General features: G+C 41.5%; 4 protein-coding genes across 4 annotated transcripts; 1 reads left to right on the forward strand and 3 right to left on the reverse strand.

Annotated features, from left to right (window-relative positions):
• Nucleotides 1-2,853: 2,853 nt before the first annotated feature.
• Pate4 (prostate and testis expressed 4) lies at nt 2,854-6,809 on the reverse strand. The gene is made up of 3 exons (XM_052726346.1): nt 6,684-6,809; nt 3,403-3,497; nt 2,854-3,078 (listed from the first exon to the last, which is right to left on the reverse strand). The coding sequence occupies exons 1-3, from the start codon at nt 6,748-6,750 to the stop codon at nt 2,941-2,943; spliced, it is 300 nt and encodes a 99-aa protein (XP_052582306.1). The 5' UTR covers nt 6,751-6,809; the 3' UTR covers nt 2,854-2,940.
• An 18,229-nt stretch (nt 6,810-25,038) lies between these two features.
• Nucleotides 25,039-36,891, reverse strand: Pate3 (prostate and testis expressed 3). Its single transcript, XM_052726359.1, has 4 exons — nt 36,801-36,891; nt 35,014-35,171; nt 28,928-29,237; nt 25,039-28,523 (listed from the first exon to the last, which is right to left on the reverse strand). Exons 1-4 carry the CDS (start codon nt 36,889-36,891, stop codon nt 28,399-28,401), a joined length of 684 nt encoding a protein of 227 aa, XP_052582319.1. The 3' UTR covers nt 25,039-28,398.
• Nucleotides 36,892-43,352: 6,461 nt separating this feature from the next.
• On the forward strand, nt 43,353-48,742 carry Pate2 (prostate and testis expressed 2). Its single transcript, XM_052727534.1, has 2 exons — nt 43,353-45,377; nt 45,696-48,742. Exons 1-2 carry the CDS (start codon nt 45,260-45,262, stop codon nt 45,830-45,832), a joined length of 255 nt encoding a protein of 84 aa, XP_052583494.1. The 5' UTR covers nt 43,353-45,259; the 3' UTR covers nt 45,833-48,742.
• A 3,440-nt stretch (nt 48,743-52,182) lies between these two features.
• Nucleotides 52,183-54,472, reverse strand: Pate1 (prostate and testis expressed 1). Its single transcript, XM_052726374.1, has 3 exons — nt 54,421-54,472; nt 53,049-53,240; nt 52,183-52,316 (listed from the first exon to the last, which is right to left on the reverse strand). The coding sequence occupies exons 1-3, from the start codon at nt 54,470-54,472 to the stop codon at nt 52,183-52,185; spliced, it is 378 nt and encodes a 125-aa protein (XP_052582334.1).
• Nucleotides 54,473-71,343: the final 16,871 nt, after the last annotated feature.

Raw genomic sequence — 71,343 nt, forward strand, 5'->3', positions numbered from 1 at the left:
CATTATAGCATTATAGAACAACTCACAGCTCCATTTAAACTCTGCCTCTGTCTCTGTCTCTCTGTCTCTGTCGTCTCTGTCTCTCTGTCTCTCTCTCTGTACATGCTGTGGAATATCTTTCTGTATGTTGTGAATATGTGTTGCTCCCAGTGGTTTCAAAGCCTCTCCCTGCTTACCTTCTTCTCAAGTGGTGCCTTCTTGCTGAATTATGCCATGTTGGAAAGAGCAGATTTTCTTAGAAGGTCACCATTTCTAGTCACGAACCCCCACCCTTAAGGCATAGTCACCTCCTCAGCTATTATTATATTGAAGACTAGGTTTCAACATACAAATTTTGACACCTTCAGGCCATAGTGCAAACAGACAACTAAAGCAGAATGGCTTGTCTCACGATGCAACAGAAAATCTATATGAATAGTTTCTCATACATCGTTGAGAAATTTTTTTTGACTTTATAGCAATGTCAGAGGATGCCATTTGGTAGACTTCAAATACTGAATTTTGAATATTTTTTTTCTGGGCCAATGACACAAAGGTCAATGCTGTCTGTAATACTGAGCAGTAGCAGGGAATTATAGCCCCCCCCCCCCCCCCGCCCCCCGAGTCAGCACCACACTCAGAAGGTAACTGGTGGACACCCTATAAAGCACTGTTGCTGTGCTAAGTTGCTCAGGTTAAGTATATTAAATTTAGTTTTATCTGCATGATATTTCCAGTGGGCAGTGGGTGAGATGGGGGTGTTTCCCACCATAACTTGAAGAGCAGTTTATTTTGTATTTGCACATGGCTTCTGGCACTAAAATTCCTGTGATTTCCTCAGTGATAAAAATAACAGGAACACCTGGTGTTATAGTATTTGGCCTTCTGTTCTCAGCTCCTGAAACATCTCTGTGTCTTTCACTATTCATAACAGACTTCAGACACACTGAGGGGATGATTTTGGGGGAATCACTTAAATAACTGCAGAATCGGGATTGGTCATGGGGGAACCAATCAGTGTGATGGAGAGTTCGAACTCAGCCTCCTTCCTCCCTCCTCAATCTCTGGGAAGATAGGAGAGGGACTGGAGGTTGAATTAATTGCCAACAGTTGATGACTTAATTAAAATAACCAATGAATTATGAATCTTCTGTTAGGATTCTCAACAAAAAGAGGTTGGGGTACTACTAAGCTGGTGAACAAGAATGCACTTATGTGGAGAAGTGGCTCAGCTCACACTCTGTAGGAACAGAAGCTGCCAGTTTATGTCAGAATTGAGTTAAATTGTAGGACACTCTGCCAGTGTCCTTTGAAGATGCAGAGGATTCATTTGTGTGGAGAATCTCATACCTTTGATATCAGAAATTTTGTGTGTGTGAGAGAGAGCAGTGAATTTTTCTTTTTTAGTATAATATAAAACAATATCACAAATAAAAACTTCTTTGTATAGCAAAGTGTATTAGGAAAATAATAATGGATATTTTTCCTCAACAGCATATTGTGAGTGACTTCTCACAATAGATTAGGGCCTGAATATAAAAACACTAACATAATAAAAGCAAACCAAAACTATGTTCACAGAAACTAACAACCAGGAGAGCTAGAAAGGTGCAGTCAGTATATGAACCAATGAGAAACTGTAAGTTAATCTGTTAGAACATATATTTGATTGCTTTAGAAAGTGGTAGGTTACCACTGAAGTCATATCCAAAGGATTACCTGCAGCAGGTAGTGAGGCTGAATGTTAAGGACTAACCTTTCATTCAGTCACAGCAGTTACTCCTCGTGTGGTGGTTTGAAAGAAAAAGACCCCCAAAAGGAGTGGCACTATTAGGAGGTGTGGCCTTGTTGGAGTAGGTATGGCCTTGTTGGAGGAAGTGTGTCACTGTAGGGGTGGTCTTGAGGTCTCCTATGCTCAAGCTACCCACAGTGAGTCAGACCACTTCCTGTTGTCTGGGATTCAAGATGTAAGGACTCTCAGCTCCTGTTCCAGCTCCAGGGCTGCCTGCATGCCGCCATGTTGCAACGTGATGATAACGGACTACACCTCTGAAAATCCAAGTCACTCCAATTAAATGTTTTGTTTTTCCTTTATAAGTGTTGCTGTGGTCAGGGTGTCTCTTCACAAGAAAAGAAACCCAAACTAAGACGCCTTTCTTCTTGCAGGTTACCCTAAGTCTGAAACAAAGAATTCCGTATTGCCCATTGAGTAGGTCAGGATTACTGATTCTTTTAATTCCTAGACACTTATTAGGATTGTTTTAACTTCCTATTTTTGAGATGATACATGACTACACACCTAATTGCTTAAAACAACATACACATTTATTCAATTTGTAGAACTCTGAAGTCAGAAATAAATCTTATGGGGGATAAAATCAAGTAGCAACATGGCACTGAAGAAAATTAATTTCATTGTCCTCAGTTTCTAGTGACCTTCTGTATTTCTTGGCTCATGAACCTTTGATCTATCTTCAAGAGACATCACTCCATTACTGCTTCCACCATCATACAATAATTTCCTCTTCTATAGTCAACTCACTGCCTGCCTCTTCTTATAAGGACATTTGTACTTGTAATTAGAATCCACCCTGACAATCCCAAAATAACCTTCCATTAATAAGATTCTTAGTCAAATTGTCATTGTCTCCTTTGCCACCCACAGCGGCATTCACAGATTCCAGATATTAAAATGAAAGTCCTTGGGAGACTATTTCAGGGCTAGAAATTGCAAACTGGAAGAGTAAAATAACATGGTAAGCATGGGATCATTTTGCAATGGTCATGATTTTAAGGGTCTAATGGTATGGTCAAGGAACCCTTCACTGAAATGAAGACACAGCCCCTGTTGCCATCTCAGGGATCTCAGGCTAGTGTGGGAAAGCAAGTTCTTCATATTGCTTGGCATGTAATTTTGGATCTTGAACAGAAGATGATCTTCTTCAAGAGACTCTTTTCCGTCTAGAAAGTATTACACAAGTTTTTGTAACAGCACATTACATAAGTCATTTTCTCTCCTTTATGGATCTCATTTTCACGGCAGTTAGACACACATAAATGTTGTGAGTACAGATGGTTTCCTCCTAAAAATAAAGAAGCCTGTTATACATGCTGGAGGAGATTATCTTAATACAACTACCTAAAAGTCACTGCCAAGAGGAAAACCCCTTCACACTGGATCCCCTTCCCTGGCTCCTTGGGGTCACACTCACATATTGACTCTGACTCTGGATGCCAAGCTCCTCAATGATGAATTAGAAAGTACTCTTTTCCCTCCTCCCAACATTTTACTCATTGCTTTACCACTTAGCAAGGTTCAATAATGGTAAGTTCTTTATCCCAGACACTAGTAGGAGTAATAGTCTTTTGAAGGCATTTTTTTTGAAGTCCGCATCAGCCCTACTTACGGGAGTAGTATGATACGGTAGAGCATGACTGACCATGGTGTGCAAAGCATCTTTCTTGGCCCTTAGTACATTTTGAATTTCTTGAGATCTCACAGACATTACAGATCAGACCTGTATTTGTTGAGTAAGGAAAGAATAGGATATTTAGGATGAACTACAGGGCTATGGAAACAAGTGATTACAAGATCAAAGAGAGGCTTCAGTGTTACACACAGACTATACTGTCTGTTTTCTCCATCAGCTAGTATTCAACCTAGCTTTGTGAGTTAAGCTAGGGGGTATGTGGTGATATATTGTGAACCCTAATAAAATTTGCCTGAAGATCAGAGAACAGAACAAACCACTATATTAAACATAGAGTCAGGCAGTGGTGGCACACACCTTTAATCCTAGCACTTGGGAGGCAGAGATCCATCTGGATCTCTGTGAGTTCAAAGCCACCCTGGACTACATAAGATTGGCTCAGTCTAGGAGAGAAACAGAGCCAGGCAGTGGTGGCACACACCTTTAATCCCAATACTTGGAAGTCACATGCCTTTAATCCCAGCACTAAGAAGGAAGTGACATGGCTGGGCGGAGAAAGGTGTATAAGGCATCTGGAGACAGGAACTGAAGGCTTTTTGGCTGAAACTCTCTTTTCAGCTGAAGAATTTTTGGCTGAGTACTTAGAGGCATTCAAATAGAGGATTTGTGGAGTTGGCAAGGTGAGACGTGGCAGTGGCTTGTTCCTTTGTGTCTCTGATCTTTCAGCATTTATACCAATATCTGGTTCCAGGTTTTTTATTACAAGACCATCTACCATTTGTGCAACAGGGTGGATTAAAACAATGGTGAAATTATTTTTGTTACCTGCTTAGTACCTGCTTATATTTGAAGATGAAACAAAAACAATAAGAATCAAATTATATATATATATATATATTACACATGTACACACACACACACACACACACACACACACACACACACACACATATATATATATATAATCAATTGGATGAATCGTATGATGCAATTTGAGTATAACAACAGACAGATTCCATTGGGCCGAGAAGGCAAGACTTCTGTAGCTCAGGACTTGAGTTGATTATTGGAGATATGGAAATGTAGGTTGGATCTGTGTGTTGGAGGATCTTATGAGGGGGGGCATAGAGGTTGGAATAACAGTGAAATGTTAGAGCAGGCTGAGGTGACATTCTTTGCTGATGATCCCACCTAGCTCAGCCCGACTTTCTCTCTTTCATAGAATGTCACCAAGTAGCAAAATGATCCAGGAATATCTGTGATCACGTAGTAACAGGGCAAGAGAGGCAGGACATGGAGAGGATATCAGAAAATATGACAAATTTAGCTTTTAGGATTAAGCAATATTGATAGAGAGAAAAGGGAATGTGTTAGTTCAACCTTTCATCTCACACATTCCAAGATTATTGAGTAAGAATCTATATGGAGTCAAGAAGGCCTTGAACGCCATTGACTTACATCCAGTTTCGAAGACAGTTTTGCAGCATCTGTCTTCTATATTTCACTCTCCCTGCTCTACTAAAACTGCCTTTACAAATGTTGCTAGTAATCCCTAATGACAAGTCTAAACCAAGAGTTTGTCCACTTATAAGTAATGATGACTTAAAGCATACAGGAAGATGTGCACAGGTGAGGGGCAAACATATTATAAAATTTTATATCAGGGACTTGAACATTCATGGCTTTTAGTATCAGGAGCAGACTTGGAGTGAGTTGCCTTTTATAATACAGTGAGATGGCCATACACTGTACATAATCTGCATCTTGATTTCCTTTTAACAATGTATGATATAAGCAAAATATTCCATTGCAGCTTTGTAGCATGCTTTAATTAATCAATTCCTTATGTACATTTGTTTCTACTTTTTGATATTACTTGCTACAGGAAATAACCCTGAACATTATTCACTATAATATAATGAGGTTGTTATCATGTAATTTCATTTGAATGTGATTGTATCTATAAGATAATTTCATATAAGCAGAATTTCTGGATAAAAATAAATTATTATTTTGATAGATTTTTCAAGATGCACTTTAAAGAAAAAGAAACCATGTATATTCTTGCTATCACTTTTTAGGTATTCTTATCTCACTGCAGCTAGGACACGGTAGTGTGGTGTTCAGTTTCTACTGTTGACAATAGGATCATTTAATACGTACTTCTCTTACTACATAAGGAGTGAGGCTGAGCACAATTTTGTATATTTAATAGCCATTTGTATTTACTATATGGTGAACTTTTGATGTTTTTAACTTATTTTTCTGTTAGATTATTAGTGTATATTTAAATTCTTTTATTGGAGGTCATCATATATTAGGGACATTAGCTATTTTCTACAACATGAATTGACTTTTTGCTTTTTACTATGAGGAATTTTTAAATTTTTCTTTCTTTTTTTATATTATTTTATTTTTGACATAATTATATAATTACATCACTTCTCCCTTCCTTTTCCTCCCTTCAAGACCTCTTATATGCCCTCCTTGCTCTCTTTCCAGTTCATCTGGTCTTTCTTCTAAGAGCTCTAGGTTTTTGAGTTATAGTTAGAAAGGTCTTTCCCAAATTGGTAAAAGAATAATCCTTCATTTTCTCTAATACTTTATGGTTTAGCAGTTCTTAGTATTAAAAGGGGGACAAAATAGAAACACCACTGTACTTCCAGTACATTTCATAAGTAAGATGAATAGGAATTAGACATTGATTTTCATTAAGTCATGAAGGAGAACTAGGTGTCAAGGCTGACTTTTGAGCGGAGTGTGCATTCACTGGTGTGAGATGGAGGATGAGCAGAGAGATTTGCTTGAGGAGTGAAGCTCGCTATTTTCAGCTATAAATTGTAATTGGAGCCTTGGAAGCAGAAGGGGATCTGTGTGAGTAGTATTGAGCTTTGAAGAGCCCACAGTGAATCAGGTAGATAAAGATTCCTGCTGACCTAACACCTGCAAAATACGTGGAGAAGAAGTAATGAGAGACAAGAAAAGGGAAGGAGGGGAGTGTTGTGTAGAATGCAGCATAACAGTGTTCCAAGAAAAGGGGAATGAAATGGAAACCCAGGAATGAAAACTCAAAAACTGGAGGTCTGAAAATTGCTGTCTTGTTTCTCTGTGGTTCCTCTGTTCTCTTCTTGATTAATATATCCTGTCATCTCTTTAATGCTCAGAACCTCAGTCTTGAGGTTTGAGTTGCAAAGACTGAGTGAGACTGGAGGACAGTGGTTTAGAAAATAGCACCCCTAAGACCTCCCTCCCCTCCCCATGGTGCAAACTTACTCTCCACGGAGCAGAGAAGAGATAAGGTCACGATGAGCAGTGTGCTGATTTTTGTCGCTGGATTCATGCTGGATGATAGAAGGTGGCTTGAGGAACTGTAAAGGATGGCCACTCACTCCCTTTTTAAAGTTGGAGAACAGGAAGAAATCTCCAACACTGGCAGAAGGAGGAAATGCCCTTTTCTATTTACTTTTGAGAAACTGTATGTATGATAATATTGGAAGTACAGGCTGCCCAGCTGTCTAGCTGCAGCTGAGTCAGAGAGCTTCCTTCCCTTATCTCATCTTCTCTGTGTGCAAGTGTGTGAGATGTAGTTTTCTGGTCCTTCAGAAACTTTTCTCTATATAATAAGTGGAAAATGTCTGCTCATCCTTGACTTCAGAAATGGTGACTCAGAAATCAAAGGCTTCCAGAGAAGGAACATGTAACATGGTTTCCTGCATAGCTTATTCCAATGGTGGAAAACTCTCCAGTTTGAGACTGGGAAAGGAGGAGGTTTGAGCCTAAGAATCTACACACGACTCCCTGGCTTCTGTCTTCCAACATTTCCATCTTTCCTCCTCAGGAAGTTCTAGTGCTTATCATGCTGAAAGTCTGGGATATCTGCAAGTCTGGGATATCTCAGGTTCCCAGCAAATCTTATGGTTGGGAAGTTCAGGGGTGAAGGCAGAAATGAGGGTGCTTCTCAGAGGCATTTCCGGTGAGAGCTCCTTCTTGGGGTCTGAGCACAGTTTCTGACTATTTCCTGCCCTGGCCCTTCTGGAATTAAAACTAGGACCATGCCTCCACCACACTTAGCCCTGTCTCACACAATGTCCCTGCTGTGGACTCTAGGGAAATGAAATATCATGGTCTCAGCCTCACTCTGAGCCATTCAGCTACATTCTAAAACAAACTTCTGGAAGAAAATTTCTTGCTTGTCCTTGTGGCCTCCCCAACTTCTCAGGGAGATTTACTTCCTTCATGAAGGATGCCATCTCTGGTGGGGTGCATTCTCTCCACCCCATTCTAGTTATTACCAGGTCTCATTACCTTTCTCTTCCAGGTGACCTTGTCTTTGTGTAGCTCCATTGTCTGGGCTTCATTTAAAAGCCATAACCATGAAGATCTTTTCTGTTTCCTTGTTGGTCTTGTCCTCTGTGGGGATTAGGTGTGTGACCTGTTCTAAGACCTTAACAGACAGGGCTCTCTCCCTTTTCTTCTGCACCTTTCACATACTGGATCCTAAAAACAACTCTGGGAAGTATAGATAATAATTATCATTTCTTCAAATGAAATTATAGGCTCAGAAAGGTTCAGTCATGTACCTAAGGTCACACAGCAGCTAGCAAACTTCAGAGGATGTGAAACCATGATTGTCAGCAACAGAGTTACATCTGAGATAAATTTACAAATCATACATTTATTCCTATTAGTGGGATTTTGGTGTATTCCTCAACCTTTGAGAAAAAAATATTAATTTTTAATCCAGTTCCTGACACTGCACCACAGTGAACAGGAATTAAATGATATATTCTTAGAGTTATATACTTTGTATGAGCTCCTGATTGCTATGGTAAAAACAAACTCCCAAGAGTGGCTTTTGATACCATGAATTACTCTTCTAATGTTCCAGAGGCATACAATCTTATGGAGCTACAATAAAGACACAATAAAAATGTCAGCAACAGGCTATTTCCTTCTGGAGATACTAAAGAAGAAAATATATTTTCCTCCAGTATCCCATAGCTTGTGACCCATTTCTCCATCTTCGAAGCATATAACTTCAAAAATCTGCTTTCATCATTATATCACATTCCTCATTCTACAGTCAACTGCCTCTCTCAGATTCTGATAATCAAGTACATGGCTTTTCATGTGCTAGGCAGGTTTTCTACCTTTAAACTATGTCCTCAGCCCCTACTTCTCTTTTATAAGGTTATTTGTGATCATATTTAGGGGCCCAACCACATGAAACATGATGACCTTTCATCCCACTGTCCTTACCATAATCTTTTGGGGCATAAACAGTAACATTCCCCAATAACAGAGATTGGGATATAAAAATATTTGAAAGTCATTATGCAGTTTTTTCTATTTAGTACTGTGAACTCGACACAGCCTAGATCACTTGAAAAAGACTCAATTTGATAATTGTCTTTATCAGGTTAGTTTGTGGTCATGTCAGTGGGGGATTGTCTTGGTTGTTAATTGATTCAGAAGAGTCCAGTTCACTGTAGGTGGCACCATTCCTGTGCAGGTGATCCTGGACTGGATAAGTATGAACCTGTGAGTGATCCAGACACACAGAGAGAGAGAGGCAAAGAGAGACACAGAGATAGATAGATAGATAGATAGATAGATAGATAGATAGATAGATAGATAGATAGATAGAAGACAGATACAGACAGACAGACAGACATACAGAGAGAGAGAGAGAGAGAGAGAGAGAGAGAGAGAGAGAGAGAGAGAGAGAGAGAGAGAGAGAGAGAGAGGCCGAGCCAGTGAGTGAGCCAGAAAGCAGTGTTCCTTCATGGCTCGTCTCCAGATTCCTGCCTTGAGTTCATGCCCCAACTTTCCTCAGTGATGGATCATGGAAGTGCAAGCCAAATAAACTCATTCTTCCCTTAGTTGACTTTATTAAAAGTGAGAATGCTTTATCATGGCAACAGAAAGAAAATAAAACACTATCCACTATGCACTCTCAGTACCAAGATCATGACACCATCTCTGTGGGCCCTTCTGTTTGCCCAAAGGCTCCCTCTGCAATAAGGTGCGTCTCTCTCTGCCTGGCCTACTCACACCCGTATATCTTCTTCATTTGTGCGGTAGCAAACACCCGCTTCTTTAACAGTCTGTCCCATTATTTAAAACTTCTATCCGTTCACATTTGCTCTTCCTCTGGTGCCTTCACTGTCTTTTCCACTGAACTACTTTCTTATTAGCTTTCAAAGTCCTCTTTTGCTCTCTATTTGTTAAATTTTATTTTAATTAAAGTGTAGTTATATCATTCCCCCTTCCCTTTCCTCCCTCCAATCCCTTCTGCATCCTTCCCCTCACTCTCTCAAATTCAAGACCTCATCTCCTTTTCTTTTATTATTATTGTTACACATATATACATAAAATCTGCTGAGTCCTTTTAGTGTTGCTTGTGTGTATTTGATTTCAGGACTGATAATTTGTACCAATGATATCTCAGGGAGATTTACTTCCTTCATGAAGGATGCCATCTCTGGTGGGGTGCATTCTCTCCACCCCATTCTAGTTGTTACCAGGTCTCATTACCTTTCTCTTCCAGGTGACCTTGTCTTTGTGTAGCTCCATTGTCTGGGCTTCATTTAAAAGCCATAACCATGAAGATCTTTTCTGTTTCCTTGTTGGTCTTGTCCTCTGTGGGGATTAGGTGTGTGACCTGTTCTAAGACCTTAACAGACAGGGCTCTCTCCCTTTTCTTCTGCACCTTTCACATACTGGATCCTAAAAACAACTCTGGGAAGTATAGATAATAATTATCATTTCTTCAAATGAAATTATAGGCTCAGAAAGGTTCAGTCATGTACCTAAGGTCACACAGCAGCTAGCAAACTTCAGAGGATGTGAAACCATGATTGTCAGCAACAGAGTTACATCTGAGATAAATTTACAAATCATACATTTATTCCTATTAGTGGGATTTTGGTGTATTCCTCAACCTTTGAGAAAAAAATATTAATTTTTAATCCAGTTCCTGACACTGCACCACAGTGAACAGGAATTAAATGATATATTCTTAGAGTTATATACTTTGTATGAGCTCCTGATTGCTATGGTAAAAATAAACTCCCAAGAGTGGCTTTTGATACCATGAATTACTCTTCTAATGTTCCAGAGGCATACAATCTTATGGAGCTACAATAAAGACACAATAAAAATGTCAGCAACAGGCTATTTCCTTCTGGAGATACTAAAGAAGAAAATATATTTTCCTCCAGTATCCCATAGCTTGTGACCCATTTCTCCATCTTCGAAGCATATAACTTCAAAAATCTGCTTTCATCATTATATCACATTCCTCATTCTACAGTCAACTGCCTCTCTCAGATTCTGATAATCAAGTACATGGCTTTTCATGTGCTAGGCAGGTTTTCTACCTTTAAACTATGTCCTCAGCCCCTACTTCTCTTTTATAAGGTTATTTGTGATCATATTTAGGGGCCCAACCACATGAAACATGATGACCTTTCATCCCACTGTCCTTACCATAATCTTTTGGGGCATAAACAGTAACATTCCCCAATAACAGAGATTGGGATATAAAAATATTTGAAAGTCATTATGCAGTTTTTTCTATTTAGTACTGTGAACTCGACACAGCCTAGATCACTTGAAAAAGACTCAATTTGATAATTGTCTTTATCAGGTTAGTTTGTGGTCATGTCTGTGGGGGATTGTCTTGGTTGTTAATTGATTCAGAAGAGTCCAGTTCACTGTAGGTGGCACCATTCCTGTGCAGGTGATCCTGGACTGGATAAGTATGAACCTGTGAGTGATCCAGACACACAGAGAGAGAGAGACAAAGAGAGACACAGAGATAGATAGATAGATAGATAGATAGATAGATAGATAGAAGACAGATACAGACAGACAGACAGACAGACATACAGAGAGAGAGAGAGAGAGAGAGAGAGAGAGAGAGAGAGAGAGAGAGAGAGAGAGAGAGAGAGGCCGAGCCAGTGAGTGAGCCAGAAAGCAGTGTTCCTTCATGGCTCGTCTCCAGATTCCTGCCTTGAGTTCATGCCCCAACTTTCCTCAGTGATGGATCATGGAAGTGCAAGCCAAATAAACTCATTCTTCCCTTAGTTGACTTTATTAAAAGTGAGAATGCTTTATCATGGCAACAGAAAGAAAATAAAACACTATCCACTATGCACTCTCAGTACCAAGATCATGACACCATCTCTGTGGGCCCTTCTGTTTGCCCAAAGGCTCCCTCTGCAATAAGGTGCGTCTCTCTCTGCCTGGCCTACTCACACCCATATATCTTCTTCATTTGTGTGGTAGCAAACACCCGCTTCTTTAACAGTCTGTCCCATTATTTAAAACTTCTATCCGTTCACATTTGCTCTTCCTCTGGTGCCTTCACTGTCTTTTCCACTGAACTACTTTCTTATTAGCTTTCAAAGTCCTCTTTTGCTCTCTATTGTTAAATTTTATTTTAATTAAAGTGTAGTTATATCATTCCCCCTTCCCTTTCCTCCCTCCAATCCCTTCTGCATCCTTCCCCTCACTCTCTCAAATTCAAGACCTCATCTCCTTTTCTTTTATTATTATTGTTACACATATATACATAAAATCTGCTGAGTCCTTTTAGTGTTGCTTGTGTGTATTTGATTTCAGGACTGATAATTTGTACCAATGATATCTCAGGGAGATTTACTTCCTTCATGAAGGATGCCATCTCTGGTGGGGTGCATTCTTTCCACCCCATTCTAGTTGTTACCAGGTCTCATTACCTTTCTCTTCCAGGTGACCTTGTCTTTGTGTAGCTCCATTGTCTGGGCTTCATTTAAAAGCCATAACCATGAAGATCTTTTCTGTTTCCTTGTTGGCCTTGTCCTCTGTGGGGATTAGGTGTGTGACATGTTCTAAGACCTTAACAGACAGGGCTCTCTCCTTTTCCTTCTGCACCTTTCACATACTGGATCCTAAAAACAACTCTGGGAAGTATAGATAATAATTATCATTTCTTCAAATGAAATTATAGGCTCAGAAAGGTTCAGTCATGTACCTAAGGTCACACAGCAGCTAGCAAACTTCAGAGGATGTGAAACCATGATTGTCAGCAACAGAGTTACATCTGAGATAAATTTACAAACCATACATTTATTCCTATTAGTGGGATGTATTGCTGCCTATACAAGATGTGAACAATGAAAACACCAAAGACATGCTAACATGGAAGGAGAAAATGTCATGGGGACCTATGACAAAGAACTACAGGCAACTAGTGACTGCTGAGAGAAGGAGGCTTAGTCTTTTCCCAGGAATAAACTCCTTAACAGTCTATCCAATATTGAGTGGTCAAAGTCCTTCTTTTTGAAGAGAGGTTTCCCTGGTAATATTTTCTAGTCCTAATCCCTTGTGGTACCCAACAGTCACCTATGTTTGACACACTGTGATCTCTTTAAGATGGTTTCAGATTTTGTAAGGTCCTCAACCAGTGTCTTTGTTTAACAGAAAGCCTCACACTTAGTAAAACAATCAGTGACAGTTTACTGAGTTGGAAAATTAGCGAATGAGTAGAAATGATGAGGGCAAACTTGGTTGAACTTTAGGAAGAATTTTACAATAAATGATGCAGAGATACAATAGGGTATTTCGTGCAGCAGCTTTCTAACGACTGTGGAATTAGGGTGAGCACTCTCCTGGGAGAGCATGTATAAATCAGATAGGCATTCTGTGTTCTTGGAAACAACCTTTCTGGAAATTGATCTTATGATCTGTAACATTCGGTGCCTAGTCTAAGCACATATCACAAAAGGGAACAGTGAGCACATCCCCCGGGGAGGTACATGATGAACATCTGAGAATACTTGATCCATGCCTCTGTTTATACTGAGAACAGTCACTCTGCTCTGTCTGTTTAGAAATAATTCTTGGAAATGCAGGAGCAGTTGGCAGTTGCCTGAGAAAGAGAATCATATTGTTTTAAAAAACGGCCACAAGAAAATATGATATTTGAATGAGAAATTATAAGAACTTTCTCTTGTTCATGGGAGGCATGCTGGGTGTCATTGACAGCACAATGCTAGGGTAAATCTGTTTCCTTGTGAAGCCTTTGGAGAATGTTTACTTAGGAGGATGACTATATTTGACTGCATCAGTATAAATATCTCCATTCCTTTATTCTCCTACTTGGTCCTCAGCCTATTGATTTCTCTCTGAATTCATCCCTCTTCCATTGTTAGGATTCCCCGCTAAGGGAGAGTTCATGACTTGTGTTCCTTTGGTAGTCTGATTAGCAACGTTGTCCACCTGGAAATGTAACCCTGCTTTTACATTTGTGCAAATTATCAAATGAGAAGACAGGAGAACCACAAATCATTAAAGAGCTATAAATTGGGCAATATCAAAATTAACTTTCTTCAGGAATGAAATGGAGAGTGAAAGATACTAGTCACAGATTGGGACTCCAAGAGTTCAACGCTAGTGACAAGTGAACTCTGATAAGCTTCGTGGAAAACTGTACATGAGGACAAACACAGCACTCAAAGTCTTAGCTAAGAGGAATAAGATGAGAGGAGGAAATAAAGGGGATAGAAATAGAACAATGAAGTCAAAGTATCCCGACTTGCTGATGACGTCATTCTATAGTCAACCTTAAAGATTACACCCCAAACTCCTAGAGCTAGCTGATAAACACCGTCAGCAAAGTGGCGGTTTATAAAATCAATACACACAAATGTATTGTGCAAGGATTCCTTTTTTCTCTGCAGCCTCGTCAGCGTTTAGTGTTTTGTTTTCTTAGTGATAACTAATCCAACAGGGCAGCTGGAGAGATGGCTCAGCAGTTATAAGCACTAGCTGCTCTTTCAGGGCACTGGGGTTCAAGTTGCATCACCCACATGGCAGCTCACAAACATCTGTAACTCCAGTTCCAGGGGATCTGATTCTGGCCATCTTGGGCACCAGGCATGTATGGTTCACAGAAATACATTCAGACAAGACACCAATAGACAAAAAAATTAAAAAAATCTAATTGGGACGAAATGGCATCTTAACATAGTTTTCATTTTCAATTTCCTGGTGGCTAAAAATGACACATTAGTTTCTTTGTGGTCTCTGTGATCAAATGCCCTGACATAAGCAACTTAAAGGAGGAGGAGTTGATTCGGGATCACAGTCCCAGGGTTCAGTCCAGAGAGTAGGGTGTCACAGCAGCAAGAGCAGGAGACAGCTGGTCCCATGGCATCTGAAGTCAAGAAGCAAGGGAGAGGAGTCCCCACGTTCCCATTCTGTAGTCCAGGACCCAAGCACACAGCCTGGTGCTGCCATATTCCCTTATCTGGTGTTTATTTGTCCACTCCTCTACTGAAGGACACTGCTGTTTCTGAGTTCTGTCAATTATCAATAAAGCTGCTGTAACAGCTATGTGTGGACGGCATAGATTTTAAATCCCTTTGCCAAAGAGCATGATGGCTGGATCATAGGATAAGAATTAAAAGTATTTTTTAATTTAGCAAGAAATTGCTAAATTATATTTCACAATGATTGCACTGTTTGTGTTTTCCTCTAGGAAGATTAGAAGAGAGCCTGTTTCCCTCTGCCTCAGGCTGGCTACCTCCCGGACTCAGTGGCTTGAGCCAGGAGCAAGTCAATATACTGATTCTGGTTTTCTGTTTATGTCTCATAAGTCCCACGTGAGGGGATTTTTTTTAGAACTACTTTTTCCAATTAGGTCTGAAGGTAAAGGGTGTCTTATTACATGCACTTCTGTGCCGCTTTCATGGGTCATGCTAATCCTTGCTCTACTACGGCCCCACTTATGGAATGAATTATTTTATTGTGTCCTCTGAGTTTATATGTTGAGCTCTTATCCCAGTATATTATAAAGTAACCATATTTGGAGGTAGGGCCTTTACAGAGGTCATTATGACTAAATGGGGACATATGGGTGTCACCTAACTCAGTCAATGAATAGTATCTTTACAGAAGAGAACAGAAACTGGGGATTTGCATGTAAAGAGGAAAAGACACAGCAAGGTGGCCATCTGCAAGTCAAAAAAAGGAGCCTCAGAAAAGCCGACCCTGTCGGCAGCCCCTTGATCTTGGACTTCCAGCTTCCCCAACCAGAAGGAAATAGATTTCTGTGGTTTGAGCAGCCAATTCATGATGTTCTGCTGTGGCCAAGGCCGACTAATGTGGAGACTTGTCGTGGAGATCTGAATTGCAGTGTTTAGGGGCTCTGCTCCTTTGTTATGAGGGTCATTGTCTGAGTCTGAAGCCCTCTGCCTGGCCCTTGCTGAGGGAAGAGCTGAGTAGAGCGTCTGTCCCCTCCCTAGAGGGGATGCCATGGCAGTGCACAGGAGCATGCTTCTTGGACAGCACAGCAGGACTGGCAGACCTGGTGTGCTGCTCTGAACTTAGGAATTGCCTGACTCTGGGTTTAGTCTGTGATCAGGTTCTCTTTTAATCTTTCTGGACCAGAGCTTATGGGTTCTAGAAGAAAACTATTTGAGCCTCAGAGCTTGCCTCTAAGAGGCATGGCTCTCAGAGACTTCCAGAACATTTCTAGAAGAAGGAAAGCCTGTAGATGAAGGAAGAAAGCAAGGCTCCGGACACATGTGTGGAGGTCCTGACGGCCACAGCCCTGCAAGTGTGTCTTTGATTACTCTGGGCTGCGGGGGAGAAGCTCCAGGCGTCTCCCCATGACTGATAGTTAAGCTAATCTGTTCGCTAGGCTATCTGAGAGAACTCAGCCCATTCTGAACCTCAGCCCAGACTTCAAAGGCTGTCTAGAAGAAGTTGTTCTTCATTTCCTGCCCACTCCAACATGCAAACTGTATTGAAGCTGTGTGACCTTCTCCAGACAACTCCTACAGCTATCCCCACTGCCAGTTTCTTTCCTTTCCTGTGCCAGAGTGTCACCCATAGGCCTTGGGCTGCTGTCCCCTCCTCTCCTCTAAAAGTGGCCTCTGACTGAAGCATCTGAATTCTATTTTTTTTTTTTTTGGTCATGACAAGGTCTCACTGCAGCCCTGACTATTCTAGAACTCACTGTATAGACCAGACTGGCCTTGGACTCCCAGTGATCTACTTGCCTCTGCCTCTTAAGCGCAGGGATTAAAGGTATACATAACCTCACCTAGCTCTGAGACTTGATTTTTCTCAGGATTCTATATGGCTCCCGAGAATCCCAAATGCCAAGAGTTCTATTATCTCAGATCTCTTATTGCATTGTGCTTTGGCATAGGAGAACAGGGTTGACACAGACCTGGGGTCCCTTTTGCTGATGTAATGAATCCTATGCAACAATCCTGTTTAGAAATCTGTGCAAAGGGAAGGTCCACACGGTGCACTCAAAATTTCCCTGCCTTTAATTCTTTAACTGACAGAGAAAATTATCAATAACATATTAAGTGCAAAAGTCAGAACCACACATCTATTAATATATCAACCATGATGGTGCTTGTTAACATGGACTTGTGATATATGTAGGGAAATAAAACTGGATGGAAAGATGGTACATCATTTCTTAGAATTAGAGACGTAAAGGTGATTTTCATTTACTTCTTCACAATATTGGTATAGTTCCAAATTTCCTTTACTCTTATTCTGGGAAATATGTTCAGAGTTGCCTTGACAAACTGTAGACTGGGGTTGGGTGGAGCTGGACATCCCATCAACATATTTAATCACTGGACACCCATGACATCTTTCTAGGCTGCAGAAAGGGGTCTTTTGTTGGGAGGAATGAGCATGATGCTCTTAGCCCAAACCCCTAGGACTGTGCTGAGTGTCACATGTTCCAAATGTGAGTCCCATAAAAGAGGTCCCCAAACCAGCATGGGAATTCTTTCCTACAATGGCATGTAAATTCTAGAGCCCAGTCAGGCTCATGGAGCTTTCTAGTCTCAATGGGATCTGCCAGTAACTGTTGTCTCTGCTAGGAAGAAATGTGTGATATTTTGTTTGTGTTCTGACAAATAAAGCTTGCCTGGAGATCAGAGCACAGAGCTGGCCACTAGTTTACCACAGAGACCAGGCAGTGGTGGCACACATCTTTAATCCCAGTACTTGGGAGAAGGAAGCAGGAAGATCAGGAGTTCAAGGCCACCCTGGGCTACACGAGATTGAACCAGTCTAAAAGAGAAACAGATTTGGGTGGTGGTGGCTCACACGTTTGATCCTAGCACTTGGGATCTCATGCCTTTGATCCCAGCACTTAGGAGGTACACGCCTTTAATTCCAGCACTAAGGAGGTGTAGACAATAATATAAGGTGGGTAGAGACAGGATCTCAGCCTCCATTCTATTTGAGGATTCATAGAGGTAAGAAGTCTCTAGTGGCTGCTGATCTGCTTCTCTGATCTTTCAGCTTTCACCTTCGATATCTGACTCCAGATTTTTATTGTTAAGACTAATTAGGGTCACGCTTCACAGAAAGAAACTCATTTTTATTTGATGGAGAAGGCTCTCCATAGTGTCCCACTCATTCATCATTGTTGTAATGTCTCTAGAGTAGAGACCATCCAGACCAACCCTGGGAACCAGTTCTAGACCATAAGTACAGAGCTGGACTGGAAAGATAACATCCAACTGAATCAGACAGATGTGCACCTTTGTTGTCTTGATAAGAAAAACCATTTCATCTCTAACACCCCCTTGGTCTTCATCAATAAGACTAGGTTGGTCATTTCTAACCCACAATACTGTCAGAGAATCCAAACCCACAATACTGTGAGAGAATTCTAAGAATAAATGGGCAACATTCTGCCAAATGTCTAAATTTTCATTCTTAAATTGGGCATCGTTAAATGTAAGCATCCACACCTCTTTACTGGGCCAAGGTCACCTGATACAGCTTCGAGGAATTAAACCAGGCCTATTGGAAGGTCTACAGCAAGACTGAGGCTGTGACATTTTATTGAGAACAATCAGACTTTTTATAGTTTTATCAGAAACAGAATTGCCAGGATCAATATAATTGTAGCTGCCAGGATACAATGATGTTTGCAGCTTTTACAGGGTTTACAAGATTAATGTCTAAGGCCAATTGTGTTGAGCTTCCACGCTTCCTTGACTACTGAGGGAACATACAGAGAAATAGAAAGCAGCCTGAACCCGCCACTGCCTGAGGGAGTGTGTGGCTCTCTCGGGAACAGGCAGGTACCTTGTGCCCCAGGAGCCATGGACTGTAACCAGAAAAACCTATGATTCCTGCCTCTCAAAGAAGCTAGGCCAGGCCAACTCCATGGTTTCCTATAGTTAAATATGTGTTTCTTTCTCTTCCTCATCACCCATGTACAAGTTTCCAAGTCCTGATAACTGCCTCAGAGATTGCTTATACCTGTAATGGTTCTTTTCACCTTTTGAGTCACAGAGGCACAGGGTAGGCAGGCAGGAAATCTGGGCTTCAGTCCTAACTGTGGGTGTGGTGGGGTACCTTCCTAGCCAGCATGACATGAGGGATTGCAATGGTAGGTACATGGATCATGTTCTGGGAACCTTGTCAGATAAGTGGGTCCTCTATTCACTCTCTCCCCACCACAGAAAAACCTGTGATGTCTACTGTCTATCTGCTCTGTAATGACAAGAATTTGTAAACTTAAGACCAGGAATTTGATTCCGTAAACTTGTAATTAGGGACTGTCAGTCAGTATGAACACCTTTGGTTCATTCTCTGACACTTCCCGGGTTGCCTGTATCCAGTCATGCCGTTTGTCTGTCTGCCATGATACCAATGATCTAATATGTTCAGGGCATGAGTCTAGACACAGAAGAGAAAGTGGGGGACTTCAACACATGAAACCAGCATCTAGAGGGGGCAAGGAACAAAATGAACACAAATGAGATGAGCTATGGACTCACAAACTGAATTAGGCACTCTGCAGGGAAGGCAGAAAGAAAGGTGGAAAATATGGCAGATTCCTCCATTGGGGTGTGGCTAATTAGTTCATGTGGACAAAATAGAGATACTGGTAGGAAGATCTCAAGATGAAATGATTACTGGGGAAATTACTGTGTATGCTCATTGTACCTAGAATGATCCCAGCAAGCAAAAATCATGTTCAAAGAGAAACTAAGGGAAAGGTTCAAACTAGAGAAGAAACAGGAAGTAGATGTGATGAGGGTGAGTGACAGCAGGAGGAGAGAGAGACCCCGAGGGAGACAGAGCAGGAGTGGACAGCCACACACAGCTGAGCATGAACTGAAGACCATCAGCCTTTGATAGAGCAGAGTCATATCCCTCCATGTGGTCCTCCAGGTCTGCCTTCCTGAACTCTGACCCTGTCCTGGATTTCCATGAGATTCTGACTCTCATGTTGCCTCGTGTTAAAATTATTTCCTTCCGCCATTTTGGTCTAGTTAGAATAAACCCGTTCAAAACATTTTACAAACGACAACAGCAACAACCAAGTCAGAAGTCGAGAGAATGGTAAAGAAGGCCAGTCCCTAAGCAAATGTGGCAACTTTGGATCAGGGTCTCAAATGCCTTTCTTGGCCAAACATATCTTGCTGGTTGATGAACTTGCAGTGGCAAAACTGATGATCATCTAGGAAAGACAAACATATTAAAAATTATGCCAGAACCACTGAATCCCAATTTACATGAACAGACCACACAATGCCCTTAGGCAGAAGAAAGGTAGTTCCATAAATGCCCATAATGCAGGTATTGATATTTACTTACAGAACATGGTCTTAACTGCTAGCAAGACCAGTGGATTCCAATGACTACATATATAACTTTATATTAATTTATTACAAATATATAATATATTGATACTAGTATATATTATGCTACATTAATATCTCATTATATAGTGCTAACATATTACTATATTAATATAATAGTGTTACATTAACATATCATATTATGTTATTAATAATATTAATGTATCATGATAATAACACATTGATAATTAATATGATTAATGTGATATATAACATATTATATTAATATCAATACAATAATATTAATAATATTATTAACATATTATGCCTATTATATTAATATATTGTCTTATTATAAAGAATATATATTAGTATATAAAATTATATAAATATAATCATATAACAATATATGCTTTGCCAAAAATTTCAGGCGCATCCCTAGGACTGATGGTACAAGTGTCTGGATCATAAAGCTCCCCAGAACACCAATGACTTCACTTATTTTTAAGATGATGGGAAACTGTCAATGGAAAACCAAATAAAATTACTTAGTGGCAGTCATAGTAGTTACATCTCAAGAGGCAGTAATGATGTCAATCTGAATCACATAGAACTATAGTCCTGGGATTATTATTAACATGAGGAAGATCGTGGCTTTGTTTGGGTAAATATATGTAAAGTATAGACATCCAATAAAATATGTTTATTTACTGATTAATTTAAAAGTAGATCTCAGACACCCAAACAACACAGGGTATTTCTGTTGCTCTCAACCCACCACTCGAACCTGATGGTGTCACTGTATTGTTGAAGACACTGAACACTTTGGTCACAGAACACAGAGAAATCAAGCTGATGCTCGGCTGGAGGCTTCCTCCCTATAGCTAGGTTTCTCAGGGCTGGAAAATGCTCTACATGACGCTGGGAGAGAGAAACTGTCAGCAATTTTACACTGCTGTGAACTCCAGGAGCTGCAATGATAAGTAGTGTGTCAAGATATGCACACAGTTTTGAATGCCACAGGAGTGACTAATCATTCTGAGTGCATTTAAGACCCACCCCACAAGATGGAGCACATACCTGGTAATGTAACCTGGTCCAAGAATCAGTGGTTGGGTAAGTCATAAGCCCTAGAGGAGAATCTATTTTGTTTTTGTTGTTAGTGAAATAGCAATAAACTGCTCTCTAAATAGTTATCTTTTAGTGAAAAGTCTATTCACTTATTCGTCTATTTCATGTTTATGTGTGTTTATGAGTGAGTTTATATGCATGACATGTACTAGAAGAGGGCATCACATCCTCTGGAACTATAGTTACAGTTGGTTGTGAGCTACCACATGGGTATTGAGAATAAATTCACTGGGGTTGTGGCACATTCACAAGACTTGCATAAGATCGAGGAATTCATATTCCCGATTTGAATGAGAGGGGCTCACAAAGCCCTGTCCCTAGCTAAGGAGTTATTGGTAATTGATGACTGCTAGGGAAGGGAGCATTAGTTTTCTTCAGGAATGTGGATCTGGGTAGATTGCCCATGCTCTAGTGGTGGCCCTCTCCCCATACATATACCAGCCTCACTAATTAGACTCAGTAGTTTAAAAAAATGAGTAAATGAAGTTAGGAGGGAGATGTGGGGGTGGAAGAGAAGACTGGAGAGAAGTTGGAGGGAAAGCATGGAAGCAGATTTGATCAAAATACTTATATACATATCACAAATCTTAAAGAATGAAAGTATGCTTTTAAAAAAAGAAGTGAGGGGTTTATAGTCACCTGAATTTTTATGTTGCTAGATGTTCCCTAAGTGCTTCCTGCACAGAAGTTAGCAGTTTAGATGTTCTCCAATAGTTTGTGTGGTCCTGTGTGATGTGAGAGATGGTCAAACTTTTCAATGCTTCTGAGCCTGATATACAGAAAATCAAATTCAATTATTGCTGTAGTGTTTGCACTTGTCTTATCTAAGAATTGACTCTCTTTGTGCAGGGTTTTACACTTCCTTTATTTTGAATGGTTTCTTCATTCTTTGCCTACATGTGCTGTGGAGGTCTTTGTGACCACCACCGTTGGCAGAGTAATGATCCATGGAACGTAAAAAGGTAGTTTGGTTCAACAGGACTAAGGTGGCTGTGTTGGTTCAAACTTAGAGGATCTGACCCTGAATAGTTTATTTTTGGCATCGTTAAGCACAGCACAATTTGGTGAAAACCTCCCTGGTAATAATTAACTCAATCCTGTGTGCACAATAAAGCACAAAGTAAGCTAACTAAAAATCTAATGTGACTAAATCAAAACTCTATGTAAAGTTCACGTAACACCTTCCATAAAGATGGGTTTATTGATTGACTGAGAAAAACAAGTTTGCAATATGGTCCGGGTGAGGATCTGTTGTGGTCTTGGCTACTCGCATAGCTCAAAGGTTGCCAGGCTATTAAGCACATCTGCTCCCAGCCTTCTGTGGGGAGGGTGGGATGGCAGGTTATATATTCTTTCCTTTGATGGAACAACCCTGTGTGTTTAACATTCCTAGTGCTTTTCTATGAGCACAAAGGACCTCCCATGCCTCTACAATGTGCATATGTTTTTTATTTATTTATTTATTTATTTATTTATTTATTTATTTATTTATTTTATTTTGCAATACAGTTCAGTTCTACATATCAGCCACGGATTCCCTTGTTCTCCCCCCTCTTGTCCCCCTCACCTTCCCAAGCCCACCCCCTATTCCCACCTCCTCCAGGGCAAAGACTCCCCCAAGGACTGAGATCAACCTGGTAGACTCAGTCCAGGCAGGTCCAGTCCCCTCCTCCCAGGCCGAGCCAAGCGACCCTGCATAGGCCCCAGGTTTCAAACAGCCAACTCATACAATGAGCACAGGACCCGGTCCCACTGCCTGGATGCCTCCCAAACAGATCAAGCCAATCAACTGTATCACCCATTCAGAGGGCCTGATCTAGTTGGGGACCCCTCAGCCATTGGTTCATAGTTCATGTGTTTTCATTCATTTGGCTATTTGTCCCTGTGCTTTATCCAACCTTGGTCTCAACAATTCTTGCTCATATAAACCCTCCTCTTTCTCACTAATTGGACTCCCAGAGCTCCACCCAGAGCCTAGCCATGGATCTCTGCATCCAGATCCCTCAGTACTTGGATGGGGTTTCTAGCACGACAATTAGGGTGTTTGGCCATCCCATCACCAGAGTAGGTCAGTTCGGGCTGTCTCTCAACCATTGCCAGCAGTATGTTGTTGTGCATATGTTTTTGAGGGTTATTATTTCTTAACTGACTTTTAGGAATACTTTATACTTAAAATAATTAAACCGTTTTGGCTATCTCATTGAAAAATGAACAACTTCTTTCTGAGTTCCCTAAATATTGGAGCCCGTTCTCTAAATATTGGTAGGTGGTAGGTGTGGTGAGTTGAAATTAGAGACTGTTATGCTTCAGCCTGCTCAAATGTCAGCTGCTTGACAGTGCTGAAACAAGTTTAGGGTTCTCCCTTCCATGCATATCTTGAACCACTTCTGACCAGCATTAGCTTTGCAGCATATGGGCAAGTATGGATCTCAGTTGCTCCAGATTGTACATATTGGAGTCCGTAACGTCAAAGCCAAGGATGCTCTAAGTATAGTGGATATCTGTTCTATGATCCTGAAGCACAGCCCTAGAGATGTAGAAGGTAATTGTTCTATCTGCCTATGACCTTGAAGTACATGCCCTGGGGCATGGCCTCTCAGCTACCCTTAAGACCTGAGATGCATGTACGCAGTCTCTCTTCTCTCCTTCATGGGTTTAGATGCTGAGACGGACCAGGTGGAAGAACAGCATGGGAATGTAACTCAGCTTTCCAGGACCCTACGATAAATCTCCTGTGCTGTAGTGAGTTTTCCTCCCTAATAAATTCCATCACCTTTTAAACAGACTCCATGGATTTTTTGCATTATCTAGAGCCCAACCATATGGATCTGAGCCCCTACTGGAGCTATTCACGTGACCAAACCCGAGCTAAATGTGTTGGTTGTAGAGGAAGCAGTTGGAGCACTGAGAGCTGTTACTAGTGGACTCACCTCTGTGCTTTCTACTCCTGCTCAACACTAAACATCTCATGCAAAGCAGGAGCCTGTAGGGAATGTCCACATGTATGAACTTGGTGCTCTCAATACTGCAAATGGAAAACTTCATGGCCAAGAAGAAGCCTGACTTTTGGCTCAGGGCCATCTGTTTCTTATGTTACTCTCTTCTTCACCGAAAGGGCAGGGCTCCCCACCAACCCACCAATGAGTTCTTCCTTGTCTGTGCTTCTGTATATCTGAGTTTTTTTTTTTTTTTGCATGTCTGCATTCAGCGCTCCCGTTTCCATGACTACCTTATGTTGCCAGCTCCAACTCAGGGTGTATGGCTGTATATCTTCAGGCTCTCTAGTCTGTGATTTTATTTTTGTTTGTTTTAAGGGCCCTAGAGAAGCTTTGTACCAAGAAACATGTTCTGTTTTGAGATGGTATGTGGGTATAGTTCTCCAAGGTACAGAGAATGCCCAAGTGAGTACCTTATACTCTGACTTGTTACTCAGGTTTCCACTTGGATTAAAAATTATGAGAACTAAGCTGGGCGATGGTGGTGCATGGCTTTAATCCCAGCACTTGGTAGGCAGAGGCAGGTGGATCTCTATGAGTTCAAGGCCAGTCTGGTCTATAGAGTGAGTTCCAGGACAGCCAGGGCTACACAGTGAAAACCTGTCTCAAAAAAAAAAACCCAAGAAAACAAACAAAAAAGTTGTGAGAAATATGGGCCTGCTCTGTGGCTAGGATTGACTTCCAGGCCCTTTCTGAACAGGGCCACCTGGCTTAACTTGCCAGTCTTCCACTTCCCCTTGCCCTCACTGGGAAACTATCTTCACTGGTCATATGAACTCTTTTGTGAATTCTGATGTGCTTCCTCTTTCTCTCTCTTCAGTATAAAGTTTCTCCTTTGTTTTCCTGACTGTTCTCAATCCTGGTGTCACCCAGAGCCGTCTTCCACTCCACCATCTTGACTTGACTCTTCAAAGTGAATGATTCTGGAGAAGAGAAACCACTTTGTCATCAGTCGAGATCTTCAGTGATGAGAGAGAATCACATGCCTGTGGATGGGAGGTACTGGGAAGAACACAGCATTCTGTGATCATCATTGTGTGATGTTCCTGATTGCAGATCCACCACCTGAATGTAATCATGCAGACACTGTGGACTGATCCACTTTGAGGAACTGTAAAAATGTTCAAATATCAAGACCATGAAAACAGAAAGATTGTGAAACTATTTTGGACTGGAGGGACTGGTTAGATGTGGTAACTAAGTGTGATATTGTGATTGTGGTTTGAAATATTTTATTAAAGAAATGTTACTGAAAAATTGTTGAATCTTAGCCAGTAGATGCTTTGACATCATTTTAGTCATAATCTGGTGATTGTGATGAACACCTTGTGGATATGGAGGAAATATTGTTGTTTTTAGGAAACATACTGAAGAACTCAGGGCTTGTAAAGATTGTGCCATCAATTACTCTCAAATAGTCAACAAAAATATTCTTTGTGGTATTAAAGATGACGAGACTCCAATAAAACACATAAGTTTATATGAGTTAGCACAGAGATTGATTGCATTAAGTACATTTTTTAAGGAAAGAAGACAATATAGAAAAGGTTAGAATTGAAATGGCCCAAAATTCATGATGAATATTCAAAAAGACTTGTCATAAACTTTCACATAGGAAAAGTGCACTTCTGGAGTTTGTGATGATATGGAGTATTGTAGGGAAAGATCCATACATAGTCATAACAGGAAAATGGATAAACCAATAAAAATCAAATACTCTAGTTTGGCTGGGAGGGAAAAGGTTCATTTCATTTTGTACTTCTAAGTCACAATCTGTCATTGAGGGAAATTGGAACAGGAATTCAAACAGGAATTGAAGCAGAAACTATGGAGGAATACTGCTTCCTTGCTTGCTCTCTCTGGCTCATGCTTGGGCAACTTTCTTACACAATACAGGGCCATCTGCCCAGGGATGGCACTGACCACAGTGGGCTTGGATCTCCTTTATCAATTGGCAATCAAGAAAATGTACTGCAGACATACCCACGGGCCAATATGATCAATGCAACCTCCCAATTGTTTTGAGACTCCCTCATATAACTATATGAGCTGAAGCTAAGTAGGAGAAGCCCTCAAATGAAAATTTATTTCAATTTTTTCAATTTTTATTTTGTGAGAGTTTCATCCATGCATAAAATTTTCTCAATTTTTATTTATTCATTTATTTTGGTGGCATGTGCACACAGGAGGTTGAGATCATCTCAAAGCAAATACAAAAATCCCACTAAGTCAATACATGAAATGCAAAAAGCAGATGGTTAAAAGTGGGGAGACAGGTTTATCACTTTGAAATTCTTGCTTCCTTAGCAACTGTTGTAATCCCATCCCTGTCACGCCCCGCTTCAGTGCTGGCTCTAGCCAGGACTCTGCTTTGCCTTGGGGTGAATGCATGCACAGTCTGTTCCTTGAGATGTCCTGTAGGTACATCTGTGGCCCAGCAGATGTGTGAATGAGTACACCCAGTATGCTGTCTGTGTTCTTCTGTGTGGGTTTTTTTTAGGCTTCTTCTTTCCAATTTCATATCCCCTAAGGTATCTGGCAGCTTAAGGCTAGATGATGACACCCCAATTTGCAGTTTCCAGAACAGCTCAATTTCTTAGGCAGTGAAAGTCATGTAATGACTGACTAATTTACTCTCTTTCATTCTGAAAGTTAGGGAAGGTTTTATTAGGTGCTTCACAGGACTTTTAATTCAAACTGAAAAATCAAATATCCTTAAGTGATATTGGGCACATGTAAATTCAAATCAAAAGAAAAATCTCATTTTGAAAGGATGAACTCTTCTGTGAATAGAGACCAACAACAACCTTTTTATTTGACAACAGCCCCAAGACTTTCTCAGTAGAGGGAAGGAAGGGCTTGCAATGCACAGACAGACTTTGGATGAATAGAAGAAACTAATAAAGTTTTTAACACTCTGTTGGGGCAATATGATTTGGGACCCATGGGTCCCAAAATTTAGTTATAGCTCTCAAACTCACAAGGATTCCCGTGAATAGTTGCTAAGTACTTGACAACTGGAAATCTAGAGAAATATCTGTAATCATAAGGCTCTTAGAAGTCATATTCATGCTAGATTCCAGAGGGAGGGATTTCAACATACAAAAGATCCCCAACTAGGACTCCCACTTGTGATGAACAGCAAAGATCATCACTATGCCAACTGTAAGAAACAGCAGTTGAGTAATTGCACCCATTGAATCCTGGGCTGCTGTTCATACCCACTATGCATGGGTTACCTATGTGGGTCCACTGAGAAAGAACACACTAGTACACAATTATGTGAAGTGGGTTTATTATTTATAGACAGGTAGTAAAGGACTGAAGACCTAAGTCCATTGTGCTCTACATGTTGACCTAAGGCTCATGGGAGATGCTGTGGGGAGGATAAAGATGTTCCTGAGTGTGACCAATTTGCACCACAGATGAGGAGCCCTGGAAGGCTGCCTGCTCAGGAGCCATGGGACATACTGGAAAAAGATTTGAAGGACAGCCCACTCTTACTGGGAGAGTGCATGTTGCCATAGAAGGTGAGGAGATGGCTGACAAAGGAGGAAAAGAATGGAGAAAGGTTAGGAAAGGATGGAGACTAAAAGTGATGTAATGTGCTTTTGACATGCATCTGTAGAGGAATAGTCATGGCCTCATTTGATCTTGGAATGCCACAGAGGACAAAAGTCCTGTGTTTGCAATGCCCTGTGAAAATGTGTGAGAATGTGCTTTAGTTGCCAAGAAAATCAGAATGACTGAGTCTGAAATGGGCACTGTCTGCCAAAGGAAAAAAAAAACTTGGCATTCACAGAGCAAAATCTTCAGTGCCCACCTCCACTTTGTTCTGTTTCAGCTTAACCATCGTGGTGACTCATGAGATGTTCAATTAAAAATATTTGTGAGTTTTCCATTGAAGGCTTTCTGGTCCACCTCAATTATCTAAGCTAGTGAAGAGTTCTAGGGTCCCATTTCATATCTTACTGTGCAGAGTTTCTTGGGACAGGTCTTTTAGTAGATAAAGATGCCAATTCTAGTAATAGGAAAAAATCTATTGTTTAAAACCATGATCCCTTATCATCCCCTGCCCAAAGAGAGATCCAAGCTGGAGGAACCAGGAAGGATGATGTGGAGTTAAGGAGGAGCAGGAGTATCCTCGATGCATACGGGGCAGAAAGGCAGGGTAAGTAGAGTGTAAAGGAAGAAAAACATCTGGAGCTTCTACAATGAGGTCTGGGGTATATCTTAGATTCTGAAGTTACAAAAATCGTCATTACAACATTTATGGATGTAAGTCCGATTGTTGAAGTTGTACGTCAAGTCCTTGCAGAATCTCTGACACACCATGTATGATATTTGGAGAGTGTTATCTGCAACAGAAAAGAACCAAAGACATCAAGCAGTGACCCCAGTATCCAAGGCAGACCATACCTGGCCTTAACCAGACGGGCTTGTGGATGGCTTCCCAGCATCCCCTTCCCAAGAGCACCAACGCAGAAATTGAGGGGAAAGCCACCAGCTTGACTTGTTTGCCTGTGGTCCCCGACAACTCAAATCTATGCATTTGCTTCATTCCTTCCCCTGCTAGAAGGTGAGAAAAACACAGCTTTGGTATCTTCAAAGAAAAAAAAAATCTGTCTGACTGTTTTCATCCTGCCCTGCATCTTTTGCCTGCCTCCTAGGTCTCTACCCGCGGTGCTCAAAGCACTTTGTACTGTGGCCTGGGTCAGAGATGCCCAAGCTTCTCACGACTTTGCCCAACCCTGCAGCTTACTGGAGTAGATCCTTAGGCTCATGCATGATTCGTACTTCTGAGCATGGCAAACACCGAAGCCTCTTCTGCAGTGGTCTGCCGGTGTGCGAAGGTGGCATGTTACACACTTCAGTGATGTTGCTTCTGGAGAGAGCACAGAGCTTGCCGTGAGGGCAGGGACTTGGGACGGGGAGGGAGATGGCAGAGCTGGGGGGAGCAGCCTTCCAAGGGTAGGTGGGCAAATGAAGAACTGATGGTTGAGTGTTGAGGAAGTGACAGTTGAACTTCCCTTTTTATCAACTCTTTTGCCTTTAGCGATGGAAAGAAAAGGCTACTGAGTAAGTAAAAGGATTCTGGTCTCAATTTCAGCCTTTGCATTCTGGATAACTTTCTCTCACTGGTTCAGGGCTCATCTATTTGGCTCAGCTGACTGCCCAGTGAGCTTCAGGAATCTGCCTGTCTCTGCCCCTTTAGCAATGGGATGATAAACTCACATCACAAGATCTGGTGTTGTTTTAGGTGAGTTCTACAGTTTATTTTTCTAGCTTAAAAATGGTCATTGACCTTTAGGAGGTTCTCGAAGAGTGAATAATTGAAGTATGGGCTCAATTAAAAAAAAATTCTTTCCAGAGGCTGGTCAGCTGGCTTAGCAGGTAAAGTTGCTGTCAAGCCTGATTGACTTGAGTTCGAATTCTAGCACCCACATGATGGAAGGAGAGAAATTACTTCCAAAAGTTGTCCTCTGACCATGTGTATAGTATGGCATGTGCAACACACACACACACACACACACACACACACACACACACACATGCAAGCACGCACACATGCCTGCACACACAAGCACACACATTAAAAAAATGTTTAAAAATCTCCTACTGGTGATAAAATTAGAAAGGATATAGTATTTATTGATCATCTTATTAGGACCATGTTGTTTCAAATTAGATGTAATTTTTTTTTTTTTTTTTTTTTTTTTTTTTTTTTTTTTTTTTTTTTTTGGTTTTTCGAGACAGGGTTTCTCTGTGTAGCTTTGCGCCTTTCCTGGGACTCACTTGGTAGCCCAGGCTGGCCTCGAACTCACAGAGATCCGCCTGGCTCTACCTCCCGAGTGCTGGGATTAAAGGCGTGCGCCACCACCGCCCGGCTTTAGATGTAATTTAATGCACTGTACTCTGATCTCACAAATCATTGTAAGCAGGTTTTGTCTCCACTTGTCAAATTAGAGAATTCAGGACAGTGACTGACTGACAAATTTGGAAAAATCTGTCTGATTCCAGGGTATACACTTCTCCTAAGCAGCTTGTAACAAGCTCCCTGAAATGGCTATCAGAAGCCAATGTCTAGGACTAGGGCACATCACAAGATTATCAAATGACCAGCTCCCTCAGCAACGTAGATTTGTGAATAGAATGGATACTTTAAGGAAGTCTTCCTTGGCATCTAGATTATGGGGTTTGACAGTGGCAGAAAGGGCAAGAAAATTAGGCCTACACACCCAGAGGGACGTGGCAGAGTGCTGGAAAAGACAGAGAAGATGGAAGAGAAGGCAGAGGAGCATTCTGAAAGCATCTCCCTTCCTTCCCTCCCAAATATGGTCAAAGCTCTGCCCACATGGACATGGCTGTGCTTGTGGAGATTCACTGCAGCTCCCTGGGGATCCTGCAGTGGAGCTCATTGCTCAGGTCTGGGACTCACCCACAATGAGGCAGAAGAGGGAGAAGAGCGGCAAGAAGTGTCTGTTCATTTGGACCCAGATGTCTTGTGCCAAGCAAAGCTGTGAAGGGCTGCAAGCAGAGCTCTGCTGGGCTCCAGAGAGAGGCCTTCTCCTCCAGCAGGAGTTGGTGATTATTCATGCCTAAGGGGAGCCAGTCACACAAGGTTTATTTTGAGAGCTCAAGTTCATTGGCTGTGGTCTCCATAGTCTTGAGACCTGGAGCCTGAAGTTGACCAGGTAGTTTTAAGGTAAAAGACCCTGAAATGTGAACAATTTCTTGGCTAAAAGCTAGAAATGTTTTTGAGCCTGTGAGCAGCTTTGCATTTGCTGGAGACCTAGGGTGCCCGAAGGCTTTAAGCCAAAATGTCTCTGATTCTGTCAGGGGCAGAAGCCAAGGATGGCAGAAAGGAGGGTGTATCTAGATTTTCCTTGTCCCTTGCCCTGCAAAGGAGTATCCCTTCCCTGGACACCATACTGAGTACATGACTGAAACTCAGAGGCACTTGGATACCTGAATGGAAACTGCATTGACCAGCTAACTCCTAACCCCATCCCTCCATCCAGGAAAACCTTGTTATACCCAGGGCAGTGAGGATCATGGTATCCCCCTCTAGGATACCTCTCCTGCCTTACAGGAACTCTGTCATTTTCTTTTCTGTAATAAAAAAACCTCTGTAAAATTCACTCTCGCTGGTCTGGAAATTTCATTCTTCAAATTTGCAAGCCAAGAGCAATGCAAGTCACTGGCGAGTTCCCAGGACTCTAGCCAACCCAAGAGTCAAGAAGGCTCCATCACTCTCAAAGGTATCCCAGAATTCCCACAAGAACAGAAGACAATAATGACAATGGACAATTGTTAATGTTTCTACTGTGTTAACTTCTTTTTACAATATAGTCTTTATCATAATAATTATAGTTGTCCCCCAGTATCAAGAGCATGTTGACTCCAGGAACCTCCACATATAACACAATCTGTGATGTTCAATGTGTAAAATCGTGTAGTATTTATATACATCTTATGCATATACTCCTGTATTGTTTAAAACATATTTAGGTTAGCCAAAGTACCTCACAATATAGTACTTGTATTACAGCATAATAATATAATATAAAATAATTCTACATAAATAGTTATTGTTACTGAACTTGGGGTCACAGTCTGTCCCCCAAAAAGCCAGGTTTGGCCACTCCTCCTCCAGAAGTGAATTAAAACAGCCAAATTAATAGTAAAAAGTAGAAAAATGAGATTTATTCAGTGTAGCCACATTGGGGAGAGGGACAAAGAGATCCAGTTGCTCTTCCAGTCCATCTTTGGGATCCTAAAGTGAGATTAAAGTTTAAACAGAGGGCCAGAGATATGCATGTCGAAGCAGCCCAGGTCTAGGTTTGGTCCCAGCTAATAGTGACCCATTATTGTGTAGGCTTCAGTTTCCATCCTGGGAAGTGGTCAGACAAATTCTGAGAACTGTGTGAAATCTCTCCTCTGGGAGCCAAGTTCTCCCTCTGATGGCATCAGACTTTAGCCTTCTTCTCCTGGCATGGTCTCAAGGGAAGGGGACTCCAGTTTCTTGGGGTTCATTGTATCAATATCAAAAACCTATTGTCTGATATGTCAGACTGAGGGACAAAATGTCTGTTTGGACTAGTTTCATTTATGCAGTTGCTTATAGCATGCTGCATGGCTTAGGGAATAATGACAAGGAAAATTGAATTTTTTTTTCTGAAAACTTTCAATGTTTCAATGTGGCTGGATGTGGAATCTGTGGCTACCAAATGATGGCCGCACAATTGTTGTTATGATATTGCCATTCTGATCCTGTCTTCACAGAGGAGGAAACTAAGGCTTGGTGAGGTCTAGTGTCATTCCCAAAGGTCACACACCTGGTGACTAACAGTACTAGTACTTATAGGAAGTTTCTCTAATTAGAGTTCACACTTTTCACTACTATGATTCAATACCTCTTTGAGACTTATTCATACATTCAAAATACAGACACTGCTCCATGTGTGAGAGAAGAACAATGAACAAGCTCATCTGGCCCGTTTCCTTATGGGGAAGAGAGAGGTCAGAGGAAAAGACAGACAGCTGTGACCAAGCTGGACCTTCAACCTAGAACTTCCGATTCTTGCCTTGGATTCCCCCTATCAGAAATCTACCCTTTTAGGACAGGGACCACGTACTGTGTGGGGCGGTAACATCACCCTTCCACTTACATTATCATTGCTAGGGCCAGAGCCTGGTCCATGACACTTCTGACAAGCTAGGCTCAGCATTTCTATTAAAGAAATTTATGTGGCCACATTAAGAAGAGTTGTGCACATATCATAGTTCCAGGACTTTGGAGGCTGAGACAGGAGAGTGATGAGTTCCAGGCTAGCCTAGGCTACACACCAAAACCCACTATTTCTAGAAAATCCAGGTCTAGGAATGTAGCTCAAGGGAATAATGTTTTTCTAGATGTGAAAAGGCCCTAAATTTATCCTCATCACAGGAAAGAAGGAAAGAAGGAAAGAAGGAAGGAAGGCAGGAAAGAGAAACAAGATAATCAGATAGGGGAGGGTAAGTTTTAGGAGAAATTCCGAGTTTGCAAATTTTCTTTTCTTTTAAAAATGTTTTATTACATTTTTATTTAAATGTGTGTGTGTGTGTGTGTGTGTGTGTGTGTGTGTGTGTGTGTGTGTGTGCAACATTGCACGTATATGGAAGTCAGAGGAGAACTTGCAGAAGGCAGTTTTTTTTCCCCACTGTGTGGATCCTGGGGATCAAACTCAGGTCATCAGGCTTGGAGGGAGAGTCTTTACCAATGGGCAATTTGGTGGCCCTAGAACATTTCTTTTCTATGACTCATCAAAGCATAGATCTTTCTTTGCCCATGAAAAGATCTGAAGTCTTAAAGTCTTAGGGAAGAGAAAAGAAGTCCAACAGCTTCTAAAACGAAGAGTGAGATTTTGACACATTTGAGTCTAGTTTTCTGTTCTGCCAGGTTTAGGTAAAAAAAAAAAAAAGATAGAAACTAGATGGGGTTTTCCAGAGTATTCCTAGCTTTATCAAGAAGCCAAGTTCAGGAGATGGTTCAGAGGATAAAAGCATTAGATGCTGTTGCAGAGGACTGAGGTTCAGTTCCCAGCACCATGTGATGGCTTACAATGATCCTTAAACCAGTTCCAAGGGATCTGATGCTCTCTTATGGCCTCCACAGGCACCAGGAATCCATGTGGTGTATTTAATACTAAATAAATCTTACAGGAAAAAGAAGGCAAATCCTACAGCTTTTGTAACAATAGGATCTGGACCATACCGTTACTCAGGCCTCACACAGCCTCCCTGCCTACAGATGCTCACCAATGCCTGTCTGAATGCACAGCTGTCAATCTTAGGTTAAAAGACTGCCAGGTGCCTGGGTTTCTCACCTGGGGAAGTGAATTTATATTAAAGGGGGCTAATGGCAGCCACATCCAGTACCCTCCTCTCTGTTCTCAATTCCTGGTTGGGAATCAGAGACCCTGACTGCAGGTTCATGCTGTGAAACTCCTCTTCTTCAGATACCTATAAGAAGGGACCCCAGTCCTGCCTCGCGGGCCTGACCAGTTTCAGGGCCTCTAACATGGTGTGCTGTGGCCTGAACTCTCCACAGGGACCCAAGCTGTTGTCTGTTTGTCCATGTCATGAATAACCTTTCCAATAAACTTACCCCCCTCCCTCCCATCATCCACCTTGGTGTCTCCCTTGAGCTCCACATCTGAGACTTTTCAAGGCATTTAGTTTGTCCTTTGTTTTCCTTGCTTTGTTCTCTGTTGAGAGGCAGAGTGAAAGGAGAATTATGGCAATGGAAGCACTGTTGGAATCCCTGGCCACTCCCCCAGCTACATGGCCTCACATGGGCTGTCTAGTAGCCAAGCAAGAGGCTTCGTCATCCTGGGGACTTATGTCCTACGTAATCAGCGTGCTGTGTGGTCACATAATTTGCATGCAGTGTGATCATGTAATCTATGCGCATGCATGGCATAGTTACATAAGCCCATGTGCGCATGTGTGTGGTGGGGGTGGGGTGGGGGGGGTGGGTGGTAATCCATAAAAAGCGGGTCACAGACTCCTCCCCCCTCTTCTTCCTCTCTCTCCCTGAACAACCTTCCACAGGCCTAAGCCCTTCCCTCCTGTTCTCTTTCCCCTAATAAACTCCTGCAGTGGGTTTTGTCGTGCCTCGTGGCTTTTCTCGAATGGTAAACAGCGCCACTTAATGAATAACACAGTGCCTCATAATAATAATAACAGGCACACATTCAGGGTCCCCTGGAGTGGGTTTGCACAGGGTCTGTTCTTCCTTCAGGGGCCTCCTTGGCAGGCACTTTTATGAGATGACCAGTGAGGTTTAAACCTTTACCAGCTCACTTCTAGATTGGTGGTGAAAGTTTGCCATTCCATCCAAATACTGGTGTACTCTGCCATGGCCTTCATTTTCCCATAGGCCCTGATCCATCCAATTTCCTCCTGAAAAAATACCTTGTTTCTTAACTCGTCACGAAGCCGCAGAGAATGGACATTAAAACCTGTGAATGGAGGATAAGTAATAGAATGGGAAATGTTTTCCTGAGGGTGGTGAAACTGGAGAGTAGGGTGAGGGATGAAGTGTTAATTACACAAAGGTCACAAATTAACACAGGGAATAAACCAGTTGGCAGAGAAGGTGATTGCCCCCAGTAAAGTTAACATGTAACAGCGCATGTGTCAAAAAGCCTTCCTTATACAAATGCCTGTTACAAGTCCCTTCCTCTTAACTCTGGCTCTCTTCTTCCCTTGAGAGTGGATTCTTTCTTAATCGACTGTCTCTATTTCTGCCACTATCCTCATCTCTGCCCAGATGCTCATTGGGATACAAAGACCTGTAAATCTTAACAGGTGACCACTGAACTCCATTATCCACCAACATCAATTGTCAAGCCTGTGGGGCCCACAGAGACTCCATAGTGTGGCCTTATTCCATCTTGACCCAAGGTCAGAGAGTTCAAGCTTGTTTTCCCCCACAAGGCTGCATAACAGGATGTTTTGGCCTAAGGCGTGGTTACCAGGTGTCTTATACTTCAAGGCCTGATTACAGGATGATTTGCCATAAGGTATGGCTACTAGATGTTTTGAGAATTAAGAAAGTATTTACACTTGTTTGTACTTTCTACCTTGAACCATGATGTCCTTGAGAGGGAGAGGTCTTTTGCCTCTCCCCTTGCTGGTGTATAAAAAGCTCATGAGGAATAAACTTGGGGCAACTGTGGTATTGACTCAGAGCCCTCCCAAACCTATTCTGTGTCTCTGTCTTTTTCTTTTATGTCTATGTCTTTATTTTTCATCTCTATTATTTCTCAATCCACTCTCCCCTGCATCAAGGACTGTCCAAAGGTCGAGCAGGACTCAGCAAAGCCAGCCAGCCACTCAGGAGGTAAGATTTATGTTTCTAATACCTTAAGCTTCCTATTCAGACTGGGGGTGACTGAGAAAAGCTGCTCCAAGTAGTAGACATGGGCCAGGCGATGCACACCGCAAAATTGTGCGCTGCTGACATCCAGGCAAAGGAGCGGGGAATGCTTTCCTTTCCCTTTCTTCTCTAATTGGAGTTACTTTCTCAGCTGCCAGTCTGCCTTTGATTTCCACTTTACTTTCCCTTCCCTGATGCCCACAGGGATGGTGGGCTTAGGCACAAGGTAAGGAAGGGGACTATCTGGGTCCTTACTGTTAGTCACATGCCAAGAGTCTAGGTCTTGGGGATTTGGCATCAGGAAACCCAGGCATGTGGGTGGCCGTCCTATTGGTTGGCTCTGAGTAGTGGTGGCAGCAGCAGTGGTGGCAATGGCCCCATCGTGTCAGGTCTGGTCTATGCCTCACACCTCATCTCCTCTCCGTGGCCTGCTGTGCCATGAAGCCATAGGGGTCAGGGGTGTGCTGGGACTTCTGCCACTGTCCTTCCATGATGGTTTCTGGACTTAGGGTGAGGTTATGAGGCATTTGTGGTAGGGTCATGCCCCTTCCCCTGACAGTGCATGCCTGGTTGTGAGACCTTCTGATGTCTGTTCACCTACACTCAGGTGGGGGGTGGCAGTGGCAGCCATAATGCTGTGACCATGATATGGTTGTCAGTGTCCCAAGTCTGAGGCCACCGACTCCTCCAAACACTGATGTTTTCCCACCTTTTTCTTGTTGCTGGAACCGTGATCTCCCGTCCTCCTGCTCATCCTTTCCAGTGCTCCTCCTGACTTGATCTCCCGTCCTCCTGCTCATCCTTTCCAGCGTTCCTCCTGACTTGTGTTGCTGGAGCCGTGATCTCCCGTCCTCCTTCTCATCCTTTCCAGTGCTCCTCCTGACTTGTGTTGCTGGAGCCGTGATCTCCCGTCCTCCTTCTCATCCTTTCCAGTGCTCCTCCTGACTTGTGTTGCTGGAGCCGTGATCTCCCGTCCTCCTTCTCATCCTTTCCAGTGCTCCTCCTGACTTGTGTTGCTGGAGCCGTGATCTCCCATCCTCCTGCTCATCCTTTCCAGCGCTCCTCCTGACTTGGCACTGCACATCCCTCTCGTCATCCAGTGTGGACCCAAAAGGGTCACAATCCACAGGTTGAGAGCCACTGCTTTAGAGTATGATTGGGTAGTAAGACACTTGACACTTCTTTGAACATGAAGTATAGAAAAATAATATCCACTTGCAATTTTAACCTGGATGGCAATCTGAAAAACAAAGCACAAAACCAGACCCATTTTTTTCAGGCAAGCCTCTTCTCGGAACCTAGTAGCTTGGGCCTTTTTACAGCCTCTTAGTGGGGGAGATGTTATGCCACAGAGGTAAAATAAATGACAAAGAAACCCATAAAATCAACTTGTTCCCACTTTCTCAGGATAAGGTATAAGAAGAGAGAGAAAATCATGGGCTCAGACTACCTCAGGGGTGAATAGGCCCAAGAGAGTTGGGGGGTGCAAACCAGTGTTTGTAAGGACATGATTGGTTCACTGATGACATCTAGTAGGGTTACAGAACTAGGAGACACACAACCTGTCAGGCCTCTGGAGGATTTTGCGTGTAGGTGAAGAAACACTATCCTGACTCCAGAATCTTTCTTTTTCCTGTAACTCCCCCTAGGAAATTCAATTCTCCAAGACATGCCACTACAATGAATCTTTAAAAATTGGAATAAATTTCATCCTAAAGGAAAAAAGGTCTAATATTTTATTGTAACATCATCTGGCCTCATTATAAGATAGATGCTGGAAATTTGGCCAAAGGATGGAAGGATATCCCCATTTTGTTATTTAGCTATTAAAATGGGAAAGAAATTAACCCAAATCTATACAACAAACTTCATCCCTTGACCCTTTGGCAGTCACTAGGCCTTTCTTACATCTCAAATATACAGTTATTAAAATTTTCTATGTCTTTTCTACTAAAAGTACATTCTTGTTTAGTAATGGTGTCATATGTATTTATGGCAATTGTTTCATGTAATCATTTATGTGTCATTTTGTGTATTCAACTGTGTGGAGCAAAACTCAGTCTTGTCCTAGAATTCTTCAAAATTGAGTAACAAAATTTGTAGCCAAACCTTATTTTCACATTTTTAACTTATTGTGTGATAAAATTATTATTTGGGGCATGCCTGATTACAGACATGTGAGAGCACACACATAGGTGTGGTGTGCATATATGTGTATATGTGTGGGGTGTAATCATTTTTAAATAATTTTAAATTTCACTTGTGACATTGTTACCTGTGTTCCCTTTCAAGGCATCATTTTTTTTAAAGATTCTTATCTTGGTCAATTTGAAACTAAAGAAAAGAAGGTAATTTAAGAACAAAGCTATTGTTGCTTTCTCAACCTGCTTAGAGTCTTATAATTACCCTAGGCATGGTGTCTTTGAAATTTCTACTTTGTCTTAAGAGTTCTGTCTTTAGAAGTACAGATGTTAGAGTAAAGATTATTTAATGATCTGAAGAAAATCAGATCAATAGTCTAACATAAATACTGGCAAATGATAAATAAATAAGAACTGCAAAATCTTTGTGTTTAAAATATCCCCATGTAAAATTAATGCGTTAGTCAGTCATCATCAGAGAGGCTTCCTCTGGCAGCAGATGGGAACAGATGCAGAGACCCAAAGCCAGACATTACATGGATAGAGACTCTAAATGGGAAGTCTCCATCAAATCCTTCCCCCACAGAGCTCAGGGAACCCCTCAGAAGAGGAGGCAGAAGAGTGTAAGAGCCAGAGGGGATGGAGGACCCCAGGAAGAGAAGGCCCTCTGAATCAAGTGACAAGGCACACATGAACTCACAAAGACTGAAGCAGCAAGCACAAGTCTGCACCAGGTCCTCTGCATACATATTACAGCTTTTAGCTTTTTTTAAAAATGGGACTCCTGAGTGTGAAAACAAGTGAGTCTCTGATTCTTGTGCCTGCTCTTAGAACTTCTTTTGTTGACTTGTCCTGCCCAACTTTGATCTGACGGTTTTTGTTTTATAATATTTTATTTTATTTTGTCATGTTTGGCTGTTATCTCCTAGAAGCCTGTTCTTGTCTAATGAGAGACAGAAATGGAGTGGATCTGGAGATGAGGTGAGGTAGGGAGGAACTTGGAGGAGTAGAGGGAGGGGAAACTGCAAAGCTATATATCAATATATATTGTATGAGAAAATAATCTATTTTCAATAAAAAGAAAAAGTCTCCCTATACCTGGCTATGTGTATGTATGCATTATCTACATGTGTTTATGTTTTCTTATATTGTTGCATGGTAATAAATTGTCTTGTAGTGAATGGTCACATAAATGAAATTGTTAAATTGGTCCAAATTCCTTTTAGTAAGTAGTGTATAATTGGAGTTTCTGGACAAAACTCCTGGCTCTGACAGCCCCACTAGGTTCAGCTTCAATAGAAGTCTAAAATACCAAGGCTATTGATGAGCACACACACAGGTGAGATGTGCACATGTGTGTATATGTGTGTAGATATAATCATTTTTAGGATGGTTTTAAAGTTCTCTAATATAATGTCAAGGAACACAGAGAAGAGATTTAATAAATGTGGCCACGTTGGCAGAAGCAACTAGAGAGGTGTGATGGCACTTTATTTGTGATCCTGATATGCGTTTTATTTTTAAATAGGAAACAAATTTAAACTGCTTAACTGGGCAGGCTTAATCATTGCTCAGTTGATCTAAGAAGAACCTATTGCTTGAGGGCATCTTCTCCAAAGATGACTGCTCCTGTTCCAAGGTGTAACCTTAACTTTGTGGATGATTGCTCTAGGCTCCACAGTTCCTGGACCTGATTGACTAGACAGTGATTAATTCCCTGTTTGACATGCTTATGCACAGAGGTAAGCAGATAACCTGAAGAAAAGGAGGCAGGCACAGAGTGGAGAAAGACATCACAGGCTTCTATTTTGCCTTTAGTTGCTGAGAATATAGAGAAGTTTTGAAGACTATCAACAAGGCCTATTTCAGATACCACGTTCTGTGTTTTGTTAGGATGCAGTTATTTTATTAAGAGAGAAATTTTGGAGAGAGTGAGCAAGAGCCAGGAAAGACTGGCATGAGGCAGCAGTAGGCAAGAACTGTGCTCAGTAGCTCCTCTCCACGCCTCTCTGTTCCCATTTCTGATCCATCAGCTTCCCTGTTAGACGAGGTAGGGCTCTTTGGTGTTCTGTCAGGAACATGCAGTGGCCAGGAGACAAACAGTCAGTGGTGTGGGCAGTGAGGGAAAGGAGAAGGGGTTATCAGGGAACCAGAGTGGACACCCACAGGTGGCAAGACATCCACTAAGGAGTTGGACCAATGGGTTAATGTTTGAATGTAGATGCTGTGTACAAAAGCTAAGGAAAATTAACAAAGAACCAAAATGTACAGGAACTTTATTAACCTTATAGCATCTGTGGAGACATGGTCAATTCTATGATCTTATGGGACTCTTTAGAATTGGTAGAAAAATCAAAGATGCAAAATATCAGTTCATAGGTGACATGCAAACAGAGGTAATCATTCCCTGGAGCCTGTGACCACTCTTGTAGCATTAAAAGTGTTGTCTTCAGAATGTATTATAGTATTGCCTATAAAGCAAAAAAGGAAAAAAGAAGAAAAAGAAAAAAGAAAAAAAAAGAAGCCACTCAAGCACATGACTTTTACTGTGAATATCTATAAAATTATGGACGTGCCAATGTGTGGATGTGTTTTACAGATCTATTTGATCGTTTTCCACTTAGAGATGTGGTAGATGGATGGAAAGACTCTGTGTCCATGATGGCCTCTCCCATCCATAGATATACTGGGTAGTAGTTTGTAAGAAATTTCACATGAGGGTTCAATGTGTGATCGGTTGTGGTTGCGTTGAGATGATTGTGAGGGAAGGGTAACTTACCATGTGGATAAGATACTTCTGAAACATTTAACTATGCCAATAGTATCATGTTAGTGTCTCATGCTCACCAGCATAATACATTGGTGCCATGACTGAAATGTGATTTTTATTTTTTTGTGTACAATTACTTTTATCATTGTGGGAACCAGGGAGCTATCATGGCATTAGATGATAGTTTAAGATATCTTTTTCTTCAGTTTCACCTAGCACACCTCGTCATGGAGAGCCTCATATTACCCAGTGCATTCCATGCTATTTCTTGAAAATTCTTCCCAAGAACACCTTTCTTTGTGTGTGGACATATGCCTGGCTTATGCTACAAAACAGTATCTATGTGTTTCTGTAACAAATAGTGACCTGTCTTGACATTATGCCACATCATGGATCAAAATGTGCCATACTAATGATGAACATTTAGTACAGTTGGAGATTGAAATTCAGTACATTTTGCTCTGGATTGGTCAGTTCAGTAGTTTACCTGCTGTATTTATAGTAACTATTTTTTTATTTTGGTTTTTCAAGACAGGGTTTCTCTGTGTAACTTTGCGCCTTTCCTGGAACTCGCTTTGGAGACAGACCAGGCTGGCCTCGAACTCACAGAGATCCACCTGCCTCTGCCTCCCGAGTGCTGGGATTAAAGGCGTGCACCACCACCGCCTGGCCAACTATTTTTTTTTTTTGACTGGTTAAGCAAGAAGGGCAACATGATGATTTGCCTTCCTTGTGCTTGCTTGAAAAGTGTTAGTTATAATATTTAACTGGCATGGTCTAATAGAGTTAGATTTTTACTTAAAAAAAAATCACCGTTGAATTCTACTTAACTTATTAGCCATTGTTTTATTGAAATGTGTAATTAACTGAAGAAGAGATTCTTCTTAGAATTCAAGTATTTATTTTCACTTAGACTAACTTACTGTTTCATGTTGGTCTGTTGATCTGCATATTTCTTTACCAGGAAAGTAAAAAGGGACCATTGTTAGGGTATGGGAATGGGCGAACAATAGAGAGGGGAATCGTAGGGACCAAGTGATCTGATTGGGAAAATGGAATAAAAAGGGGGGGCTAAGTATGGGGGGAAGATATTGTAGAAGGAGGGTAAAATAACAGTAAGGATGTTTGAAAAAGTCATAAGTAATCATACTACAAACTATTTACCTAAAAAAACCTATAATATACATAAGTCAGTGTATAAGTATACATACACAGTTAAAATAAAACATTCTCATTTTGGCTGACAATACTTTCTTCAAGGAACAAAGACAACCTAACAAAAACTCCAACCCTAGGTAGGAGAAGCTCTCTTTTTAGTTTTTGGACAGGTTTACCAAGAGACTCCGTAAATATAAAGACTGTCACTACTGTCCTTAGTTGCCTCCCCAGAATTGGAAGGTGAAGTCCTTATGGCTGAAGACGTCATGTTCTTCAGATACAAGACCCAGAGGACCATGAGTTTGATCTGACCTGAAAGCCTCCTCCCTGGGGACTAGCTTTCTTGGTACCAGAAGGCACCATGCAAGCTTCCAAAGGAGGGGAGCAGTCAAAAGTTCTACCCAGCTGTGATGCCCATGAACCCCGACAATGACCAGCATGGCCACAGTAACCTTAAGGGGGCACTGGAGGCATGAATGTCTTGGTGGTAATTAACAACTCTCTTAACTTGGACTTAAGACCCATTCAATGAGAGGGAAATCCTGCCTGATACTGGAAGCCTAGAAACTACCCAGGGCTAGTGAAGTCATGTATCTTGGAGGAAAACCTATAATTACCACTTTACTAAACTAGCATAATCCCTGAATATACGTGTCATGCCCACCGATAAGTGTAGTCCTCATTCCTCATTAAGGAAGCTTCTCTTTGCAATAGATTGAGACCATTACAGAAAACCACAGCTAATTAAAAATGCAAAGTTCGTGGCGTTCGGTCCCATTGATGTATCTATAATTCAGCTCCCATGCTTAAGGCCCAAGGATCATTGAGGAAGAGGAGCCATAAAGATTATAAGAGCCAGAGGAAAAGGGAGTTTGCTGTGAGATTGTGTCTCCTAGGAATGTTAGAAGTTACACGCATAAAGTGTCACGAACATGACTGCCTAAACATGAGCTAAACAAAGACAACAACAATAGACATGTAAATATGGATGGGGAGAGCCCATGAGGCTGCAACCCTACATAAAGAATTATAGGCAACAAAGAAATGCTCAGAGTGGGAGAAATAATCACTCCCAGAGAAGAGCACACCAACTGTTTTTCCAATATCCAAAGCTCAACCCTGAAAACACGCATACATGTAATATTATACAGAATGAGTAGGATATATTTAAGAATATATATATATACACATATATATGTACAAACATATACAAATATGCATGTAACAACAATTGATGCAAAAAGGCCATGAATTTGAAAGAGAGCAATGAGAAGTATATGTGAGAGTTTGGAGGGAGGAAAGGGAAGGGGGGAAATGATGTAATTGTACTATAATCTCAAAAAGAAAAGAAAAACAATCTGATAAACCTCTTTGCTCTGTGGAAAATGAACCGTGAATGCAAAAGTAGATGTGGCAATGCTATCACTCATTCATCTCGCAAATATTTATCCGGTGTTTTCTATATCCAAAGCCCGCAGCTGCATGGTATGTCACATTAAATAAAACAACGCTCTTGCTTTGTCCTAGTGAAGGAGCCAAGACATGAAGAAACAGATATGCAAGGCCAGGAGGTGAGACAGGGGGGAAACTGGAGGTGCTGTTTTCCACGAACTACTGAGGTAATGCTGCTGTATCTGTCTGGGGGCATCCGAGTCGGGACCTAAATCAGCAAGGCCAATATGGCTGGGAAAGACATTGGAGAGGCAGCTGTTACTCATTTCCCCAGGGAAGGCCTTTTTCCTAAGTATGCTGAGAAGTCATTGGAGGGTTTGGATGGGCAGCATAGCACCTGTGACTTATAAATGGTTCTCTGGCTTCTACCTGGAGAAATCACCATGAAGGGGCAAAAGTAGAGGCAAGGAAGCCAAACCATGAAGTTATTGGTCAGTCGAGATAAAGATGGCTCAGATCACGGCAAGGGCAGTGGAAACAGAGAAATGTCCGCAGCTGCAGGGAAGCCAGCAGGTAGAATGGCTGAGGTTTGCTGCCACTCTCCTTTAAGGATGGGACAAAGGGAGCTCTAAAGACCGACTCCAGGATTTGTCAAGACCTGCAGCCCAGAAACAGGAGCAGGTGTGGTGAATCAGGGAGGTCACAACTTTATGTTTAGGATCTAGGGGTGTGTCCTGAGGGAGTCAGACACAATGACTTGATCCTGGAACTGAGAGGTACTGTCTGTCCTGGAAAATTAATGATGGTGTAATTCAGATGAACAGCCCAAGGACAGGTCAACCACTCTTCTCAAGTGAGAAAAGAGCCAGTACCTCCCACAGGCAGCTGCTGAAGACCAGGGTTGCAGGATGTTTGCTCTGTTGATGCTGGGGATGGTGTTTCTGTCCTCCCCATATCGGGGTAAGTCCTGGTGATAAGGAGGCAGCTGGTGGCTGCTTAAGAAGTGACTAGATGCTGGGAAAGGAGGGGTTTCCAAAACTGGCTGTGGGGCTGTGGAGGTCTGGGAGATTGTGACAATGGAGACCGCCTTTCTTTCTCTTTGTAGGTGACCTTCATGAACTTGAAGGTATGACCGTGGCTGGTGTAAAGGTTTTGGTAAACCGTTCATTTGTGACATGTTTAGGAGTAAACTTCCCTTCAATTTACTATGGAATCCGTAGAGTTCAGTCTTCTCCCGGCATACTTCCTCTATTTCTATTAGTAAGGAAGTGAAAATACCTTTGCTTCCTTTTACCCATTACTGACAGAATATTCAGTTTAGACAAGATGTTTATTACTTGAACCCTATGGGTAAATTCTACAGGAACCCTGACTTCCTCAAATGGTATACATTTGTTTTATGTCTATAAGCTTCTGTCTCACATTCCCAGCACTTGGGAGACAAAGGCAGGTGGATGTCTGTACGTTCAAGGCCAGTCTAGACTGCATGAAGAGTTTCAGGACAGCCAGGGCTACATAGAGAGACCTTGCCTCAAACAAAACAAAACATTTCTCTCTCTCATAATTATTATAGGAGTCCTATTTGGGCAAGGTTAGAACTAATGGATTAATAGTTAACTCCCCACAGAGAAGGATCTAATTGCAAAAATTTTCTCAGAGACCACAATCACTAAGTACTTCTTTCTGTATCTCAAAGATCTTGGAACAATGTGCTATAAATGTAACAAATATCATCTTGGGTTATGCTATGAAGTCATGAGTTCCTGCACACTGAAGCATAGACAGTCCTGTGCTGCTGAGAACATTTACGTACTCACAAGGAAAGGTAATGTGGGGAATAGAGTGATGGGCAGTAAACCACATGTTCCCTTCTAAATAGTAGTGCTCTTTGTGCTTAGGATGAGTGGGATAGTGGAGTTGATGAGGATGAGTGGTCTTGTATAGGGGTGGAAAGATGGACCTTTCCCTGAGATAACACTGAGTAGTGGAGGGGTTGATGTCTCTGGTCAGTTCTGTAATAAAATCCCTTCTGTGGGTTAGCAATGAGAAAGAGAAGTCTATGATAGTTTGAAGATGAATTATTTCCAGGAATATAGAAAGAAAGAATAGTCTTTAAAATTCTTTCCCTCTTTCACTTCCTCAGGGCAGAGTATGTATCATTATTCGAGACTGTCATGTATGACCAACTGTGAGGACATCAACTTCCTGAGTTTTGAAAAGAGGACAGAGCTTATCTGTTGCAAACATAGTAACTATTGCAACCTCCCCATGGGACCCTAGTTCTGAATTTCCTGTGGATTTGTGGTCATTCTTCAACTTCCTACCCGCTCCCTTTCCCCCAAAGTCTGTATTTGCTCTCCTCTCCTAACTAATGGTAAGTGAGAAAGTCATCTGGCACTGAAAAGGGAAGTAGTCATGGGAGAAATTGGGCTGGAAGCTCATCATCATTGCCAAGTGAATCTTTGCAAATTCTTGTTCTCACATCTGGCAGGGCACTTTGGTTCACTGACAATGCTGCTTGTTGTGAGTATGCTCAGAATTAGTGATCTCCTATATGAAAACATAAAGTCTTGGGTCAAAATCAAATCCCCACTTTGTACAGGAAAACCTGTGAGTATGCTGTCTTGGTCTGTACCAAGTCCTCTGAGTTGGGGTTCTCTTTGGACTAGCTCTGAGACTTCCTGGCTCAGTACTTTTGACCCATGGATTCTGGAGATAGGGAAGGAGTGGGCCCTGCTTCCCAGTTTGCTGATGTTCTGAGACAAATTTTTGTCTAGTAGATTTCATGGGGGAAATCTCCAGTGAGAAAAACCTAAACAAACAGAAAGATTAAACAACAAAACTTTAGGAATCTGTGGACGTTGTCATTGATGCAGAAGCAGTTTAGTGTGTGTGGATCTGGTTTGTATTATCAAGGCTCTGGGTTGAACCAGGTGATTGGATTAGGGATTGAGGTCTTGTTCAAAATTGAATACTCAATTTCTTCTGATGGGAATGAAGGAAAAAGTGGAAATGGGTTTCTATCATAGTTAAAGGTAACAGAATCTGCAGATAGCATGAGGTACCACTCTAGTGTCCTTTCTGTTGCTGGGATAAAACATCCTGACCCAAACTAACTGAGGATAGGAAAGGGCTTGTCTGGCTTATACTTCCAAATCTTAGTCCAACACGGAGGGAAGTCAGGGCAGGAACTCGAGCCAGGAGCCTGGAGGCAGGAACCATAGGAGTACAATGCTTGATAGCTCATCTGCAGGCTTATGCTTAGCTAGCTGTCTCATACAATACAAGACCACTTGCCTAGGAATGATACCACCCACAGTGGTCTGGGCTCTCTTATGTCAATAAGAATAATCAAGATTGTCCCCCACAGACATGTCCACAAGGCAATCTGATCTAGCAATTTCTTTTTTTTTTTTTTTGGTTTTTCGAGACAGGGTTTCTCTGTGCAGCTTTGCGCCTTTCCTGGGACTCACTTGGTAGCCCAGGCTGGCCTCGAACTCACAGAGATCCGTCTGGCTCTGCCTCCCGAGTGCTGGGATTAAAGGCGTGCGCCACCACCGCCCGGTGCAATTTCTTAATTGATTGTGCTAAGCTGACAAAGTTAACTAGGACATGGTTTTTGGGTAATAATGTATGCCACCGTAAGACAGAGTTATGAGTAACAGAAAGAATGAAAGAGTAGAAGTTAACACCAGTAAGAGGAGAAATATGCAGACAGCATATGCATCAAGCACCAAGGTATAAACAAAACCAGAGTAGCACAGACACTGGAGCATCACACGAGGGGCCAAGGTGGACAGAGGGTAACCAAGTTTCTCTGGTTAGGAAGCCTACTGCAATCCCCGCTCCTGGATTCCTGTGAGCCTTCTCAACTATATTATGCCACAACAAATCCTCCAATGAACAAATTGTTCTACTTGAGGAATTAAATGAACTTTCTCTCCTTGTCTTGTGTCGGAGAATGTAGTTGTTATTTTTGGGGAATTCCCAATTTGAACTTTATAGTCAAGGATGGATAAAAAAACACACAAAACAAAAACCACAAAACAAATAAACACCCATCCTAACCAATCCCAAACCCCCAAATCAAACCAAACCAGAAACCGTGGAAATAGTTTTTCAGAATAGACAAGCAGGTTGGAAAAGCCAATGTAATGTGGGAGTTTGAGTTTATGTCATGGAATTTTGATGTATCTGGACTCTTTTAACCCTTAACTCACGAGGATTGTAGAGGTCAATGCAGGAAAAAAGAATGTTATTTGGCAGTGGGTTTCAAAATTACCTTTAAAAAGATCCCGAACCAATGTTTAACAAAGCCAAATTTGGATTTTGCTGAGCATGAAGAGTTGTAAGCTTGTTCTGTGCTTCATGAACAGATATCAGGAATAGGAGCCTCACAGCACTGGGTTTTTATGCAGACATGGGTGGTTTTGGTGCTGCGCAGACTCTGTCCTGGTCAATGTACCCAGTTGCATGGATCTTTGACTTTTGAGAGCTCAGTGGCTTACTTATCTATAAATTTTCTCTCTGTCAAATGGGATTCGCTTTGTCCACTTGCTAAACTCTCAACCAATGAGTGTCTAGAGTATTGGACCAAGGTATGGATAAGTCTGTGGTATAATTTATGCCAAGCACATTTTATAAATGGGACAAGTCTAAAGCTAGTCTGTAACTGAGACCACATTTTTATTAACGTTTTCCTCCTTCACTTCTTTGCTCCATTTTTCTCTAAGTTTTAGAGGGGTGGCATGACGAACACTAAGCAAGTACTCACTGAGCTACCCCCAACCCTATTCTCTCTCTAAGTTTTAAGTTGGGAAACAACCCCAACATTGGGAATAGAGCTCTCAAACACGATGAGCCAGGTTGGAAAATGAAGTTTGTTTTGTTTCTCTTGAGAAACAGGGTGCAGGGTCTGAGGACATTACTCATGAAAGAGGAGACTCTTGGATGTAGGATTCCTCACAACCTGGATGAAACTGTCCTCATCCTTGAGGATGTTTTCTTTTACGTCACCCACCATGGGATATTCTCCCCAGTTCTAGTGTGCAATTTGGGCAAAAGAACAGGGTAAAACCTGGCTGAAAATCTCTTTCCCCAAATGATGCCACACCAAGCATCTTCTTTATTTGGCAGATGCTCCTCTTTCATGTGTTAGAGTAATTACACAGGGATTATTTTACAGATATCCTCTTAAGAATTGTACTTGGGTCCGCAACCTGTGAATCTGCTATTGACCAACAAATAATTCACACACCTTCATATATTAATCCAAAATGAATTTCACATGTATTAAAGCTGTAATTGTGAAAAAATCAAATAAACTTTGACTTTAAAAAGTTTGTTGCATCTATCATTATTAGTTTTTAATATATGCTTGACAAATTCTAAATACCTTACATATATGTGTGTAGCTATATAGTCCTACATACTTTTCACTGTTTCTATAATGTAGACAAATTGATAGATAAGCAATCTGATAACAGGCTGGTGACATAAATAGACAAGTATTGCAGTTTCTGGTCATGACTGTTGTCATCACGATGACCAAGTCAGTCCTTGACTGAAGCAGCTTAAGGCAGGCAAGGTTTATCGTGACTCCTGGTTTCAGGTTTCCTGGTGAGGAAGGCATGGTTGGATTCACCATGATAGGGGACTTCAGCCTGAACTGTTTAGATATGGGAAGGTCAGGGAACACAGGCTGTACTGGAGCAGGATTGAGCTACTGACCCTCAAAGCTGTGAGTGGCAGGCTAGGCCCTATACACCAGTTTCCATAGCCTCCCCAAACCTGGCCATCAGCCTGGGACCAAATAGTCAAGCATGCCTGTGAAGGAAATTTCCCATTGAAACCATAGTACAGTGCTGTGTACCACATTGGTGAGCACTTGGAACTGTGTGAGAATTTCATCGGTAAACCTGGAGCTTGTCTTTTCTCCCCGATGACCAAAATCTCAGAGGAAGACCAAGGACAGAAGAAAACCAGAAGCTGGGGATTGTATCCTTTGTTTTTTCTTTTGCCCCAGTCTTGGGAGTCCTGTCTGCTGTATTACACTGCTTCCCTGCCTCCACTAGAGGGTAGGAAGTTAGAGAAAAGTCGTGATATAGGAGATTTGGTTACAGCAAACTTTGGAAAATACAATCTGTTACAGATAGTTAATGGCAGAGCCAGAATTTAATCCAAGACCTGTATAATCCCAAGGTTTTTTCTCATTCCGTCCTCACTGTGAGAGATCAAGATTTTTTAAGTGTCTATACAATCTAATGGCTGAGGAAGCTTCTCTAACTAAGCTATCAGTTAAAAAGTGATAGATTTGACCACATATGAAAGTAAATATTTGATTAGTTAAAACCACCCTCTTGGAAAAAAACATAGGAATGCAATGGGAAAAGATTATCTGATAAATAGTTTGTCTCCTAAATATACCAAAGTTCTTTCATATAAATTAATGTAAGATTAACTGCACAATTAAATAATAAACAATGAACAATTAAATAAATTACATAAGTAATCCAAAGGAGGAATATAAATTGTCACTGCACATAAAACAATATCCATTGTCATTTATAATACCAGAATTGCATATAAAGGAAACAAAGACCTCGGAACCCTTGATTAATATATTACCGACAAGAAATGCTAAATGGACCTAGTAATAAATTGCCCCTAACTTCTTACCTTTATACCTATAGGCTGTGCAACTCTCAACCCTTGTCAGAGAAGCTTCTTTTTGTTTGTTGATGTCAACTAATGCTGAGACCCACGATCTGTCAATGTGCAGAGAATAAGAGACTAAGACGGCCAACTCTAAGTGAGACATCTCTATCACACCCTCTTCCCCCAAGGCTGAGGGATCATCTCAGAAGAGAGACCAGAATGATTGTAAGAGCCAGAAGGAGTAGATGTCTGTAGGGAAACAGTATTTGCTGGACATGACAACAAAGTTGCACATAATGAATTCGAATAGACTGAGACTGTATGCACAAGAACCCCACAGACTGCTCCCACAACCCTGTGTTAACAGTTCATAGCCATAAAGACAGAAGGGGAAGACCCCTCTCTCTTTGTATCTCTAGCACAGGTCTCTTTCCACACCCTAACCTTTCGCTCAGCCTGGCGGAATTATCGATGAACAAAATCCAGGAAAAGTTCAAGCACTGATTTTTTTTCACCATGTACATTCTTTCTCAGGAAGCCAGTGGTACATGCTTTAATTTAAGTGGGATAAGAGGCAGGGAGGAAAACCAGAGAAAGAATTAATAAAATATCTAGCCACATTGGGGAAGGTAATAGGCCTTAATGAGGAAGCTACAACTGTTGGTCTCATAAACTGACATGAACAGATATGGTAAATGGACCTGTCAGCTCTCCTTCTACATAACTGTGTTTGTCTCCATAGATCAGTGGGGCTGCTCACTTTTTGCAGTGGGGAGTGGTAGCTACTGAGATTCATAGCTTGTCATAGGAGAACCACAAATAGGACATCTGTATTACTGCTTCCAAGGCTCAGGGAACATGGCAGAGGAGAAGTTGGGAAGAATGGAAGAGCTCAGGGTTGGGGTGGAGTGCTGTGAAATGCTATTATCTGGGGACAACATGACTATTGCACTTTGAACTCATGACAGTTGTGCTTATCTGGGGAGAGACTCATGAGACTCCATCCCTCTCTAGCATTCATAAGCTTAGTAGCTGTTGGGAAAAGGAGAGATGTTTTCTTCATGTCTGTAAATAACCTTTCAAAGATGCTCCTCTTAGCAACCATGATTGTGGTAGTTTGCATGTAATTGGCCCCCATAATCTCATAGGGAGTGGCACTATTAGGAGGTGTGACTTTGTTGGAGTAGATATGGCCTTGTTGGGGGAAGTGTGTCAGTGTGAGGGAGGGCTTTGAGGTCTCTTTTTCTCAAACAGTTAATCAACTTCCTGTTGCCTGTAAGATGTAACACTCTCAGCCCCAGGGCCACATCTGCCTGGGAGGCTGCCATGCTTCCCTTCATGATCATAATGGACTGAACCTCTGAAACTGTAAGCCAGCCACCTTCAATTAAATGTTTCTTTATTAGAGCTGTCGTGGTCATGGTGTTTCTTCATAGCAACAGTAAACCCTAACACTGATTAAACTTACTGAGCTGTACATACACAAGATGTGAAAGTAGAAGTCGTGGGGTAGTGGAGAAGGTGGTCAATGGAGAGGAGGATAAGAGAGAGTAATGGGGTGAGTATGATCGGAACACATTGTATATGTGGAAGAAAATGTCACAACAAAGCCAATTATTGTGTATAATTATTACATGGTAATAAAAATTTAATATATTCTGCCACAGAATAGAAGAATGGAAAAGAAGGATCCATCTTTTGAATTTTAATTTTTTCTGCCCTTAGTACTTGGTTATCCAGTGGGCTTTACTAACAACCCAATCACATGCTGATGTTGATAAGAAGGTTTTATTTGTTCACTTTTTATTGATTTTGGAACAGGAAGGGGCTTTAGAAAAAGGGTGCTTTTCCTCTTACACATAGAAGGCAGAGTCATATGTCTGAAGTCCTTCTGTGTAGTGTGGTCCTCAGGATGTTCTTGTGGAGAAGCCATCCCATCATCCAGATGTTGGAGCACAGAAGCCCAGAAACTTCTAAAACCTTTCATTGCACATGTCATAGCCCCGGCAGCACCTGAAGTTCACCAGGTAGTGGCCCCATCTTATTTTATTCACATTAGCACAGTTCTTTAAGCAGCCCATGAAGTTTAACCAGAGGGTGCCGTCCCCTGCAGAAGAGGGAAGAGCAGATCAGCAAACCCAGGAAAGGCATCTGTAAATCAGCTTCTCTCCAGCCCACGCTGGCATCTAAAAACTACCATGTGGAGTTCACGCTCCATTATTCAGATATGAAGGACTGGAAGGCATTGGAAGGTGGTGGCTCCCCAAAGGAAAAGGACTATAGTGGCGCAGTTTTAAGACTTTGTTGGAGGTAGGAAGGTCATGAGAGAAGTGTGTCAGGGATTAACCACAGTGGGAGGTTTCCGTTGAGAATCTCAAGGCTTGGGTATCACTGAGGATAGGAAACTAGAGAAACCCTGTCTAACCTTATTTACAAGGAGATGCAACCAGGGCATATCATTGACACTGCCCCCTCAACCCTGACCCCACCCTGTTTCCATAGCCTGGAGCCCTTCTTGAAAAAGCCTGGGCAGGTACACAGAGAGCTGCTTTTGTTACTAACTAGCTGCTCTCCAGGGGGTGAGTATTATGTCCATCCAGTCACCTGCATTCTGCCCCGTCTGTTTTCTCCAGGCTTCTTACTGTTGCCTTGAGTATTACCTTTGCTTCAGCGGCCACTTCCATTTCTCTTTGATCATAGTGAATTCTGGGAGTGATATTACCAGCTACCTCGGGAGTCAGGCTGTCTACAGTGACCCAAAGTTTCTCTGTGCTCATCCCCAAGGCCCACACATCCGGCTTCCTCTTCCCCATCCTTCCTTCCTTACCCTACCACTTACTTTTGAAGATCTTTCCAAACATGCAGGCCTCTTCTGCTGTGGCCGTACATATTCCTCTTCCTCTAGAGCACTTTTCCCCGGGGAACTGGAGGTGGCACATTCTACACTGCACAATCTCCACGACTCGAAGAGAGACATGAGAGATGATTCTACTAGGAAAGAGCCCATCTCCCCCTTCCAGTTCGAAGCATGCTTAGGGTTGGAAGGCATTGCCGGCGTGTCCCCGGCCCCAAACCCCACCAAAGCATGGACATGTGCCGCTATTAGAATGGGTGAAACCAGAAGGGTGACCTGAGTTCACGGCCTCAGAAGCTCCAGCTTGGAAGATGGCAGGGATGGAACGGGGAAGCAGAATGAAAAGAGAAGCATCGTGCCAAGATGGTCCGGCTAGGGTTGCTTGGTACTCACCATTATTTTCACCAACGAGTACTTTATCAGCTGTTCAGGTGAGGTAAAGAGAACAAGACTGCACTCTGTCTGAGATTTACCTTCCCTTGCGCTCCCCTCCCCTCAGGCTCATCCTGCATTCTAGCTTGGTGTGTGGAGAGGTTTTTTTTTTTCTTCTATTACCTCGAAGGTGCTCATGCCGTCTTGTACCATTTTTCCCTTTTATCCTCTTCCCCTCAGATTCTTCTTCCCACCCCTAAGGATGAGGCATAGACCCGAAGGAAGGGGACCCACACATGGTTTTTACTTCACTGTCTTCTGTCAGTCGAACCTCCATGATAGGCTCACTTAAGATCGGACAGTGAGAACAGACCTCTGAAACCCAGGAGGTTGCTACCCTGGATTGGGCCACCTGGTTTCTGCCAACCCCACATCCCACTTCTCTGGTCCCTTGCTCTTGTTCCTAGGTTGTCAGTTGCTGCCCTGCTTCTTTGTTAGCCCTACAGACAGCTTCCATCCTGGCTGTCTCCTGCCAGAAGAGGCTGCTGAATGTGGAGAACATGTCTATTTGTGGTTTACTTTGAGCCCCCAGTGCCCACCCACCCCACTCCTCCTGGACTCTCCCTTCATCTTTTTCTTCACTTTCACACCCGTTTCTACTCACATTTGTCAACCTCATGTGCAAATGACGCAGAGAAAACTGTTGAAAAAGCGAAAGGACAGAAGTCATACTCTCTGCGGAGGATCATTTTCCAGCCCCCACTTCACAGCTTCTAGGAATCTCTCGCTCTGTTAGTAAATCATCTACTTCCTTCTACCAGCAAAAGGGCTTTGGTTAAGGTCCCAGTGACCTGACACAGGGTGAGCGGAAGGCACACAGGGGCTGCTCTTTCTGCTGGGTTGCCGCAGCTGGCCTTCATCATGGGAGTTCCCACTCATTCCTGGATCCTGGACATATCTCACACTGGTGACTCTTGGGACTCACCCCTCAAACGGCAGAGTAAGATGAGACATCCCATTAAGTAAGACTTGCCCATTTGGGAGGCAGAAAGGTTCAAGTTGGGACAGGAAGTGTCACTATTTATATACACTGGGGAGGCTGGCTTCTTTAGAGGAGTTAGGGGTGGGACAGTGAGGAAGTCACTGAAAATCATACCCTGGTCTTAGAAAAATCAGTGACTCGTCTTTTCTTTGTAACTTAGGGGGAGAGAGACTGGCTAGAAAACTCCTGGACTTGATTTATTCCACCTCTCAGGATTTCTGATACACACCAGGTGACTGTTTCCCTGAGATCACCTCTATCCTACTAAGGCCTCAAAGGCTCATCATGTAGGGTTCAAGTGTGCACATACATGCAGTACCATGACTGGCCAGTATAAGTCCTTATCTGGTCTCCTACAGAGATTTTCCTTTGGTGCCTCAGCTCTTTGCTTCTGTCTTCAGTACAACCCCTTTGATCATTAAGAGTTTCACATTTTTATTGAAATTTGTCAAGTTGTATTAGGTCAAAGTTTCTCTAGTACTGTGAGTCACAATTCACCAATTATTGTGGTTTCTAGACAAAGATCTATAGAGACAAACTATCTTAAAGAAAATAAATGTATGAAAGATATAAATGTTTTCAAGGTGGGATGTGACTGCCTGCAAGAAGACAAAGCAATATACAGAAACACAATGGAGACACACAAACTGAGGGCCAATTTGTACCCCGCCCCCAGTGCATGGAAACACAGGCAAATGACAAAGACTTTTAACCTCCTGTTTTCGACCTGTACAAAGGAGAACATACATACCACACTTGATTCCTTTGTTTACTTATAAGTGTGAATAAAGACACTGTTCAAACCATACAAAAAGAGTTTCTAACCCTTTTATAGTCACCCTGTAGCTCACGCACATACACACACACACACACACACACACACACACACACACACACACACACAAGAGGGGGGACGAAGGGAGGGAGGTAACACACATATACAGACACACACAAAGAGAGAGAAGGGGAGGGAGGAAGGGAGAGAGAGAGAGAGAGAGAGAGAGAGAGAGAGAGAGAGAGAGAGAGATAGCATGCATGATCTGGTAGTTAATGTTAGTGATTAAGATTAGAATAAATGAAAATGTTATTGACATAGTCAAGTGAACTCAGGGGTACTTGGTGAACTAAAGCCTTGAAAATGGACGTAGTTTCTGAATTTATTGTTAGTCAATAAATTCTCACACTGAGGGAAGAAACAGATCTATCCTCCTGTTTTTAGCATACCTCATCTGTATTTAAAAGATGGATCCAAGGAACTACCAAGATGGCTCCGTGGGTAAGGTGCTTGCTCTTCAAGCCTCAGAGTCCACATGGCGGACATACAGAACCGACCCCTGTGAGCTGTCTCCTAACACAACATGCCAGCTCTCCTCTCCCCAACAGAACAAATAAATAATGGAAATAAGTAAGCAAAATGATAGAATTGCCAAATTAAAATCTTTTGTTAAATTTCTTTGGCAAATATGCATGTGTATATATGTATATATGTATTTTCATACATACATAGTAGGGCATTCTTTTTCTTTTCTTTTTTTTTTTTTTTTTTGGTCTTTTGAGACAGGATTTCTCTGTGTAATAGCTCTGACTGTCCTGGAACTTGCTTTGTTGACTAGTCTAGCCTCATACACAGAGATCTGCCTGCTTCTGCCTCCTGAGGCTGGTATTAAAGGCACGTGCCACCACCACCTGGCTGTAGTGTATTCTTATTACTGTCACCCTTACCCTCTCTTGTCCCCCGCTGTGGCCCTTATTACTCCTACCCTTCTTTCTACAAATCCCTTTCCCACATTCAGGTCTTTTTGCTTTGTTTTGTGACCTGCTGAATTCAGCCAGGGCCATGCATTTTCATTGGTTTGGAACTATCCACTGGAACATGCTGGTCTCACCACTGGGCTCAGAACTTGAAGACAATGGCTGTCCTTCCCTCGGAGTCCATTAGCAGCCCACAGCTTGGAAGGGTGGGAGCACATGGGCTACTTCCTGCTCTGTGATGGGTTGCTGCCAGAGGCAGCCTTGTGCAGGCCTGTCACAGCTATCTACTGGGCTATGAGATCATGACTCCACTAGCTGTATTATGTGTCTAGGTGAGCACTGGATCATCATACTCTTTACTCTCATACTTTTTAGTTTTCTTGCCAACTATCAGGTTCCCACATGGCTTCTCAATGCACTCATCATTTTGATTAACTTCCCCTTCTCATATACCCCCCTTCCTCATTTCTCTACTCTCACACCTGGTTAGCATTTCCCTCTGGCCAGTATTCTCTGCTCTCTGTCTTTATATCACCTACATTCTGCGGTTCCACCTCCCTTGAGGCATCTTTCACTCTAACGATCCTAAACTAGTTTCCTGGATCGTTTTAAAAATATTTATTTTATTTTTAATTATGCATATGTGTGTATGTGAGTGCAGGTGCCTGTGGAGGTTAGAAGAGGGTGTTGAATTCCCTGGAGGTTGTGGTTGTGGTTGTGAGCTGCTTGATGTGGGTACTGGGGAACAAATTCAGGTCCTCTTAAAAGCAGTATGTGCTCTTAACTGCCGGCCCATTTCCTGCCTTCTACAAGTTTTCCAAGTTAAACTCGCAAACATAAAGGATGGACGCTGGGATCTGCATGTGAAAGAGACCACGCAGGTTTGTCTTTCAGGCTTGAGTTGCCTTGCTCAGGATAACTTTTCCAGTTCCATCTATTTACCTGCAAGTTTCATAGTTTTGTTTTTCCTTAGAGTGGAATAAAATTTCATTGTGTTTACTTACTATATTTTTCATTAACCATTCTTCTATTGATGAATGGCTGCTTTTTGATTGCTCTTGTTGTTTGTTTGTTTGTTATTAAATAGATCTAGGGTTGGTGAGATGGCTCAGTGGTTAAAGGGACTTGCCCAATGAGCCTTGTGTCATGGGTTCAATCCCTGGAACTCATATAAAGGTGGAAGTGGAAGGAGGGGAGAGAACTGACTCCATAAAGTTGCTCTCTGACTTCCACATGCTGTAGCATGTGTGCATGCACACACACACACACACACACACACACACACACACACACACACACACATTGTGCACATACACAGATACCTAATAAAAATAAATGTATTCTTCATAAGGTATAGAAAAAGCATAGTTTCGTTGGTGGTGGAAATGTTTTCACACAGTGACCTTGTTGAATAGTTCAATGAGGCTGGTGGTGAGTGGCAGATGGAGGAACAGGGTCTCAGTGTGGACAGATTGCCTGAAAGATCATGGAGTGAAGAGAAAGAGCCTCAGGTGTTGTTCCAATGCAACGCCTCAGTTTGTTGGAATCTGCCCAGTGCCCAAGGATATCTACTGATGACCCAGGGGGAAAGAACAACTTCTTCTCCATCAGGGTTTGAAGTACTGGTCAGATAAGAACAGCCTATCTCATTGCCTCAGCTAAGCAAAGAACATAGCTTTGTGTGACAAGGAAAAAAACAAAGAGCAAAACCAAAACAAAACTAAGTTTCTATTTTCATGGATGATGTGGGGAGCAGAAATCATCTATATAATATGTACCTATCCAAGAAAGAACACGCACGTGTCTTTGGGGATCATTCACGTGCACTTTCTTCTGTCGTGAGACTACCCAGTGCTCAGACTGTCAGGAACCCCAGAATTGTCCATCGTCTCCACTTCCACAGAGTTCCTCTTGTGCTGAGGACAGGGGAAGATATTAATGACAGTGAAGTGGCTAGGGAGGGAGGTCTGGATTCCAAAGGTGAAAAAAAACCCACTAATTTATTTATTGTTCCTATGATAACATAAGGATTAAATGAAATTATCTGAATTTTCCAATAGAATGTACCAATAAACCTGGATGTCTCCTGAGAACAATTTCTAAAGGTGGCCTTAGTTAAGGAAAAACGAGGGGCTCCGCCACTGTTTCCCATGGTAAGTTCAGTGGCCTTAGTGAAGGAGAAACGAGGGGTTCCTCCACTGTTTCCCATGGTAAGTTCAGTGGCCTTAGTTAAGGAGAAACGAGGGGCTCCTCCACTGTTTCCCATGGTAATTCAATAGGAAGGGGAGGCCACACCCAGACACCTCTGCACAGCCTGCCAGCAGTTGTCTTGTGAATTTCTATTTGTTTCCTTTCCATAATTTCTAATAAAGAATAACATTCTTTATTAGAATTGTTCTAAATTCCTTTAGTCTTCAACTTTAGGTTGTGATCAACGAAGAAATTTATCAGACAAATAACCTTATGTTTTACCTTAAGAAAGGACAAAAACAAAAACAACTGAAACCCAGGCCAACAAAAAGAAGATAAGGATAGAGATTTGAACTGAAATAAATGAAACATTAAATGGGAAAACAATAGGGGGTGGACGTGATAGCTTACCGATTAAATGCACACACTGTTCTCACAGAACCCAGGTTGGGTAGCTCACATTCTTCTGTAACTACAGCTTCAGGGGATCCAGTGTACTCCTCTGGCCTCCAAAGGCACGATATTTTCATACACCTCCTACATATGTGCACATAACTAAAAACAAATGAACAAACTTGAGAAGTCAATGAAAGCAAACATTGGTTCTTTGAGTAAATCAATATTGAAAGACTTTCAGCACAGCTCATGAAAATACAGAAAGAGGGAGAGAAATGTAAAATTACTAACCTTGAGAATGAAAAATGGCATATTATTTCTGACTTTGCAGAAGCAGAAAGGACTATAAAAGAATACGATCAACAATCATACACAAACAAATTAGATAACTAGGTGAAATAAACATGTTCCTTGAAAGATGAAATTTCAAAATTTACTCAAGAATAAGCTTAAATTTGAATAGATCTTCAACAAGTATATATACCCAACTAACAATCTAAAGAGTTTCTACAAAGAAAGTTCAGTCTTAGACAGTTCCATTGGTGGATTCCACCAGATGCTTAATGAAAAATGAGCATCAATGCTTCAAATACTCAAAAGTACAAACAAGTGGGGAAGTCTTCCCAGTTCCTTCTATAGGGACAATGTGGTCCCATTCTTAAACTGTGAAAAAATTATAGGAAAAGAAAACTGAATTTTAGTAACATTAGTTAATATAGCTATATATACCATCAAAATATCTATAAACTTGATTGTATTCAAATTTATTAAAAATGTTATATATTTTGATAAAAAGGGATTTATCACCAGGTTAATTCTGGATATAAAATTCATCATGCATTCTGTCTTATTGATAGAATAATTACATAAATAGAATACACTACATGAGTAGGATAAACACAGCAGCAACAGCAGAAATAGATGCATGTCCTGTAAAGGGTTTTGAAGTTTGTGGCCCAGGACACTGGAGCATATGCTCTTCCCTCAGCTCACTTGCATTCTTGGAGCTTTTCTCCATTAATGAACTGCCTCAAATTCTGTTTCTTCAAGAAGAAGAAGAAGAAGAAGAAGAAGAAGAAGAAGAAGAAGAAGAAGAAGAAGAAGAAGAAGAAGAAGAAGAAGAAGAAGAAGAAGAAGAAGAAGAAGAAGAAGAAGAAGACGGCTCACACAACTGGACAGCATGAAGAGAAAAAGAGACTTTGAAATTCTCTGCCCTAAATAGGATGTCTATATCACACTCCTTCCCCTTAAGGATCAGGGGTCTCTGCAGAAGAGAAGGTAGAAAGAATATAAGAGCCAGAAGGTGGTAGATGACTCCAAGGACACAACAGAGCCGATGGACATATGAATTCATCGACTTTGACAGGAATGCATAAGACCTACAGAAACTCAAGCCAGCATGGAAGAGGGAAGTGGGAATGAAGGCCCACCCCTATCCAAGAAGCTGATTGTCATTGATAGCTGCTGGGAGAAGGAAACTCAGTCTTCTTCAGTAAAATAACACCGGAGATGTTAACTGCACTCTTGGGTAGGTCCCATGGTTAGGAATAGATGACCAGTACAAATTGGACTCCATAATTTTGTTTTTACATGAGAGAAAGAACATGTAGTTGGGTATGCAGGGAGGTCATGGAAGATCAAGGAGAAGTTTGGGGAGGGATGAGAATATGATCAAAATATATTGTATGAAATTCTCAAAGAAATAAAAAAAATAGAAAAAGTTTTAAAAAATATAAATGTCAAGGATGTCACCAGGATGACAGAACAGACTTTACTGGTGCTCATCCTTCACACAAACTTCCATGAGTAGCCACACAAAAATATTTTCCAAGGAGGGAAAGATGTGAGGTGTAGCACAGAAATCAGTAAGGACAGGTACATTGCAAAGGGTATGGAGTTCAGCTTCACATTACCAGCCTCACCTCCCTCATACAGAGGCAACATAGGAGGGAGGGGAGAGGGGAGAGGAGAGAGGAGAAAGGGTGGAGGGGAGATTGGGAAGGGATGAGTATGAATCTCCTTCTGGGGTCAGGAAGATGGACTTAGAACATGCCCCAACAGAGCCCTGCATTAAACCAGCCCTTATGACTCAAACCCCAGGTCTGAGTATTCCATCTTCAGAATCAGTACAAAACTCTCAGCACTGAGATCAGTTCAATGTCCACAGACCCCAGGTCAAGGCTGGCCCCAGACTTCAGGACTGATCCAGCACCAGGGGGTCCTTTGGCCTCAGGCCAGCCCCTGTGGACCTATACTCCAGATTAATACCTATGTCCCATGTAACCATTGATCTGCTTTTACTGCAAGGTATAGTATTTTATATGAAGAGAATCAAATTCTTTTAGTGTCTAGCTTCTTTAACTCCATATAATATAGTATTTTCATCCTAGAGGAAGGAAAAAACATAAACTTATTGTATGCAAAATTCTACAAAAATGTTCATAGAAACTTCATCTGTATCAGCTTCAGTTCTCTGGGAAGAACACTGGTTTTCTCAAATGGTGAATGGGTAAATGGGTAAATGAGCAGCAGTATAATGGAAGATTATCCAACAACAAAAGAGAATGAATGATTGATAAATTCACCCAGAGTATCATACAGAATTAAAAGTTTGATTCGAAATGTCTATGTATTGTCTGATTCTACCCATGGAATAGCCTCAGAATGTCAAATTATATGAGTGGCAAACACCAATGCTCCGGAGCTGAGTGGAAAGACTGAGTGTAACACCACAGAGTTTCTTGGCTATGATGGACAGCATGTGTCTTGCTTTGGGAGGACTTTACACATATAACACATATGATAAAATTCCACAACGATACATGCTAAAGGAGTATATGTCCAACTGACAAAACACAAGTAGGATTACATTTAACACTATGGTATATCTGTTTCCTGGTTTAGAAAATTCATCATGATGACTGAAGGAGGCGCTGTTGAGAAAGTTACATGAAAGGAACACAGAAACTCTTTGTCAACTTTATGCAATTCTTTTTTTTTTTTTGAGACAGTCTTTCTTTGTGTAGCCTTGACTGTCCTGGAACTAACTCTGTAGACCAGGTTGGCCTCACACTCACAGAGATCCTCCTGCCTCTGGCTTCTGAGAGCTGGGATTAAAGGCATGTGCTAACACCACCTGGCAACTTTTGCAATTCTTAAGAAATTTAAAAATCAACTTTAAAAAATTGATGTATTTATATGATTGAATTCTTGGTCAACAGTCATAATCTGTTTCTCCATTTATCTTGATTCTTCTTATCCCTGTTACCCCCCTAGAGTATTTATCCAGCTTAGATTTCTTTGTAGATCCTTAGGAAATTGTTCCAGGAACAGCCTGGGATGCAGCACATGCCGTTAGGATCAGAACATCCACTTCTTGGGGCCTTGAACTGAGGATGCTTTGATGATAAAATCCAGATGGGCAGCAGATGAGAGGCAAAATGCTTAATCAGGCAAGAATAGGGACCAGGTACACTCAAGCAAGCAGCACTAGATAGAAGTCTCCACAGCATTCAGAGGTGGGTGGAGGTGAGGAAAGAAGCTGTGAGAACATTCGGGAGATACAGTCAAACCAAAGAAAAGCAAAACATCTCTGTCCCTCCAAAGACTGCAACATGCATCCAAAAGATACAGCCTTTTCTTCTAGGCTATGAAACGGCCTGAGCACGTACTATGTTCAGATGCACTACCTAAAAAGTAAAACTAGTTTGCTCAGTGCTGGGTTCAAACCCAAGGTCTGTATATGCCAGTGGAGTTCCCCATCACCGTGCAATGCTCCCAGACCTAGACAGTGAGTTTCTTGTAACATATCTCTCTCTCTGCATCCCATAGAATGGTCTAATGTACCTCCAGTTACTCTTCCAGTTTGGCTTATTTCTGTTACACTTGAATTGGCTGCCACCAAGTACTCAGATCTCTATAGTTCTAAAATTAATGTAATAATCAAGATATTAGTATTGGGAGCCTATGGAAACATCTATTTCATTTTTTGTTGTGAATTTAGTTTTGACCATCCTATTTTACATCTGTTTGCTATTCTGATTCTTATCCTACCTCTTGTCACTCAGTGCCACCACTCTGGCTTTATAATGTGTGGTTTGGTTTAGAAGTAGTTTGGATCTCTGAGAGTGAGTGAGAGAAATAGTCTTCTGAGGGAGAAGCATGTCAACTGATTATCCAGTACCAAATGGTCAGCTCTGAAAACATATATACAAGTACCATTTTACAGACCAAGCAGGTTTTACTTTATATATTTAGGAGAGAGAGAGAGAGAGAGAGAGAGAGAGAGAGAGAGAGAGAGAGAGAGAGAGAGAAAGTGAGTCTCACTTACTTTCAACATTTCTTAGGTGTCTGTAGTTCTTTGTGTAGGACTGAGGCTTCATGGGCTTTCCCCCATCCACATTAGCATATATACTACTGTTGTTCTGGTTCAGTTCATATTGAGGCAGCCATATTGGTGAGAATTTATGGGTGGAGCTTCAGACATTCCCAGGAGACACAATACCACAGAAAACTCTCCACTGTCTGCCTTCTACAGTCTTCCTATTGCCTCTTCCACAATGATCCCTGAGCCTCACATGCAGGAGTTACGTTGTAAATCAATGCATCAGTTGGAGCTGGTCTCCACATCTCTGCATTTTAAGTAGTTGTGGCTTTCTGTAATGGTCTCTGTCTGTTGCAAAGGGAAGTTTCCTTGCTAAGGGTTGAGGCTTGCACTTATCTGTGGGTAGAAGGACAAATATTTACAATGTAATTAGGGCTTATGCTGGTTTAGTAAAGTGGTGGGTGTAGGTTCTCTTCCTTGATCCAGGACTTCAGTAGTTGTGGGAAGCTGGCTAGGCTTCCAGGACATGATTTCCTCCCTTGAAGCCTCTATGTAGCTGTTTGATATCATGACATCTAGTTCTCAGGGAAGAGGCTTTTAGATCAGCTCCAGTTCAAGGGCCTCTGGGCCCTGTGTCTGAAGTGCATGGTGTCTTCAGCAATAGGGACTTACCTTCCACTTCCAGGGGCAACCAAGAACAGTAGCAATGGCTTGTAGTGTTTGGGGGAGTTTCTTGGACAATCTTGACCAACAATTTTAAAGAGGGTTTATGATGTGATTGTTGCATAGACTTTGGCAGGAAGTATTGTCAGTCCAGATGGGAAAATTTCATTTAAACTATATATGCATATTTATATATGCCCTTATGTGTAATATAGGTATTTTCAGGTAGATAATAATATGACTCCTTATGACTTTTTCAGACATTCTTACTGTTATTTACCTCTCTCCCTTCTTCTTTTTGCATTTTCTCTCTCCCTCTCCCTAACTAGAATCCCCACTTTCTATTTCCCAATCAGACCACTGTGTCTTGCTGTTCCTATTTTCTATTGCTCCTCAAGTCTCCATACCTCCCCCCGCATCAATGGTCCTCTTTGACTTTCTTGGTTTCTGTGGTTACTTCAGGGTATGTACTCACATCTGAAGATTTGGAGCTAGCAGCCTCAGATGAGGAGCACATGCAGCATTTGTCTTTCTGTGTATGAGTTACCTAACTTGATATTATCTTTTCTAGCTCCTTCTATTTTACCTGCACATTCCATGTTTTCAAAAATTTTCTTTACAGCTGAATAGCATTCTATGGTATATATGCAACACATTTTCATTACCTATTCATTGGTTGATGGGTTTAGGTTGTTTCCATTTAGCTATTGTGAATAGGGCAGCAATGACAACGGCTAAGCAAGTATCTGTGCAGTAGGATGCTGAGTGCTTTGGGCATATGCCAGGGAGTGGAACAGTTGGGTCTCCTGGTAGATTTATATTTAGCTTTTAGAGAATTCTCCACACTGATTTACAGAGTGATTGCACCAATGTGAAATCCCATGAACAGCGAATGAGGGTTGCCCTTGCCCCAAATCTATGCCAGCACATGTTGGTTCTTTTGTTGATCTTTGCCACTCTGTCAGGTAAGATGAAATATCAAAATTATGTTAATTGCCAGGAATGATTGAACATTTTCTGAGCTATTTCTTAGCCAGTTTTTTTTTCTTTTGAGAACTCTGTGCTCAGGTTCCAGGCCCAGTTTTGGAATAGGTTGTTTGTTCCGTTGGTGGTTTGTGTGTGTGTGTGTGTGTGTGTGTGTGTGTGTGTGTGTGTGTGTGTGTGTATGGTGTGAGTGTGTATGTGTGTGTTTTTCATATATTCTGGATATTTGTCAGATGTATAGCTGTTAAAAATTCTTTTCCAATTTTTGGCCTCCTCTTCACTTACTTGGTTTTTTCCTTAGTTGTATGAAAGCTTTTTAATTTTATGAATTCCTTTGTCTGTTGTTGGCCTTAGTTCTTGGACAAATTGAGTCCTATTCAGAAAGTCCTTTTCCACAGCTCAATCATGTAGGATGCTGCCTATGCTTTCTTCTAGAAGTTTTGCTGTTTCAGCTTTCACATTAAGTCTTTGATCCATTTGGAGTTGGAGTTTTCTCAAGGTGATTGATACAGGTCTAATTTCATTCCTCTGCATGGGGACATTCAATTTTCCTGGTACCATTTGTTGAAAATGTTTTTTCCCCAGCTTTTGGCATATTTGTTAAATATGAAATAGCAGAATTTATATGAACTCATATTTTGGTATTTAATTTTGTTCTGTTGGTCTACATGTCTGCTTTTGTACCAGTACCATATTGTTTTTATTACTATGGCTCTGTAACATATGGTATGAGATCTGGAATGGTAATTTCTCCAGCATTGTTCTTTTTGTTCAGGATTGTTTTGACCATCCAGGTTCTTTTTTTGGTTCCATAGGAATTTTAGGATAGTTTTTTTCTAGCTCTGTGAAGAACAAGATGGGGATTTTGATTGAGATAGCATTGAATCTGTAAATAACTTCTGGTAAGTGTTCATTTTCACATTATTATTTCTACACATCCATGAGTATGGGATATATTTTCATTGTCTTTTTCTAGATCTTTCTTCAGAGGTTTAAAGTATTCATCGTAGAGGCCTTCACTGCCTTGATTGGGTTTATCCTAGATATTTTGTATTTGTTGAGACTGTTCTGAATGGGAGTGTGCCCACGATCTCTTTCTCCATATGTGTGTTGTTGGTGTATAGAAAAGTTGTTGATTTGTGAAAGTCCTGCCACATTGCTGAATTTGTTTATTGTTTCTGGAAGTTTTCTGGGAGAATATTTGGGATTTCGAATGTATAAGATGTCGTCTGCAAATAGAGACAGTTTCATTTCTTTCCTAGTGGCAGCCTCTCAGTTTTCTTCTCTGGCCTTGTTGCTCCACCTGGTGTTTTAAACACAGCATTGAAAAGCAGTGGGGACAGTGGCTATCCTAGTCTTGTTCCTGACTTCAGCGTGATTGCTTCAAGCTTTTCCCCACTTAGGATAATGTCAGTCGTGGGTGGCTTTTATTATATTCAGATAAGTTTCTCTAGCCCAAAATTCTCTAGAACTTTTGTCATGAAGATGTGTTGGATTTTGTCAAAGGATTTTTATGCATTTATTGATCATTCATTTTCATATATTGAACCATCCCTGAATTTCAGAGATAAAGTCAACTTGGTCCTAGTGAATAATCTTCTTGACGTATGTCTAGATTCTGTTTGCAAATATTTTATTGAGGATTTTTTTAAACCTATCTTTATCAGCGATATGACCTATAGTTCTTCTTTTGTTGTTGTTGTTGTATTACCTGGTTTTTGAAGAAGAGTGATACTTGCTTTCTAGAAGGAATTTGGGAGTACTTCTGTATATATATATATATATTTTATTTTGCAATACAATTCAGTTCTACATATCAGCCACGGATTCCCTTGTTCTCCCCCCTCCCGTCCCCCTCACCTTTCCCCCAGCCCCCCCCCCCCCCATTCCCATCTCCTCCAGGGCAAAGCCTTCCCCACAGACTGAGATCAACTTGGTAGACTCAGTCCAGGTAGGTCCAGTCCCCTCCTCCCAGGCCGAGCCAAGCAATCCTGCATAGGCCCCAGGTTTCAAACAGCCAACTCATGCAATGAGCACAGGACCCGGTCCCACTGCCTGGATGCCTCCCAAACAGATCAAGCCAATCAACTGTCTCACCCATTCAGAGGGCCTGATCCAGTGGGGACCCCTCAGCCATTGGTTCATAGTTCATGTGTTTCCATTCATTTGGCTATTTGTCCCTGTGCTTTATCCAACCTTGGTCTCAACAATTCTCGCTCATATAAACCCTCCTCATTCTCGCTAATTGGACTCCCAGAGATCCACCCAGGGCCTAGTCATGGATCTCTGCATCCAGATCCCTGAGTAGTTGGATGAGGTTTCTAGCACGACAATTAGGGTGTTTGGCCATCCCATCACCAGAGTAGGTCAGTTCGGGCTGTCTCTCGACCATTGCCAGCAGTCTGTTGTGGGGGTATCTTTGTGGATTTCTGTGGGCCTCTCTAGCACTTTGCTTCTTCCTATTCTCATGTGGTCTTCATTTACCATGGTCTCCTATTCCTTGTTCTCCCTCTCTGTTGTTGATCCAGCTGGGATCTCCTGCTCCCCCAAGCTCTCTTTCCCTCGACCCTCGCCCTTCACTACCCCCACTCATGTCCAGGCTGTTCATGTAGATCTCATTCAATTTCTCTGTCACTGGGCAATCCCTGTGTCTTTCTTGGGGTCCTGTTTTCCAGGTAGCCTCCCTGGTGATGTGAGTAGCAGACAAGTCATCCTTGTTCCACATCTAGTATCCTGCTATGAGTGAGTCCATACCATGTTTGTCTTTCTGAGTCTGGGTTACCTCACTCAGGATGATTTTTTCTAGATCCATCCATTTGTCTACAAACCTCATGATGTCATTGTTTTTCTCTGCTGAGTAGTATTCCATTGTGTATATGTACCACATTTTGTTTATCCATTCTTCAGTTGAAGGGCATCTAGGTTGTTTCCATGTTCTAGATATTACAAACAATGCTGATATGAACATAGCTGAACAAGTGCTCTTATGGTGTGGTTGAGCATTCCTTGGGTATATGCCCAAGAGTGGTATAGCTGAATCTTGGGGGAGATGGATTCCCAATTTTCTAAGAAAGCGCCATATTGATTTCCAAAGTGGTTGTACAAGCTTGCATTCCCACCAGCAGTGGAGGAGAGTTCCCCTAGCTCCACATCCTCTCCAGCATAAGGTGTCTTCAGTGTTTTTGATCTTAGCCATTCTGACAGGCGTAAGATGGTATCTCAGAGTTGTTTTGATTTGCATTTCCCTGATGATTAGGGATGTTGAGCAATTCCTTAAATGTCTTTCGGCCATTTGGGTTTCCTCTGTTGAGAATTCTCTGTTTAGTTCTATAGCCCATTTCTTAATTGGACTGTTGGGCATTTTGATGTCTAATTTCTTGAGTTCCTTATATATTCTGGATATCAGTCCTCTGTCAGATGTGGGGTTGGTGAAGATCTTTTCCCATTCTGTAGGCTGTCGCTTTGCCTTGTTGACCGTATCCTTTGCTCTACAAAAGCTTCTCAGTTTCAAGAGGTCCCATTGATTGATTGTTTCTCTCAGAGTCTGTGCTACTGGTGTTATATTTAGGAAGTGGTCTCCTATGCCAATGCGTTCAAGACTACTTCCTACTTTCTCTTCTAGCAGGTTCAGAGTAGCTGGATTTATGTTGAGGTCCTTGATCCACTTGGACTTAAGTTTTGTGCACGGTGATAGATATGGATCTATTTGCAACCTTCTACATGTTGATATCCAGTTTTGCCAGCACCATTTGTTGAGGATGCTTTCTTTTTTCCATTGTACAGTTTTGGCTTCTTTGTCAAAAATTATATGTTCATAGGTGTGCGGATTAATGTCAGGGTCATCAATTTGATTCCATTGGTCCACATGTCGGTTTTTATGCCAGTACCAAGCTGCTTTTATTACTGTAGCTCTATAGTAGAGCTTGAAGTCAGGGATCGTGATGCCTCCAGAGGTTGTGTTATTGTACAGGATTCCTTTGGCTATCCTGGGTTTTTTGTTTTTCCATATGAAGTTGAGTATTATTCTTTCCAGGTCTGTGAAGAATTGTGTTGGTATTTTGATGGGGATTGCATTGAATCTGTAGATTGCTTTGGGTAAGATTGCCATTTTTACTATGTTAGTCCTGCCTATCCATGAGCATGGGAGATCTTTCCATTTTCTGACATCTTCTTCAATTTCTTTTTTCAGGGACTTAAATTTCTTGTCATATAGGTCCTTCACTTGCTTGGTTAGTGTTACCCCAAGGTATTTTATGTCATTTGTGGCTATAGTAAAGGGTGATGTATCTCTGATTTCCTTCTCTGCTTCTTTGTCCATTGTATATAGGAGGGCTACTGTTTTTTTGAGTTGATCTTGTATCCTGCTATGTTGCTGAAGGTGTTTATAAGCTGTATCAGTTCCTTGGTGGAATCTTTGGGGTCGCTAAAGTATACTATCATGTCATCTGCAAATAGGGAAAGCTTGACTTCTTCCTTTCCAATTTGTATCCCCTTAATCTCCTTATGTTGTCTTATTGCTCTGGCTAGAACTTTAAGTACTATATTGAATAAGTATGGGGAGAGTGGACAGCCTTGCCTCGTTCCTCATTTTAGTGGAATTGCTTTGAGTTTCTCTCCATTTAATTTGATGTTGGCTGTTGGCTTGCTGTAAATTGCCTTTATTATGTTTAGGTATGTTCCCTGTATTCCTGATTGCTCCAAGACCTTTATCATGAAGGGGTGTTGGATTTTGTCAAATGCCTTTTCTGCATCCAGGGAGATGATCATGTGGTTTTTTTCTTTGAGTTTGTTTATATGGTGTATTACATCAACAGACTTTCATATGTTGAACCACCCTTGCATCCCTGGAATGAAACCTACTTGATCATGGTGGATAATTGTTTTGATGTGTTCTTGGAGTCTGTTTGCCAGTATTTTATTGAGTATTTTTGCATCAATGTTCATGAGAGAGATCGGTCTGTAGTTCTCTTTCTTTGTTGTATCCTTGTTTGGTTTAGGAATCAGGGTAATTGTAGCCTCATAGAAGGAGTTTGGTAATGTTCCTTCTGTTTCTATTGTGTGGAACAATTTAGAGAGTATTGGTATTAACTCTTCTTTGAAGATCTGGTAGAATTCTGCGCTGAAACCATCTGGTCCTGGGCTTTTTTTGGTTGGGAGACTTTTAATGACTGTTTCTATTTCGCTAGGGGTTATTGGACTATTTAAATAGTTTATCTGGTCTTGATTTAACTTAGGTATGTGGTACCTATCCAGAAAGTTATCCATTTCTTTTAGGTTTTCCAGTTTTGTCGAATAGAGGTTTTTGAAGTATGACCTGATGATTCTCTGGATTTCCTCAATGTCTGTTGTTATGTCCCCCTTTTCATTTCTGATTTTGTTGATTTGGATGCTCTCTCTCTGTCTTTTGGTTAGTTTGGTTAAGGGCTTGTCTATCTTGTTGATTTTCTCAAAGAACCAACTCTTTGTTTCATTAATTTTTTGTAGTGTTCTCGTGGTTTCTATTTTATTGATTTCAGCTCTCACTTTTAAAATTTCCTGGTGTCTATTTTTTCTGGGAGACTTTGCTTCTTCTTGTTCTAGAGCTTTCAGGTGTGCTGTTAAGTCACTACTGTGAGATTTCTCCAACTTATTTATGTGGGCATTTAGTGCTATGAATTTCCCTCTTAGTACTGCTTTCATAGTGTGCCATAAATTTGGATATGTGGTGTCTTCATTTTCATTGATCTCTAGGAAGTCTTTAATTTCTTTCTTTCTTTCTTCCTTAACCCATTGGTGATTCAGTTGGGTATTATTCAGTTTCCATGAGATTGTAGGTTTTCTGTAGTTTTTGTTGTTGAAATCTAACTTTAAACCATGGTGGTCTGATAGAACACAGGAGGTTATTCCAATTGTTTTGTATCTGTTTAGATTTGTTTTGTGGCCAAGTATGTGGTCGATTTTAGAGAAGGTTCCATGGGTTGCTGAGAAGAAGGTATATTCTTTTTTGTTAGGATGGAATGTTCTGTAGATATCGATTAAGTCCATTTGAGTCATGACATCAGTTAAGTCCTTTATTTCTCTGTTAAGTTTCAATTTGGGAGATCTGCCCAGTGGTGAAAGTGGGGTGTTGAGGTCTCCCACTATTAATGTGTGGGGTTTTATATGTGATTTAAGCTTTAGTAATGTTTCTTTTACATATGTGGGTGCCCTTGTGTTTGGGGCATAAATGTTCAGAATTGAGACTTCATCTTGGTAGATCTTTCCTGTGATGAGTATGTAATGCCCTTCTTGATCTCTTTTGATTGATTTTAGTTTGAAGTCTATTTTGCTGGATATCAGGATGGCTACACCTGCTTGTTTCTTAAGACTGTTTGATTGGAAAGTCTTATCCCAGCCTTTTATTTTTAGGTAGTGTCTATCTTTGAATTTGAGATGCGTTTCTTGTATGCAGCAGAAAGATAGGTCCTGCTTTCGTATCCATTCTGTAAGCCTATGTCTTTTTATAGGTGAATTAAGTCCATTGATATTGAGGGAAATTAATGACCAGTGATTGTTCATTCCTGTTATTTTTTGGTGGT

Source organism: Peromyscus californicus, unplaced genomic scaffold (genome assembly GCF_007827085.1).
Source record: "Peromyscus californicus insignis strain IS unplaced genomic scaffold, ASM782708v3 Scaffold_11__1_contigs__length_118956290, whole genome shotgun sequence".
Taxonomy (NCBI): domain Eukaryota; kingdom Metazoa; phylum Chordata; class Mammalia; order Rodentia; family Cricetidae; genus Peromyscus; species Peromyscus californicus.

Excerpts from the sequence above, each read along its gene's own strand:
- Pate2 (XM_052727534.1), top strand. The coding sequence starts at position 45,260 with ATGTGCTATAAATGTAACAAATATCATCTTGGGTTATGCTATGAAGTC. Across the intron at positions 45,378-45,695 it reads TTACGTACTCACAAGGAAAG|GGCAGAGTATGTATCATTAT; the intron begins GTAATGTGGGGA and ends TCACTTCCTCAG.
- Pate3 (XM_052726359.1), bottom strand. The coding sequence starts at position 36,891 with ATGAGCAGGAGGACGGGAGATCAAGTCAGGAGGAGCACTGGAAAGGAT. Across the intron at positions 35,172-36,800 it reads GTTCCAGCAACAAGAAAAAG|GTTTTAATGTCCATTCTCTG; the intron begins GTGGGAAAACAT and ends CTCCATTCACAG. Across the intron at positions 28,524-28,927 it reads GAGCCTAAGGATCTACTCCA|ATAACACTCTCCAAATATCA; the intron begins GTAAGCTGCAGG and ends TTTCTGTTGCAG.
- Pate4 (XM_052726346.1), bottom strand. The coding sequence starts at position 6,750 with ATGAATCCAGCGACAAAAATCAGCACACTGCTCATCGTGACCTTATCT. Across the intron at positions 3,498-6,683 it reads TCTTCTCTGCTCCGTGGAGA|GTCTGATCTGTAATGTCTGT; the intron begins GTAAGTTTGCAC and ends CAACAAATACAG. Across the intron at positions 3,079-3,402 it reads ATGGTCAGTCATGCTCTACC|GCTTCTTTATTTTTAGGAGG; the intron begins GTATCATACTAC and ends CATGTATAACAG.
- Pate1 (XM_052726374.1), bottom strand. The coding sequence starts at position 54,472 with ATGGGCAAGTCTTACTTAATGGGATGTCTCATCTTACTCTGCCGTTTG. Across the intron at positions 53,241-54,420 it reads CTTACTCTGCCGTTTGAGGG|CATGCTTCGAACTGGAAGGG; the intron begins GTGAGTCCCAAG and ends TCCAACCCTAAG. Across the intron at positions 52,317-53,048 it reads GTTTGGAAAGATCTTCAAAA|GGGACGGCACCCTCTGGTTA; the intron begins GTAAGTGGTAGG and ends CCTCTTCTGCAG.